This window comes from Nannobrachium achirus, assembly GCF_963921795.1.
Source record: "Nannobrachium achirus genome assembly, chromosome: 4".
In the NCBI taxonomy this organism is placed as follows: Eukaryota; Metazoa; Chordata; class Actinopteri; order Myctophiformes; family Myctophidae; genus Nannobrachium; species Nannobrachium achirus.
The window spans coordinates 37,085,782-37,157,870 of NC_137813.1; the positions used below are offsets into that span (position 1 = coordinate 37,085,782).

The 72,089-nt window shown below is 41.8% G+C and overlaps 4 protein-coding genes across 4 annotated transcripts; 2 read left to right on the plus strand and 2 right to left on the minus strand.

Moving 5' to 3' along the window:
* Positions 1-13,684: 13,684 nt before the first annotated feature.
* Positions 13,685-14,506, plus strand: cldni (claudin i; the record flags this gene model as incomplete). The annotated part of the gene is made up of 2 exons (XM_080724341.1): positions 13,685-13,816; positions 14,000-14,506. The coding sequence occupies 2 exons, from the start codon at positions 13,685-13,687 to the stop codon at positions 14,504-14,506; spliced, it is 639 nt and encodes a 212-aa protein (XP_080580467.1).
* Positions 14,507-15,784: 1,278 nt separating this feature from the next.
* coro1a (coronin, actin binding protein, 1A) lies at positions 15,785-25,453 on the minus strand. Its single transcript, XM_080723746.1, has 11 exons — positions 25,413-25,453; positions 23,662-23,865; positions 20,911-21,033; positions 20,689-20,818; positions 19,683-19,864; positions 19,297-19,416; positions 18,924-19,028; positions 18,120-18,265; positions 17,948-18,005; positions 17,158-17,373; positions 15,785-16,170 (listed from the first exon to the last, which is right to left on the minus strand). The coding sequence occupies exons 2-11, from the start codon at positions 23,857-23,859 to the stop codon at positions 16,078-16,080; spliced, it is 1,371 nt and encodes a 456-aa protein (XP_080579872.1). The 5' UTR covers positions 23,860-23,865; positions 25,413-25,453; the 3' UTR covers positions 15,785-16,077.
* Positions 25,454-32,937: 7,484 nt separating this feature from the next.
* Positions 32,938-39,939, minus strand: paqr4a (progestin and adipoQ receptor family member IVa; the record flags this gene model as incomplete). Its single annotated transcript, XM_080725058.1, has 3 exons — positions 32,938-33,371; positions 34,678-34,896; positions 39,663-39,939. 3 exons carry the CDS (start codon positions 39,937-39,939, stop codon positions 32,938-32,940), a joined length of 930 nt encoding a protein of 309 aa, XP_080581184.1.
* A 3,258-nt stretch (positions 39,940-43,197) lies between these two features.
* Positions 43,198-45,372, plus strand: LOC308282882 (perforin-1-like; the record flags this gene model as incomplete). The annotated part of the gene is made up of 4 exons (XM_080723269.1): positions 43,198-43,730; positions 43,834-43,975; positions 44,103-44,317; positions 44,496-45,372. 4 exons carry the CDS (start codon positions 43,198-43,200, stop codon positions 45,370-45,372), a joined length of 1,767 nt encoding a protein of 588 aa, XP_080579395.1.
* Between the last annotated feature and the right edge of the window lie 26,717 nt (positions 45,373-72,089).

Consider the following 72,089-nt stretch of genomic DNA (forward strand, 5'->3'; position numbering starts at 1 on the left):
TTTGGCCTTTTGAAGGCCTATATATGAATTGAAGCCATAGATTCTACAATGGAGTCTTAAGTGAGTGATTCTACTCATTGATCTACTGGGCAGTTTACTAAAAGTATAAGATAAATATTCTGTATAGCCCCTAAAACAGATTGAAAATGCACATGGTTAATACAATCTACATGTATAACGGCATAAACATTTGACATGTTAAATTTATTTTTATATCTAAATGGCCCTATCGTATACTCAAAATGCCTTATACATAGTATGGCTTTTTCAGCTATTCATATACTGTATAGAACCTGTCTTGGTTCAAAATGAAGTCCTTCAGTCTCAATTCAGACTGCAGTCATTCTTCTCTGACTATAACCGAACCTATCCTACTCTGCCTCCTAACTTTGTGCACTGCTTTGACAGCTTGGAAAATTGAGAAATCTTTGCCAAACAGGACTACAGTCAAGTACACCTCAGTTTGGTATATGGACCAAGAATAAGACCATAAACTAAATATGTATGTATAAATTAGGCTTAATGCAGACCAATAAAAATAATTTATGGTCGACACTAATAAGCAAATGATGGTACATCTGCATCTCTTTGTCCTCTTCCAGATTGTTTGATTGGATGACAAAACATTTTTTAAACACTGTAATCCCGCAAAAGTAAACGGATTGCTGGTCAATTGTTGTAATACAGTGTGTGTGTGTGTGTGTGTGTATATATATTAGGGATGGGTATCGTTCACCTTTGAATCGATACGATACCTGTTTCGATACCTGGGAATCGATACAATACCCTTTTCGATACTTTTTATTTAAGTTCAGCTGCTCTACCGCAGCTACAGAGGTGATGATGATCACACAGTGTGGCGGAGCGGAGAGTATAGACATTGGATAATCATCATAATAAACATTATAGGCTATTGTCGGCTATTTTCCACAGTAACAGCCTACTAAATCAGTCATTGAACTCTCAGTAGCCCAACTGTTACAGATGCGACCGGCCAGGGGTGCGTTCCAGAGTATCGAAACGAGGTATTGTTCGTTTTTACGTGAACCGATACCCGATAGTATCGACGTCAAATCGATTCCATTAAAAGTATCGCAGACAATACCCATCCCTAATATATATATATATTTATATATATATATATATATATATATTTATATATATATATAGTTAACATCATTTGGGAGGCCTATCCCATGAATAGTATTTGATACAGGGTATTGTACAGAGTATGTTCTTAAAAGGTTGCTTGTGTGTGACATGAAACCCTTTTCCAATTCCATCATGTTTTACCCTAAGTTTTGGAGAGAATTAAATTCAGAAAGATTAAAATTGCGTTTTATAATTGTTAAAAGGCCAATGATGCTTGTTGACTACAATATTATTTTATCTCATTTCTAGTAGCCTCTAATTCAGTATAGGCCTATGTATAACGAACCACGTGATAAAAGTGCATTTATCTTTGGTTTGAGCCTGTAAATAAATAAATGATCTCTGAACACATGTGAACAAGAAGTACTTCACCACAAGCTGTTATAACAAGACTATTTTTGTACAGTATTTCAGGGTCTTAAGTATAGGTTATAAGAGGTAAATAAATGTCATGTCGGTTGTTGCTCTGTTCCACTTGCGTGTCAGGAGTCTTCACCTCACTGTTAAAGTGAACAATTGTGCAACCTCATTTCTCCAAACAGATGGAAGCAAAGCAAGAAATAATATTGGTCAACGGGAAGCATTTGCTGACAGTACATACTTCAGTAGAGTAGGGAAATTGGAATGGCTTTCCTCCATCCTACCATCTGACAAATCGTCAAGATTTTCAACATGGTACCTCAGTTACCACATGTAGGTCTGTGTTTTTCTATCAAATTTGCTCCATACAGGCAACTGACATTTTTATTTGATGTGTAAAGATTTAACTGTTCAATGCGTGTGTGTGTGTGTGTGCGTGTGTGCGTGTGTGTGTGTGTGTGTGTGTGTGTGATATACACTCACACAATGCTTAGGGAGATGGGAATTATAGTGGTGAGCAGCCAAAAAAAACATCATGATAATCCTTCATGCAAGAGAACTGAGTATAGAATAGAATTAAGGGCTGTCCATACTTCAACCGAAACTGAAGATTTCGGTCAAAAGGTCCTTTTCGACCATAAAATTATACGTCGACCGAAATGTTCGGTGAGTTGTGTTTTCCGACGTGCAAATTTACGAACTCTCATTCGGTCTAATGCTTTTCAGAAGTCCCGAGGAACATCATTTTATGGTCGAAAAGGACCTTTTGACTGAAATCTTCGGTTTCGGTAGAAGTATGGACAGCCCTTTAGAATTTAATTGATCCAGGAAATGGAATCACGTCACAGTTCAGATATGCAATAGCCTATACAGCTTTTGCAGCATGTTTTTCAAAGAGTGCATAGCCTAATTGTACCTTTTTCCTCTTTTTAACTATAGCCTAAATGTTATAAAGGTCACTTTAGTTTTAAGTAGCTATAGCCTACTGATAGTGAATACAGTATGTTGACAAAGAGTTATTGAGAGTTGGGGGGAAAAGGCCACTGATAATATTTCAGAGAGACAGTCTACCAAATACTATATTATGCGTTTTATACACAAGCATTTAAACTCAATGACAATGTAAAGCAATTAAAAAGCTCCTGTTATAGAACAATATTGTTAAACTACACCATAGGATATACAGGTATACATGTTTGAAATAAGCCTATTAAAAACTGTTTCACCTCCATTTCCATGGCTGAGCTGTAAAATCTTCTGCTTGCCTTTCATAATTGTTAAGCATTGTTATAATTGTTATCATTATTTATTATTATTATTATTATTACTACAACTAGATATCTATTCTTTCATGTCTTTTTTGCATATTGTTTGCTGTAAAGATTATGCAAGCTCATTTGTTACTGTAGGACAATTTTGACCAAACAGTGATGTTTTTGCACAATGTGCTGACTCTAAGAGATTAAATATTAGATTAATCAAAACTATAAGGAAATAATACTGGTTTGTGTGTCATGTCATCTGTTTTTGTTATGATTAGGTGAAGCAAGTCATATTGTCTTATTTTGGGTTGTGATTTGGATTGGATTACTATAATGGGGATTCTTGGTCACTGGAAAGTGAGGTGGATCTAAGTAGATATACAGTATAGATCAATAGTTTAAAAGGAAGATGGGGTCAAGGTTAGGTTTTTTTAATAATGGGCTGGACCACAGCATGTTTAAAATATAAACTTGAGCTAAGACAGCTGTTGATAATTGACAGGCCGCTAGGACCCAACATGTCAAAGGCCTCTTTGAGTATATGTGAAGGGACAATAGAAAAGGGTACAGGTTGTGGGTTTCATGAGAACCTATGTCCAGAAGATGAGGGAGAGACACTGGCTCGAACTGGCATAGGACAGCACTAGACACATGCACAGGGGGTGTAAAATGGACTGGTTACATGCAGATACTTAAATATGTGTTCTAATATATCGGTTACCTTTCTAACAAAGAATGAGAGAAACTATTTACAAGACAACTGGTCAGGGATGTCTGGCTGCTATTATAAAAACAGATATTCTTAAAGAAAAACCATCAAACCCATTTCGTGGCACACCATTTTCCACAGTGGGCATGGTATTTGTGCAAATGGACAGCTATTCATTTTCAAATAGGAAAGCCTTTATAATGTACAACATGTTGGCTGTTGTAAATCCATTGCTGACCATGATAAACAAATGTGCTTTTTGTCTGAGAAGTACTAGGGTTACACAGTGATTCCAGGAAGCCATTCTTTAACATATATTTCAGTAGAAGCTAAGCTATGAAAATCTTGAAAACCTGCTTGAGATGGGTAATCCATCACATTCACTTGCACATTGTTTACACATCGTTTTTTTCTTGTGTCATGTCTTGTAAATTACTATTGTCCTATGTGCCTGTCTACTGTATGTACCTTTTTATTTGATTTAAGAAGAGTGGTAGCTGATCTGCCCAAGAAGCCAAACTTCTACTCAGCAAACCATGGCCTTCCAGAGTCAGACCCTTTCTTTGGGCATCCGCTGCCAGCTCAGCATACTGAAGCCTCTTGCAATCGTAGGCCTCGCCCAGCATCCTCCCAGGGCACAGTGAGCTCTATGACCTATAAGCTTCGAATTGAAGGGACCAAAGAACAAGATCTGGCCTGAGGGTGCAGGATCATAGGAGGATGGGAGGAAAGTGGATGCAGGGCGGTGATGACCCTACTCTCCAGCAAAGCTGCCAGCCTGCCAGACACTTCAGCACCTGATTGTGCCGCCAGGTGTACCGGCCTTGTGTAAGACTTGTCTTGCAGCCGACAATTCAAGTGTGGTGGAGTTGGACTGAGGGGACACGTAGCTGCTTCTCCGTACCATTAATTGGCTGAGGTTCTATGTTACATCATGTGGCTTGTAGGACTTTGGCTTGTGTGTAGCTGCAGCTGGAGTGCACTTCCCCCTGGTTGCAAGGGTGGGAGCAGTTTTAGCTACAGTACAAAGAGGTCTCAGGATTCTGTCAACATCATCTCCAGCCTTGAATTTGGTGTTTCATGTAGGCTGGACAGAGGAAGCTCCAGGATGCCTTTCCCATACAGCCATGGGCGTCACACCAAATTCTGGGCCCTGGGTACAAGGATTCACTGTGGGCCCCCCATGAATGTTAACTATTGAAAAATAGCAGATATACAAGCTCACAGTGCGGCACCGGAGTGCCGCGCTGCAAGCTTGTAGATCTGCTATTTTTGAAAAATTGTGAAAATGTGTGCAAGAAACCTGTTTCCATGTCAGTGATGCTCAAAATTTTTCATATATCTCAAAATATTTAGTTCCAGGGACACCCCAGAAGCAAAATTTTAGTTACAAATGTTCGCTTAAAAAATACATATATTCAAAGATTTGCACACATTTTCACGACTTTTCAAAAATAGCAGATCTACAAGCTCGCAGCGCGGCACTCGGTGCCGTGCTGTGAGCTTGTATATCTGCTATTTTTCAATAGCTAAAGTTACTAGGGCCCCTCCACCTTGGGCCCTAGTAACTCAGTCCCACTTTCCTACCCCTTGTGACGCCCCTGCATACAGCCCTATAGACTGTTGGAGGCAGACCTTACTCCTTACCTAGCTATTTCCTGACAAAGGAGCTGACCAACCTGACCTCTCAAGCTTGTCAACCTTTGAGATCGGCACCTCGTAGATCAGGGGTGGGCAACTTTGATGATGGTGAACCGAGGGCCACTATATTTCCACGCTCACTCCAGAGAGCCACATTACATACTGTCAGGCAGAAACCTCTTATCTCACACAAAAGTAGCCGATCTACAAGCTCAAAACGCGTCACACTGCGATGTGTTTTGAGCTTGTAGATCTGCTGTTTTTGCTATTTTTGAATTGGAATCCTGAATAATGTTTTGCTATTTTTGAATTGGAATCCTATTAAAGTATAAGTTTAATTTAATTTCAAATGCATTTAGTTATGTATACTTTACAAACTTAAATACAAATACATTGGACATAAAAAATACATTAAAATCTTAATATCATTAACTAGTCATTAAACTATTGTAGACTGAAGTCTCATTCCCTGCCAGGCCCGATAGTCCCGAGATTATTCCAATGTCTTTCCCCGCCAGGCCCGATAGTCCCGAGAATTAAAAAAAAAAAAAAAAAAAAAAAATTTTTTTTTCAAAAATTCTTTTTTTCAAAAAAAAATTTTGACCCCCAAAAATGGAGTAGGCATGATAGCAATCGCGAAATTGCATGTTTAACCCCCATAGCAACCCCATCTTTCAAGCATGGCAGCCATTTTGGCAGCCATCTTTGTTAAACATAGTGGCTGTTATCTCATGAATGCCTGAACGGATTTCCATTCGGATTTTTTTGTTTGAAAGCTGTGAGCAATGTGGACACACGTGGTGCATTATCTAGGCATGGGTGTGCATGATCCGTGCACACCCAATTACATGGAAGTCTATGGAGACGAATGGCAGGTGGGAGTACGGAGGTATGTTAAAATGGCGGTCAATGTGTTAAAGCAGGTCATGTTTGCATTTTTTGGAATTGTCACAGATAAATATATCAGAATGCAGGCTTTGACTTGGTGCCATATCATGCTCAAATGCTCCACAGTACAACTGGGAAAGCCTGGAATCCCTGCTTTATGCACTAAATAATTAGAGGTGCCAACTTGCGCCTTGTACACTCTTTTTCCAATTGTGGCTGGTATTTTGCGCCACTTTCAGAAGAAAATGACAAGTGCGACCAGCAGAGAGTGCAAGTGGGGTGACGATAGCTGTCAGTGGGTATGTGGCACCTCTTGCACCTCGACAGCTTGTATCAAGTCCAGTCTAGTTGGTTGGTGGTGACGTAAATGAGAACGCTGCTCCCTCATTGGCTAAAGGCCCAACCAACTAGACTGGACTCTGTTGAGGTGCCAACTTGCGGCTTGTGCTCTTGTAGCCAATGGCCTAGGGTGATCGATGCTGTCTGTATCTGGGTGGCTGCTGTCTGACTGTATGTATGTGACCGACAGTACAAAGACAGGGCCTTTAGCCAATGAGGGAGAGGCGTTCTCAGTGATGTCACCACCAAGTGCGACCTCATATAAATAACCTGCCTTTGTACTGTTGGTCACATACATACAGGCAGCACCCTTTGTACTGTCAGCCAGCCAGATATAGACAGCACCGATCACCCTACTTGCACGCTCTGCTGGCGCAAGTAACAAGATATGGCCACATACATACCCACCCAAAGACAGAGCTCATCACCCTACTTGCACGCTTCTGAAGGTGTCATAAATGTATACCTGCACTATAGGTGTATGACCATGGTTGTAGGTAGATTCATGCCTACATGTATCTACCTAGTCCCAAAGCTACAGGCTAACTCAGGAGAAGGGCCTGTAGTAACCCCAACAGGCCCGAGGGGAAGGCTGAGAAACCAAGGCCTGCGAATCTGTGAAACTGCAGTGACATTCGATAATGAAGTTAATGAAGTAAATATAGCCATCTCGTGTGAGAAACCCCAATAGAATGTGGAGGCTTGACCTCTGGAGATCAAGTGGCCAAACGCCCAGAAGCTCCCTCATCTTGCCTATGGCTGGGAGGACAATGAGACCGATCTTCACAAAACCTTTAGCTAATCTAATGAGTGGCTCTGAAATAGCACTGCAATATCGCCATGGGAGGATGAGATCATTCTATGGGGAGGCGTGGGTTAGGCCCCAAAAATGTAAGGTGTGGCCTACTTACTGTAAATTGGGCGCCCAAGGGTGAGCCCTGCTCTTCTCTGCTAAGCTCCTTCTTGTGTTATTGGTAAGAGCTTGCTTATTATTAGTGTGGTTGCTGTAGGCTGTAGGGTTTATTAATATTATTATTTTCTTCCTGGATATACAATCCAGACTATAAAAAGTCCTGCATTGAGTTCAGTGGGGGAGTGGTGCTAGCTCAAGGATTGGTCGAGCTTCACATGACTGTTAGCTTGCTGCAGAATATAGTCATGGGCTCATGGCAACCACACATGCAATTTCCAGTTGCATCTTTCTAGTTCTATACCATCACTGTATTTCAATGTATTCTGGACAATACAATGCATCTATTCTACATTCTACAGTATATATACTGTGTGATTGAATCTATGTGTCTGGTGTATTTCTATGTGTTCCACTGCACTACGAGACCTCCACCAGGATCAATAGGTGCAACTTTCAGTACCTAATTACATTCAGTTGAGGTTTTCCAAAGTGAAAGGGACTGAATACTTCTGCAAAGGGAATATTACATTTTCATAATATAATAATAATTATATATTTATATATATTTAGGTATTTATTTATTTATTCATTCATTTATTTAGTGATATAAAACTCATGTTACTTAGTAGGCTAATTCTAATTCATTACATGTATAATTGTTGTAATGAAATGTACTTTTCTATATAACATAATAATAACCTATTCATGTATTCATTGTTATCGAGTGAAATAAAATAAGTGAGTTGGGTTTAACAATTTTGACACTGTGTGTATGCAAGTCACATTCTCAAGGGTCTGATCATAGAATCGACCCTAGTGTGTGTGTGTGTGTGTGTGTGTGTGTGTGTGTGTGTGTGTGTGTGTTTGTGTGTTTGTGTGTGTGTGTGTGTGTGTGTGTGTGTGTGTGTGTGTGTGTGTGCGCGCGCGTGTGGTCGCGCGCGTACGTGTGTGTGTCTTTGTGGAGGGGTGTTAGCATGGTCGGATTGGGACTGCATGCGAGCGCGCGGAGCGCGATCATTTTTTTTTTGCATTATTTATTAATATAAACAGTAACAAACACCTATTTTCCCCATCTACTTTCATTTAAATGAGTGGTGGGAGTTTCAATATATGCAACTGCTCCTGTCAGGGCTTGATTAACCCTGTGTGGTGCCCCAGGGTGACCTCAAATCCAGAGTCTCCAGGTGGCCAGTCCGAGCCTGGGTGTTAATTGTCTGTTCAATTAAAAACTGGTGTGACGCAGTTACAAGATGACGCACTGCCTTCAAACTCAAATGATTATTCATACATTAAAATCAGAAGAAATTAGAAATATTAATGTCTGACATCCACAGTTTAGCGGTTTTATAACTGCTTTCCAATGTAATAGTAAATGATCAGATTGAAAGTGTTTTTCTGGCTTTTGGTTGAACACTTTTGCAAGGCACTGTAGCCTTAGCCTAGCTGCAGCTAGACATCCCCACACATGTTAAAACAAGGAGGGGATCTATACTGCAGTTAGTTAGCTGCATTAGTATGGCCCCAGGCTACTGTAGCCTATACTGTATGCAGTGCATGATGATACATTCTCATTAGGGCAGACCTCCTAACAGCCTGATCCTAGAACCCACCCAGCCCCTGGGGTGGGTTCTACTCTCTCACTGTGTGTGTGTGTGTGTGTGTGTGTGTGTGTGTGTGTGTGTGTGTGTGCGTGCGTGCGTGCGAGTGTGTCGTGATCATAAAATCGCCCCCTGGTGTGGGTGGGTGTCTGTGTGAGTGTGAGTGTGTGTATGTGTGTGTGTGTGTGTGTGTGTGTGTGTGTGTGTGTGTGTGTGTTGTGTGTGTGTGTGTGTGTGTGTGTGTGTGTGTGTGTGTGTGTGTGTGTGCATCTCCTCACATATCTGTGTCTTTCTAGCTTGTGTGTGGGGTGGTTTGCGCACTCCATGACCCCTAGAGCTATGTCGTAGGGTCACCTGTGCCCAATCTCTCGAGACAGAGTCAATGATGGCTAGGAAGAGAGAGACAGACCGAGTGGGCGTCGCCCTTTCTTTGATGATGGGTTCCCAGATTGCCCGTGCCGAACAGGTCGAAGGGTAGCCCATGGGGTGGGTTCTACTCTCTCACTCTGTGTGTGTGTGTGCGTGCGTGCGTGCATGCGTGTGTGTGTCCTGATCATAAAATCGCCCCCCCGGTGTGGGTGGGTGTCTGTGTGTGTGTGTGTGTGTGTGTGTGTGTGTGTGTGTGTGTGTGTGTGTGTGTGTGTGTGTGTGTGTGTGTGTGTGTGTGTGTGTGTGTGGATGCATCTCCACACATCTTTGTGTCTTTCTAGCTTGTTTGTGGGGTGGTTTGCGAGTGTCTCCATGACGCCTACAGCTATGTCTGGTAGGGTCACCTGTGCCGAACAGGTCGAAGGGTGAGAGACCACCTGGAAAACACATTATTACAGAAACCAGAAGCAGAGCAAGACCATATCACCAGAAGGGAAAAGAAGAAATGGAATACCAAAGACCACCTGGAGAGGTACTGTCGAGAAAGAAAGAAAAGAAGCAGAATGGACATCATGGTCTGAAGTGAGGACTGCAGCAGCTGACCGTGAGAAGTGGAAGCGCTCTGTGAGGCCTATGTACCACAAGGCACGAAGTGGATAGGTAACAGGTAACAGTTTGTGTGTAAAACTCATGTTAGGCTACTGTGTGTGTGTGTGTGTGTGTGTGTGTGTGTGTGTGTGTGTGTGTGTGTGTGTGTGTGTGTGTGTGTGTGTGTGTGTGTGTGTGTGTGTGTGTGTGACTGTGTGTGTGTGTGTGTGTGTGTGTGTGTGTGTGTGTGTGTGTGTGTGACTGTGTGCGTGCGTGCGTGTGTGTGTGTCTCACCTATTCAGACTTCACATAGGCCCACTTACTGTAGCACTCGCCTTCCCCAATGACCAATAGGGTGACCAGATCCAAACTGTTGATTTGAGGGACAGAAGTACCACTTGTGTGGGACAATGTGGGACGGGCGGGCATGGAGTTAATAGCAAATTATTACTTAAGTTGCTAATAAATGCTTATGCTTTGATGTCATATTCGACCATAGCCCTAATACTGCCTATTAATTGTTATTTACCCCCCTATAGGGGATATTTCTCTTGTTATTTTAATAACAGTCTTAAAAACATATCTTGCAGGTAAAAGAGACAATGAGAGATTTACATTACAATGGAATGCCCTATAACATTAATATACCCTGTAGTAGTCCAGTGTGGTCCAGTCTAGCTTGCTGTGAGCTCATGTTAAAGAGCTTCAGCAACAATCAGCGCACCTATATCAACACCTGCCAGTCACAATGTGGGACAGAGTCTCAATTTGGGGGATGCCTGAAAAGTCATGGAAATGTGGGACTGTCCCTCGCAAAGGGGGACATCTGGTCACCCTAATGACCAACCAACCATACATGAAAGCTAGATAGCATTTTCATTTTTAGGTTTTTATAAAAAGTGGGTGCTCGGTCTGCCTAAGTTTTTTCTAGATTGATATTTGATGTATTGATGTTGATGTATTGCTGTATTAGCTTGTTATTGTTTTGATGGATTAAGAGCGTCTGCTAAATGCCTAAATTGTGTGTGTGTGTGTGTGTGTGTGTGTGTGTGTGTGTGCGTGCGTGCGTGCGTGCGTGCGTGCGTGCGTGCGTGCGTGCGTGCGTGCGTGCTGTAGCCTACTACTTTGTGTTGTTTCACAACAATCATTTTCCTATCCCTCTTTCTATCTATCGTATGATCCACAAAGCCACGACACCCAGATCACTATTACGTAAATGTTCAGCCCACTCAGTCTCGCTCTCCCAAATTCGTCTCCCGACATACGTCATCCATAGTTTCGACAGAGAGGAGAGGCCATGGTATGCAGATGTGGAATACCTGGGCATGACTTATTTGTTCAGCATTTAAATCCAAGACATCCAAGTGACTCATTGTTGTCACGGCTATTTTTGCTTTTTGGGGCGTTTTTCCATATAGCCTGGAGGGTTCCAGTCAGAATTATACATTCATACAATAGTGATAAATCAAGATAGATTTCTACAGGGCACTCGGCATCATGGACCAAATCATTCTGAAAACATACATATTAAGCTCTTACTTCAAAACTCTTTTGCATACACAAAACTATCTGAGGAGTACCCTGGGGTGTCGCACCAAATGCTGGGCCCTGGGTACAAGGATTCACTGTGGGCCCCCCATGAATGTTCTTCATTGGGGGAGGGGGTTTAACCCATTTAGACTGGAACGCATTATTACACATTATTTTGTGCTCTAACTATTGAAAAATAGCAGATATACAATCTCACAGCGCGGCGGCACTTGGTGCCGCGCTGTGAAAAATCGTGAAAAAGTCTTCTACGTTTTTTTTCTGTCAGTGGCTCAAACCTTTTCATGTGAAGGACCTCCAAAATGATATGTATTTGGCCACAGACCCCCATTTCAAAATATTTCATTCCAGGGACCCCCAGAAGCAAAATTTGAGTTACAAATGTTCGCTTTAAAAATATATTCAAAGATTTGCACACATTTTCACGACTTTTCAAAAATAGCAGATCTACAAGCTTGCAGCGTGGCACTCGGTGCCGTGCTGTGAGCTTGTACCGGTATATCTGCTATTTTTCAATAGCTAAAGTATAAAAAAAGGCCCTCCACCTTGGGCCCTAGTAACTCAGTCCCGCTTTCCGCCCCCTTGTGACGCCCCTGGAGACCTGATTCAGGTTGGAAAAAGAGAGGGAAAGAGATAGGTATCAGACAAGTCCATGCTGGTCTTCTTGAGGTACCTCCCATCTCCCATCTCCCTGCCCCCAACCCCACCCTACACCCCACATTCCTCTACAAATACCCCCATCCTACTACACAGGCTCAGAAAAACAGCTATCGCGACAAGAGAATAGACATTTATTTTTTTCTGCTGTCAAATCAAGACAAGAGGACACGACACAAAAGGTATGTATTATTTTATATTTCAATTTCATTTCATTTAACATACTAAAATCATTGAAATTTGGGAATAGTTTGAATGTTTGAATAGTCTGAGTGGTCTTTCTCCCTTTCTGTGTAAACCAGTCAGTGTGTGTGTGATTTTCAGCGTTTAATATTATTGAAAATACTGGAAAAGGGAGACACCAATAAATGCCCCAAAAATCTAATTCGTTATGGTAGAAATGAATGTCCCAAAATAATGTAAGGACAAAAACAAAGCTGTAAAGATCTACATGGATTCACACAATGCACTTCACCTGAAAGGCTTCTACAGGTATAGGGTGCAAATGTGTTTTTGTATATATGTATATATGTAAATCCCACTAAATTGTCTGGCCCTCAATGTAAACTCTCAGAAATTGATTAGTTTGATATTCAGTGACGCTTTGTTATATAGTTTTTTTTATTATTATTGTTTGTATTTAATGATTTATTTGAATACAGATAGAAAACTAAAAACTTTACTCAGGGGAGAGTGGTTTCTCAGCAGAAGAATGAAACATGGCCATTAAAAAGAAATCTGTAGGTGTACTCGTATCACATAAGATGAGATCAGATATGTTAAAGTTTTGAGATGGGTGAGGCCTGCACTATTCTGTATCCGTATGCACAGGGTCTTTTCTTCACATCCCAATAAGGTGTGAGCTTGTAGATCTGCTTTTCTTTTAAATTTGACATATTTAGAAAAATCCCGAACATTGGTATGCCGAGGTTATTGTGCCCCCCCAATCGAACCCTGGTGATTCCACAATGGTCGGGCAGATAGAGAATGTGAGAGAGATGTTTCCATGTAGGCGTGGCTGTGTTGCACAGAGCAGCAGAATGGTGTGGCAGGGCCTGTCAGGACTTGAGGAAAGCCCTGAGGCTGTTTCTGAGACCCTGTTTTTAATCACAGCACAGAGCTACAGTATACTATACTGTAGAGGCCTGTCAGGACGCGTGTGTGGCGTTAGGGTTAGTTGTTTGTTCGGTTAGAAAACAGCGTGTGACACAGATTACGCATACCATACACTGTGCCTTCATACTCAGTTGCTTAATGATATGTTACAATGAGAAGAAAGAAGAAATACAAATGTCTGAAATCCACCGTTTTAAATCATTTTGACTAAACTCAAACATAACTGCTTTTGAATGTATTATGAAATGATAAATGATCAGATTGAATGTGTTTCTAGTCAAATTATTGACTAAGTTACAGTCACTGGTCCTAGTACAAAAACAAAATGTATTCTCTAACAGCAGGAAAAAACACTCAGAGGTGGGGTTTCACACCCCTTGGGTAGAATATAGACCATTCCCTTAGTCTTTAAAGTCTTTTAGTTTAAAGTTTGAGAACCACTGATGTAGCAAGATAGGGCTTTCAGAAAGCTGTTAGATGACATTTTGTCATTATTTATTATCTGGTGTCTCTAACCCTTTCTTTTCTCTCTGTTCTTCCTAGAATGGGATCCTCTGGCGTACAAATCATCTGTGTGGCCCTTGGGGTCATTGGTCTCATTGGGGGCATTGTGTGCTGTGCGGTTCCAAGATGGAAGGTTTCCGCCTTCCAAGGATCCAACATTGTCACTGCACAGGTAATCAAAACTCAGGCTGTGCACATGAATATGGTCAATGGACCATCATAACTGTCACTATATGAAGGGGGAAAAATACATCCGAATTCCAAGCCCACTTATAAAATATCCTCAGATTAAGTAAAATCTCTCTCTCTCTCTCTCTCTCTCTCTCTCTCTCTCTTATTCTCTCTTACTCCACAGAGCACTCAAGAGGGCCTGTGGATGAACTGTGTGAGCCAGAGTACTGGCCAGCAGCAGTGCAAGTCCTATGACTCCCTGCTGGTGCTCTCATCTGACCTGCAGGCGGCTCGGGCCATGCTCATCATCGCCTTAATGCTCACCGGCCTCGCACTCCTCATCCTCTTTGCCGGTGCCGATTTCACCACCTGCGTAGAAAACGAAGACGCCAAGGCCAAGATCAGCCTGGTGGCGGGGATAGGCATGATACTGGCCGGCCTCCTGATAATCATCCCCGTCAGCTGGTCTGCCCACAACATCATCCGTAACTTCAACAATCCATTAGTGATGGGATCCCAGAAGAGGGAACTGGGAGCCTGCATCTTTATAGGCTGGGCTGGTGGAGCTCTGCTCATTCTGGCTGGAGGCCTCCTCTGCTGCTTCAGCAGGCCCAAGTCTGGTGGCTCAGGGGGAACCGCCAAATACTACAGCAACAGTGCTTCCGCCCCAGCCAACAAAAACTATGTGTAATATTCATGCAAAGGTGGTTTTAAAAGGGACATGTGGGTGTGTGTGGGGGGGGGGGGGGACTGCAGGATGTAAGGCAGGGGGCATTGTTGACTAAATAGAAACAGAGGCAGAAAGGGTGATTGTAAATATATGGAAAATTAATGACGGGCTCAATTTAATTTGTTTTACTGTTAGGTGTTGGGTTTGTAAAGCCAAATGGAAGTAGGGAGCTGTTGTGTGGTTTTCCAATATTGCGTCCAAAATACATTTATCGTATCTAGGCTATACAGTATAGGCAAGATATTTAAGGTCATAACATACTACAGCCTACAACAGTTCAAGTTTTTTCAAACAAGAGACTGCTTGAGGTTATAGCTTGTTCATTTAGGCCTGTATGAATTCAGGTTGTGTCATATGTTATCTCATTCCCTCTTTCTTTTCTATTTTTGTAGTTTCTCTTTCTCACTGAAATTAATCATAAATGCTCCAGACAATGCTCAAAAAATCTCCTCCTAAGTTGGCCTCATGGATAATGTGTAAAAGAAATACTTTGAAAACATCGTATAGGTCAAAACTAAAAAATAGTATTTGCAGTTGTTCATCAGTGTCATGTATTTTTGTAATGGTCAGTGTTGTGCAATGATCAATAAATCTTAAAATGTAATACAAAATGAATGTTTTGTGTGTTTCTGTTTATTAAATGCTTACTGACTGTGAAATTCTTGTTTATTTTTGTTTGTGCATTCTGTCCTGTTTGTGCATCACTTTGTGACTCAATGATATATAAATATATATATAAATAATAATAATAATTATTATTAACACGCCTAAGAGTCAAAAAAGGACCGCTATAGCAGCCCAAAGATCTGTTCTGATTCCTCTCACCAGGGGTCTTCAACAGGGGGTCCGGGGTCCATTTCAAGGTCTCCCCTTAACTCTGACAGTGTACAAATGAAACCAAATGAACCCGTTTGTCATAACCCGCCGGCAGTGGTTGGGGAAACACTGATTATCTTTATTGTGAGACGTCCTGGACTCGTTCATTAAACATACATGAGGGCATACATTAGGTTGCACGGCTGACAGCCGTGTTAGCGCATAACTCTGATGAACAGCAACGGACGATGAGGTATTTATGTGTATCTATGATGGGGTCCCTCCCTAAGCAGGTGTGCTTGGATTTTGGGATTGTCTTGTGCACAATTGGAAATTGTGGCCTAAGGGTGGTGCAGAGGAAAGGCATGGTCAACCAGTATTATACTGTAGGTAAAGTAACATGACTCAATTTCTTTGAAAATAATGAAGACTTTATTTAAAAGTATGAAAAAGCATATATTAAAACATTTTTTCTTCTTTTTTAATTGATCAGAAAAACCAAATAAACAAATTCAAGCTCCAAGCTAAACAAAACAAAAATGTATATTTGGCAGGGGCACCTGAAATTTCATTAACACTTGTCTTTTTCTCTCCCTTTTGTCTCTTGCGACTTTCAGATTTCAGAGAATCTTCTTTCTGTTCTATACATCATTTCATTCCACTGTACACTCATATTTGTTTGTTTGTTTCTAACTAGACCTTTTTCCTTCTCTCCTCTACTGCTTGCTCTCCATCTCGCTCACGCGCTTGGTCAGGTCTGCTACTGCTTCTTTGAGCTTCTTCACCTCATTCTGCAAAGACTGGACGTCCTGAGAAACAGACACACAGAGAGAGAGAGACTTAGTCATAATAACAAAGGCTAATTACTGTAACTGTGTCTTTCACTTGACAATGTGAAAAAGGTTTAAACGGTTTTGAAAAAAAGTCCAACACTTGTTTTCAGGAGACCCTGATCAGAGAACAAGAACACAAAAGCGACAGTGTGTTTTCTATAAAACTAGAGCCCGTCGGAACACTATGTCCCTTCAGTAACTCTAGTACTTAATACAGTACACTTTATCATAGTACCTGGAGGCCAGTCTATGGCGTCAGTGCTATGACGTCCTATTTACAACATCAGGGACATCTCCATGTGTGGGGATTTGTGGATTTACAGTATGGAACAATGCACGTTGTGAATGCATGCCCTAGCTGGTTTTGTAATACCCGTTGTATTCACGCTGGGTACTACTACTACACTCCCTTGGTTTGAAGTTTTAAGTTGATCCATCGAATACGCACGCGCAGGGACGTGCAGAGAATGTTAGAGAGGCAGGGGCTGACATTTCTAAAAGGGCCTTTTGGTGGAAATATCGAAAATAGCAGACCTCCAAGCTCATAACGCGGCGCGCTGCGGCGCGTTGTGAGCTTGGAGATCTGCTATTTTCGGTGCTTGATACCAAACTGAACCAAGCATAATCAAGTCAATACTGGAGATGTGGCATAACGGCATGGATTTCTACACAGAGAGGGCAATTGTTTCAACATAGGATGCTACATTCAAGTTCGGGAGAATTTGTACAAGGCAATTCTCTTGAATGCTGCCTTCAGGTATGGCATGGAAAGAGGGCACTTGCAATTCTTTCACCATAGTAAAAAACTGCATTCATGGTCTGGAGAGGGCACTTTTTAGAGACGATAAAAGGGCAGGGGCTCAAGCCCCCTTTGATGTCTATGTGTGCACGTGCCTGCACACGCGCACACTCACACAGATTCTCATAATTTATATGAACTGAAGGAATTTTTAACTTCCTCACCCCGCAGCTGTCTTGTTGATTTCCCATGGAAGCGGTCGTGGTCTTCATGAGACTTTTGATGACTTTGAACTGCTTGGCTTTCGTGGTCGTTGCAAACCCATCTTTCAAGGAGATCAGAATAGGCTGGGCATCCTTGCCACCAAACCACTCGTCAGCTTCGGCGGATGGCTCTGGACCAACGGTGTCTGGGTAGAGATCCTCCTGGAACAGATCAGACTGCACAGGCAAAAGCAGAGTTGTGAGGGCAAAGCTATTTTCTGGGACGCATCAATTTGTATCAATAACACGTTATGACAGGGGTCTTCAACAGGGGGCCCGGGACCCCTAGGGGGTCCTCAGTGTTACTACAGGGGGTCCTTCAAATCTCCTTTTTTATATTAACCACTTGAACCCTATAGCGTCCATATTCTGAGAACTTTAGCCAAAAATAGCAGATCTACAAGCTCACAACGCCTTGCAGCGCAAAGGTGTTGTGAGCTTGTAGATTGGCTATTTCTGGCAAAGAGGTTTGGTGTAAAAGAGCAGACTAAGTACAGAGTGAAAGAGTCAAGTTTGAAAGGTCAAGTTTATTAAGTGTTGACGGTTCAAGTGGTTAAATATCTGAAAACACTGACATTGACATGAATCCTTAATACATGATGATTGTGCCGTCAAACAATGATGGTATCTATGGGTTGTGGGGGTCCCTGCTTCATCTCTCGCTCAACTAAGGGGTCCTTGGCCTGCAAACGTTGAAGACCCCTGCGTTATGAAACTGTACTTCAGTGTGAGATCAGAAGATCTTAGTTACCTTGCGGGGCACGGTCATGGTAATGGGTTCACATTTCCTCTCATGTAGCTTGTAGAATCTGGATGTAAAAAGTACAAAACGTTATGTCCATATTTTGACACCACAACACATTTGGCTGTCACACCACATTCTGCTGTGTTAATTTATCAGTTTGCAACTGTAAACATTTTACCTCGCAATTTCACATTTGTTGACTTCCAGTCCCCTCTTGGGCATGTATCCGATCCCCTTCTGGCTCTCCTTGCTGCTGTACATGGAGAGGTAGTGGACATACGGAGCCTCATCTGTCACCTCAAAGTAACGGATACTGCAGTCCCCCTAAGTAAAGGATAAAGAAACGACATGTTTTAACTTGAGTGTGTGTGTGTGTGTGTGTGTGTGTGCGCGCGTGCGTGCGTGCGTGCGTGTGTGTGTGTGTGTGTGTGTGTGTGTGTGTGTGTGTGTGTGTGTGCACGTGCGTGTGTATGCATGTATTGTACTGTACTGTACATATATATCGTCACAGTCGGGCAGAAACCTTGTATCTCCAAGTTTCAAATTTGTTAATTTCTTCGCAAAGTAAAGCATCGCTTCATCACACAAGGCCGTCGCACAAAAGTAGTGAAAACAGCTGATCTACAAGCACACAGCGCCTCGCGGCGTTGTGTGCTTGTAGATTGGCTGTTTTCACTAGTTTAAATCATAAAATACAAATCAAAAATGATAAATACAAAACAAACGGTTTTGGACATACAAGGTTTTCCACCCGACAACGACGATATGAATGCATCTGTGTTCCTGGCCACATAGGCCTAATTTTGGGAGAAACGTTGACATCAAACCGGTTTATTGGTGACGGCTTGTCTAATTGGGAACATGTCTAACTGGGGACATGATCAACTGAAGAGGCGCATGCAAAAGTGTGTGCGTATGGGTCAGAGGGAATGAGCAGGGTGAGAAGAAGAGAGAGCGAGAGAGAAATCTCTAAAAGTCCAACCTTGCCACAGAGGTAGATGATGCCAGTATCTGGGTCAAAGAACGGGAGGAGGACACCACTGCTGGTATCCAGTTCCTGCAAGGTGAGTGGCTCTCCAAAGCTGCTCTGTTGAAACACACATTCAGGCAAAAGGAAACCTTCAGAATTTAAAAAAGAATGTGGGAAAATGTACATGTATAATAATAACATAAAATTAAATGTGTCATAAAATATATCATTGATGCCTATTTTAAATTACACAGTGTTTTTTGTATTGGTACTGCAGACGGCCAGACTCTGTGATCATGCGATTAAAATTGTAGCTCCATGTTTTTCTAGCAGATGATAGTGAATTATGTGTACATGTTACATGTATATAAAACTTGACACCTACCGGGTCCCAGAGCGCCACCTGCCTCTCGCTCATACGACTGAAGCCTGTACTGAGGATCTTCCCATCAGACACAAACACTGCCTTGATAGGCCTGGATCCCTCGTGGGGCTTATCCTTCTCCTAAGACAGAAAGGAGGTGTCAGTAAAGGGATTGGGCCTCAAAAGAAGTGGCACCAAAATGTTTTGCAGGGGAGTTTAACAAAACTTTTCCAAAAAAGTGGCCGGGGGATTTAATATTCTGTCCTGTAAGAATGTTGTGACATTACAGATATTAACTTTCTGAGTATTAATAAACAGGCCGGGGAATTTTTCAACAGGAAGAAATATGGGCTTATGTCTGTCTATTGGGGCCTGTACTGTGGAAATATAAAGATTAAAGAACCTACAGCAATGACTGTCCCCTTGCGCGCGTCCAGAACACGCAGCTTCTTGTCCTTGCATGAGGTGAGGATCTGGGAGCCGTCCCTGTTCCAGACAGCGCTATAGATTATATCGGTATGTACTGTGTCGAGCCTCATCACCGCCTCACCACATGCCACATTCCACAGAATCAGCACATTATCACAACCTGCAGGGGGCAGTAGAGATCAAAGAAAACAGTAAGAAAATTGCAAGCTCTGTGCAGTATTTGATCAGTTTTTGTGAGTCAAAGTGTTTACAGGCAGGGTTCAAGTTATGAGGGAACAAAACTAAAAAAAGAGGGATGGGATGGACTTTTGCGCTACATACTTCGTATGACAATAGAAAAAATGACAGATTTACAAGCTCTCAACGCATTGTGATGTGTTAAATATATATTAAAATCATCATCATGCGAGTAGTACCCAAAAAATGCAAACTTTCCAGAAATGGGTGTGGCCTTTGTGGGGATTTACGTCATGACCCAAGGAATCCAAGGATGTTGTTTTTAAATTGTAAGACGACTACCTATGAGTTACAAGTTATTATAGTCCAAAATGTAAAGTGGCCTGTTAAAGCGCCATCTTAAGGCAGATTTGAAAACTTTTACTTGAACTACTATGTTCTACAGCATCAGAGGTTGGATTGGGGGTAAGTCCCTGGAACATCCTAGCGTCATGTTCAGAGGGTGACGTGTAATTGTACATCAAGCTGCCTCACACTACAGAAACAGGAGATAGGCTCCTGCTCTGTGGATCTCATGGCTTACTTATTTTCAGGCCTACTTTGTAAGGCCTACTTGGAGGGTGCATGCAAAGTTTGATGGCAATCTGTCTTGCGGTACTTGAGATTAGCTGCACAGACGGACAGACGAACAGACAGACACACCGCCAAGGGCGAAAGCGCAATCTCAGATAATGACCAAAGGGGCTATATCAAAAGTAGAGGCATGGAACCCTGTTTAAAAGCATGCTTTATGGATGAGTTAAATACCTGCACTCATGAGCACATTATGGGCAGTGGGGTGCCAACTCAGGAGGCCCACACGCTTGGAGTGTCCCTCCAGCTTGACAACAGGATCTGTCATAGACGTGACCAGGCCACCATCTGGGATCTCCCAAATCTGTCAGACGTCAGCAAAGGCACATAAACACTTAATTTACTTGCCCTTGCAAGATTCATGTTGACAACATTAAAGCAATTGCAGTGACTTACCATGACACTGCAGTCCTCAGATCCACTGGCAATGATGTTGTCATTGTGAGGACAAAACTCAATGTCTAGAACAGGTCCTGTGTGGCCACATACAGTGGGGTATGACATGTCAATGCGCCCTGTCTAAAGAGAGAGAGAGAGAGAGAGAGAGAAATGTGATTTAAGAATTTATAATATGATTGTAATGTATTAGTAGTAGTAGTAGTAGTAGTAGTAGTAGTAGTAGTAGTAGTAGTAGTCGTAGTAGTAGTAGTGGTGGTGGTGATGATGGTGGTGGTGGTGGTGGTAATAATACACTTTAAATAGCATTTATTACTTATCACAAGTGTTTAACACTTTAACAATTTATTGTGTTTAGCAACAACACAATAAATGTAAGGAGGCAAAATATTAGGCAATAAATATTAGAGAGGAGGAAAAACAATTAAAACAAAAACATTTCAAAACATGACAAAACGTTCATTTTCCAACCTTAGTACCTCGGTCTAAATACTGCAGGACAAGGAGCTAAAACATAACGTCAAACTGGCTAACACAAGGGAATTCAGAGGTAATGTAAATGGCCACTGGGATTTTGGAATTGGATGAGAGATTGGAAAACATGAATGTGTTACCATAGATAGGACGTGGAAACTTGATAGTCAGCTGATACTGAAATTGTATATGTATGCCTCCCAATTACCCCTAATGCCTCTTACTGTAACTGGGTTAGAGTGGCGAGGAATCAACTTTTTTACAAGACCAACTCCTGTGGTCTTCTGGCCCAGTCAGGACTGACATCTTTATCCCTAATTGTCATCCTTCTCTGTCCTTACGCATGTCAACTCAAATCAGTCCTGGAATATTCTGAGTGTATTCAAGCATATTAAGTCATACTCATATTTTAATCCAGTGCAGCTTTATCTCCAATACCCATTGCTATGAGGATTGCATTTGATCAAGTGGAGATACATTGACTGATGTGCTAAATGGCAAATTCAGCCATAAATCACACAAGAAGGTCCACTAACCATTCTGGTTGACTGGGGATTTGGGGAGAAATGACAACCAATGACCAAGTTATTGGTACCTAAATACACCCTTGGACCAGCTTGACAGCACCAGTATTCATCCCAAAACCGAGGGTCCATGCAGTGCAATGTGTTCTCTCTTGTCTTTACCATATTTTCCATCAACAGCTTTTTGACATTGAAGTAAACCATGAATGCCATGAATTCAGTGCTTGATGTATGACTAAAGGAACATTGGCCCTAGGAAACATACAATACAGATAATTCCTGGAGAGGTCTTTGAGTGGTTTCACATAATCAACGTGGAACATACATATTATAGGCCTATCAGTCTAGTAATTAATTCTGGTGGTATATCTAAATCCTCAGTGTCAATTAACCCTGGGAGAGTAAAATGTACCTGTATCTTTAAACAGGATTTTACTGTGTAATATGCCTGCTAATGAAATACTATAAAGAACTTGTGCAAGCCGCCAAGGTAATCAGCATAAGTGACTGCGAAACAACTACATTCACACCACATCCTGTCCCTACTGATGTGACAGTGAAGCACTCCTAATATGGCAAAGATCTTGCAACAGCAGTGAGTGACGTGTAGTGTTGAAATGGCACATGAAACTTCCTTTTTCAGCTGAATGTGTGATACCGCCTAACAAGCCAAACATAGAAATGTGCTTTATGTGCTTTAACACATGGTTCTTTGGCATTATGACCAGAATCTCCTAATTCCTAGTCTAGCAGGTAAAGGGGTGGAGACTTAAAGCTTCAACACATTTCAAATATGGGAAATGCTTTGCAGGCAAAACTATTTCTGCATCAGAAGACACTAAACTAAAGCATCATATCAGCTCTCATGTCATCTCATCTCGCATTTCTTTCTCTATTTTTATAGCTATATTTTGTCATTTCAAAGTGCGGGAGCTTGTACAGACATATTTCTTTCTCTTTTACTCCTGTAAACTTGTGATGTGACAATAAACTTGAAATTTAAGTTGAGTTTACATGCAGTACGTTCCTGGCTTCAGTGGCTTGTACCCATTTCTCCAGTAAGAGCGAGATCATTTAGCGAATGCTTTAACCAGTGAAAAATAGCAGATATACAAGCTCACAGCATGGCACCGAGTGCCGTGCTGCGAGCTTGTAGATCTGCTATTTTTGAAAAAGTCGTGAAAATGTGTGCAAATCTTTGAATATATGTATTTTCAAAGCGAACGTTTGTAACTCAAATTTTGTTCTGGGTGGTCCCTGGAACTAGATATTTTGAAATGGGGGTCCGTGGCCAAATACATATCATTTTGGGGGTCCTTCACATGAAAAGGTTTGAGCACCACTGACATAGCAGTCTCTCAAGAACAGACTAACTGAGCTCCAGTTAAGTGAAAAGGACCTTTTCTTTGACGATGGCTGGCCAGATTGCTGACACAGAAACATAGTTGTTTTCCAAAAATCTTAGAAGGATTCAAAAGACACTTATAGAATCGGGTAAAAATTCAAATTTTCACGATTTTTCAACAATAGCAGATCTACAAGCTCGCAGCGCGGCACTCGGTGCCGCGCTGTGAGCTTGTATATCTGCTATTTCTGAAAATTTTAAAGCATAAAATATTGCGTCATAATGTGTTCAGGCCTAAATGGGTTAATGTTTATAGGACCTTTGGGCACTTCCCCCTATACCAACTTTCACCAGCACAACACAACCTCATGCAGAGATCTTCCCTATAACTTTTGCTTAGAGGCCCACCTTGTTCAGGGGCAGCACCATGAAGGCCCCCCCTCCGCTGGCGTCCACGATCATGGCCACAAACTTGGGGTTCACCGTGCAGAAGTTGCTGTCCCATGTCATCTGGGAGATACGGATGTCATCGTAGCATTGGTCGTTTTTCTCCGGCTTGCCAAAGACGTGGCGGAACTTACTGGACCTCACAACCCTTATAGACATGGTGCACTGTGTGGGGGGGGGGGGGGGGGGGGGGTGGAAGGTAAGTTATGTTGTTACAAGCAGGACTTTTTGGCTGTAACACAAAAAGTGTAATGAAGTTTGGTACTTAAAAACATCAAATCTAACAAAATTGTTTCAAATCCCTCATACTGATTGAGTTGCAAAGAAAAAAAGAAGAGACCTTCTTTGCAGGCCATCTTAACTTATTAACTAATTATAAATGTTACTCTGAGGCATACTGTAAATACAGGCACAAAGCCATTAGCCCATTACTCATTTGAATGACAGAATATACGGTATAGCGATTGTGAATGAGAACTGAATGGCAACTTCAGAGTCATTGGGTCTTTATCTGCCTAGCCGGCTACAAGGCTGATTTATCATGTGGAAATCAAGTAACAGACACACAGTTGCAGGAAACAGACAATACAGGAAAGCTGAGAAAAGAGGAAGAAGAGTCTTTCACAAGTACTTCCTCCAGTCTGTCCGAAATTGGTATATGTTTCATATTTGGTACATTACTTAATACTTATGCATACAAACTAAAGGACAGTAGCACGTTAGTGTGCAGTATAGCATTGTAGTATCACAAAGATGCATGGGACTACTGCACGAGTGCAAATGTGTCATAAAGAAGCAGGCTGTGCACAGCCATGCACCTTTACCCCAAGCAACAGTTAAACCACATCCTATGCAGCAGTCAGCAAACCACAACATATCTATCACAGTTTTGTTTTCTTCTCACACACATGCTCTCTTTTGTTCTCATGTGTTTTGCATGAATTTGATCTCTTATGTCAATGGATATGGATGCAAAGAAATGATTCCGCAGTCAAACTAAAAATATAAATGATGCAAAGCTGAATTGAAATTATGAAAAACAAACGTGTCTTACCCTCAAGCTTAAACACTTTCAGTGAATTGTGACTGAAATAAGTGCAGGGCCCACCAAACTGCATCAACATTAGACTGAACGACTTAATATGTTTTAGTTTTACCTCCATTTGCAGCCTTGACTTCCTCAAATCCACAGCCGCGCCTAAAGTATGCTTTGAGTCCAAAACGTACAGTTCTTTTGTTGGCATGTGCATCACAAGACCCCTTTGGCCACCCTGCACTTAATTCAATAATCCTTTATAGAGAGAGGGCCTTAATTTCATCAGTGGCCTAAATGTGGGTTGCTCACCCTCACTGTCAGAAGTGGGAGACATGCCGGCTACAGACAAAAGCTCACACATTTCGTTTCACTAACTCAACATAAAGGGTAGAGTGACTTCAGGACAGGAGTTCAAATTTAGTGAAAGTATGCAAAATCCTTAACCTCGCTGACCTTCTGTTTTGTATGCATTGCACAGTGTAAGATTTTAAATGAAAGCTCTTCAGATCAACAAAGTGTGAGTAGGTGAATATCAGGAGAAGCACACAATCCTTCAGCGTTAATTTATCCAATTGTAACAGTTAGTGGATGTAAGCAAATGGACCCATAATGGTGTAAGTGCACACACAGGGTTAAATGAGTTTAACTGTGCAGGAGATGGAGGCGGTAGGCTTACCTGGTTGTAGGAGTGGATGGCTCAGCTCAGCTCAAGTCAGGGTCAACAGAATGAGGACCCAGAAGCGGTGGTTTTAAGTAGATCTGTGTGTGATGGAGGAAGTGAGACATGAAGCTGGAAATGGGAGGTGTCCTCCTCTTTGACTTCTTCTAATCTACATATTGAGCTTGAAAAGCCTGCAGATGGGAAAGATGCAGCGTTGCAACTTATATCGCAACGTTTGTTCATGAAACCACTCTGTCAACATTGTGAAACGAAAAATGATACCAGTTCAGTGATCAAACCAGTAGCCTAGCCTAGGGCTAAATGGAGGTACTATATGAGAAGAAGTATATTGGGAAATGGAAAGTTGTGTCATGCATGTGTCATGCATAGACAGTGCTTTGCCTTGCAAAAGTGTTCAACCCCTCTGATAAATCAATACATATCATATTACTATTACATTAGAAAGTAGTTATGTTTGCATTCAAAGTCAAAGTTATTTAAAACAGTGGATTTGTACTTCTTCTTTCTTCTGATTTTAATCTATCAATAAGCCAAGTATGAAGAAACAGTGAATTTGTAATCTTGTAACTGTATCACACTATAGTTTTGTTATAGACAGACGCACACACACGCACGTGCACACACCCTACAACAAACACCTTCTCACACAGGAATTAAACAAAGAGAAGGACAGAACAGATGACCATAGACAGGTTTAAAAATATAGACTTCAGTTTTATTGCACAATCGTTGCTGGAGACTGAAGAGTGCGAGGGCCTGTCTGTAACATAACACTACTGTAGGACAGACTCAAGGACTAGACACAGTGTTTCTCAACCTGTGGGCCAGGGCCCACTGCTGGCCCATGAGGATACTGCAACTGGCCCCCCAAATAATTGAAAGAACACAAAGATTTTATGAATAATAAAATTATACAACATTAACAACAAGTCATGATATTCTTTCTTTAAAACCTTGAAAATGACTTTTCATTGTGAAAACTCATTCATCTGGCCACTTAACTTATCTTACTTATGTGGCCAGATGTGTGGGTTGTGAAAATTAGTTTTCATTGCGAAAACCCACCCATCTGGCCACCTATCTTATCTTATCTTACTTATCTGGCCAGGTGTGTGGGCTGCAAGCGTAACACTTTCGACATTTTCGAAAGCGTGGGCCCTGAATTTCGAAAAAGTGGGCCCTGATCACGAAAAGGTTGAGAATCGCTGGACTACACAGAGGAACACGCGTGTCTATGCACACACTCGCATATTTGTGAGGACACAGACATGACAATGAGGCACGCTAGGGATGCTGTCAGCTTCCCCGTAACACATGAGGAGGGAATAAGAAAATAAAACAAATTGAGTTAAAACATGACTTCAAACTGTCTGTACGCGATCCATAACACAGTTCATACTCACTCACAAATAAATACATACATACATACATACATACATACATACATACCGGTACATACATACATACATGGTCCATACAAAATAAATTAACTCATGCAACCCTAGCCAAAGAAAAAATAAATAATTGCACACTTAATTAAGCTTCATACCATTGATACGAGTGTTATGCCTCATCAGCTAATCCAGTACAGTACAAAGTATAGCTTGGGTGTATGGGCATGGTATGTTTGCAACAGTATGTGAATACATCCACTAGATGGTGCCACTCACTTACGACTTCAAACATCATGACAGATCAGAGGGAAGAGACAAACAGACAGACCCTCCAGGTCCCTTCAACCAAAAGGAAAGGGGTAGTCTCATCAACTGTACACCTTGGACAAGTGTCATAATCAGTATACCAATCTGCCACAGAAGAACAGTAATCATAATAATCATCATATAACAATAGTTCTGACAATGAATCCATTATAAATAGTTGTTAACAGGCTATCCGGCACCTGTGTAATTAGAAAACAAACAAACAAACAAAAAAAACATCTGTTTTGTTAGTAACGTTTTCCGTACATTATACCACCGTTATAATCATTGGACAAACAGACAAGGACAATGACCGATAGGCCTATAGTTCCACCTCTGAAAATAGCTCTTTTCTCTGAGAAGTCCCCCCCCCCCCACCCCCCCACCTTCACACAAAAGTCACCATCTCTCACTATTTTTTTAAGTCATTCTCCAACTGCAGTAGGCTGTACAAAACAACCTGTAACTGCAGGGCACACATTTCAGAGTGGGCAGAGGGAGTGGACCAGGAGTCTTTTTGTTTAGTTTCAGACAGCAGAGACGTTAACACAGCTACTGTTATTATGACACCCTGAGAAGTGGAGAGCCCAGGATGTGGAGGAGTTGAAGCGCTCCTTTACAAAAGGATGAGAGAGCAGGGAGCGCACTGGCTTGTCTCTTTGTGACGTTATAGATGAACACGCACGTACGCTCGCATGCACGCACGCACGCACGCACACACACGCACACACTCACACTGCGTCACTGTCGGGCAGAAACCTTGTATCTCCAAGTTTTACATTTGTTAAGTTTTTTTTAAGTAAAAGCTTTGCTTCATCATACAAGGCTGTCGCACAAAACTAGTGAAAATAGCAGATCTACAAGCACGAGGTGTTGTGTGCTTGTAGATCGGCTATTTTCACTATTTTAAATCATTTTTAAAACGATAAACACAAAACGAACGGTTTTGGACATACAGGGTTTCCACACACAGGGTTTCCACACACACTCTCTCTATCTCTCTCTCACACACACACACACACACACACACACACACACACACACACACACACACACACACACACACACACACACACACACACTTAATTGTTATGTATTTTAGTCAGTCTGATAAATGCATAGATTAACCAGTTGTTGTCAGAGGTATTCACACACGCTTGTATATATATAATAACCCCAGAATGTTTTCATATCTTGCAATGGATCAAAAAAAGCATTCTTGGTAAGGGTTTCAAAATAATAAAGTTAACCCATTTGTTTGCTGTGTTGTTTCACGAATAAAACAGCTAATCAAACAGATGTGTTTGATATTAATCTAATGCACAGTACCTAGCCTCGGTCTGTTTTCCTCTATACTACGTTCTGCCTCTGAAAAAAAAGACTCATTGTCCATATTCACACACTGGAACAATAAGATCAAACTGGTTAGTGTGTGAATATGGTCAATGACTGATGTGTGATAAGTAATTCCACGTCTGCTCGTCTTGTCTATGCTTTACGTACCGCGTTTTGTATAAAAAGGTTTGTCTGAGAATATTTGTTTGCACTGTATGTACTGTATATATAATCTACATACACATATTTACATTATTTATATGGACTTGAAATAAGTTGTGTTATTGTTATTCACTTTGATCCAAAGCCCTTTTCAAAACAATAAACAGTGCAGTTTATTTGATATCGATGTATATTGCCTCTGCTCCACCACTATAGGTCTATGCCCGCCCCCAACTCGACTACGCCTTGAATAATCTTTGCATGCGCCCCACAGCTTGTGAAAAGAACACTTCCTGGAGTGAGTGACACAACGTGTCCATGATTAAAATGCACAAGCGATTAGCTAACACTAGGGCTAGACCACCCCTCCTATAGCGGAGGGGGGGATCAGCTTCTGTTTCAGAGCTACTATCATGCAAACATCTCTGTTTTCATTCACTGGCCAGCAATGCATTAGTGATAGCTTTTACATAGGATCCATAGATATATATATATATAATGTGATCACTACAATGAACAACGCGGCAAAGAACAAGGAGAAACAGCAGTCTCTTTGGCGAGGCTGCGGAGATGTGGTGGGAGGCTTATGTGCAAGTGAGACTGGGCAAAGTCCTCTCAGTCTCACCTATGAATGTGAGCGGGGGAAGTGCTACACTTTAGACACGTAGAATTTGGCAACATGTGGGTGAAATACAGAGAACTTGTGGGTGGGTTGCATGGCAATGGTAAATAGAAGTGCAACGTTGTTAAGAAACAATGTAAGATTATTCTCTCACCAACACTACCATTGATTTGGGGTAATGGGGGGGAGGGTGTATAATCAAGAAAATAACTATTGGTCTCAACCAACAATCTTCGGCAAAATCAAGTAGCATATCAAGGTAATAATAAGTAAACATAACTCATAATGACTGCTCAAAGCAGTAGCAGAAACATCAGTGCAGAATATAGAGCCAACAAGATCCTGACTGTCAAGAGTTGAGAATCTCCTAACAAACAAAGTTATTCTCATTTAAATAAAAGGGTGGTGCTAGGGGGTTCATTCCTGCCTGGTTAGGCAAGCTTATTAAAACACTACGCAACTAGAGTGTCAGTGTAAACACTCCCTCTGTTCAGTTAAATAAGTGCAACTCTGGCATGGCCCTGTCTGTGTCAGGATATACAGTATGTCCAACTGCAAAGCAGTATACAGTGCATTTAAATAACATAAAATTTGGCCACAACCATTACTACTACAGTAAATGTGGCAAAAGACCTTTGTGTGGTATGTGGTCCTATAATGAATCAACCTAGTTCTATCTGGTTAATTTAACAGTGAAGGTCAAAAATACAGTAAAACCTTGTTTAACTGAAACAGAGCTATGGACAGAGGAGCTTATTCTACATATTTCTTTTTTTCAGCGCATAGAAAAGTATAGGTGCTAAATCTTAGGATTTTCTGTTTTAATAAAATTATTGAATGAATGAATGAATAGATGAAGACATTATTAATCCCGGGGGGAATCCAGTTTAAGCTTCCCCAAGCAGATGGTTGCTCAGAGGGGAAGGGTTACGGGTTAAGTGCCTTGCTCACAGACACCTCGACAGTCGACACATAGCTAGGGTCAGGAATCTAACCTGGGACCTTCTGTTTCCCAGGCAGCCTTTCTAGTTTAGCCCTACAAAGGAGCACTTTGTAGGAAACATCCTAACATTTTAAAAAAAACTGCAGTAGTCAACATGTTTAAAATTGCTCTGCCCTGAATTCAGGAAACTGAAAACTACTGAATAGAGTCAACATGGAATGTGAAAATGCTTGGCAAAGCCTTATTTGAAACTGAAATGCTTTCAGATGCATGCATCAATAGGGCATTCTAACAATTAAGCACAATTAATGGAATATAATATATGTTCTAAGTGTTGTATTTTCCATTGTGCCATGTTTGTCTCAAAAGTCTGGGCATTGTATTAAAAGTCAGTATCTAAACGCTCCACTCAACTAGAGACTGAGGACAATATACCAGCTTTTGTTGTTAAAACTGAGTGGGAAACATGCATTGCAGCTCCAGAACCAATCCAAAGACTTCATATTGGGGCGTATATAATAGCAAAAAGAGCTTGAAAAGAGACACTAGAGTTAAAAGCCCAAGTGGCTTTCTGACGATTAAGGGTGTGGTCACACCCAACTCTAACTCCGCCTATGCTTTCAATGGGAACAGAGTGGTTAATTGCCATTCATGGATTTCAGAAAAGAAAAAAAAAAAACGATTCGTTCCCATTGAAAAGCATTGGTAGAAACCGCTGCATAGGCGGCATAAAAGTTTGGTGTGACTGCACCCTAAAGTAAAAGTTGACAACTGGAGGTTGTCTGACATTCTTTGAAAACAAATATACCGTTCCTCTTAAAGTATACATTCCAACATTTGAGTGTGAAACATTAAAAATGTAACTGCTGATACATGGAATGATATAAATGTATGTGCCAACACTGGACGTCAGACCAATTTTTAAATAATGCATTTTACATTTAGAAGTATGTTAAATATACTTTTAAAAGTCCATCCAATGTTCCATGACTGAAACATCATAAATAGTCATAATTTAAAAGAAATAATCTCTTCCTCACAATGTGAGGTATTATTATAAATATACATGAATAAACATTTAGGACAAGTGTGTGAGCATATCAAGGTTGGAAAAGAGCAATGTCACTGAACAACAGAAATTGTAAACGTCCGCACTTTTTTTTACCCAATCAAAATAAGCCTGAATTCATTGGCACTGGGTTGAGGTGCAAACTAAGCAGTCTGTTGACACTGCAGCCTTCAGGTTGTGTAACCCAAGCCACCTGAAGGGCACAAAGCCCCACAGCAACCAAATCAAGGAATGAACACCCTCACCTTCTTTCTCCCCCAATTGACCGTATTCGAGCGGCAGCCATTTTGCTCTTAAACCATTTAAACCTGGAAAGCATCTGTGTCATTTTAGATTTTTGCATTGGCTATTTCAAAAATAGCAAATATACTTTACGCAGTATACCCCATCCAGTAACCATCCCAGGAAGCGTATCTGATACGCAGGAGGAGGGGCTGGCGGCAGCAAGAATGTAGACTTCAGTTCAAATAGCCTTTTTCAGGATAATAGGGCGTACAAGGTGACGTTTTACAGTATGTGTGGCTATTGTCTTGAGGCTGGCCATTGAAGTAATTCACACATTAACTTAACAATAGAGTGGTCATTTAATTCGGTGACCATGCGTATGGGAGGGAATAATATTATGGCATATTCTCCGGAAGACACACACCACCGGTTAAGTCATACGGGGGTGACATACGAGCAAAGTGACCGCCATGTGAATATGATCAATTCATAGGTCATCTAACCACTGAGAGGATCATTCACACCAACACAGATACAAACACAAAGAGACTGAGGAAAGAAAGATAACCCTGGAAAGTAAACATGGAAAAACAGAGAGAGAAGATCCTCTATCATAAATAAAACTCAAGTAGTTCCACAGGACTTTCTGAGAAGTCTAGGAGTGCTTTGTGCGTCGCAATGGGCATGTAGTGTAAAACATATTATGCTTACAGTGTTTGTGTGTGTGCAGTGCACATGTGCATGTTCTGAGTGTTGTAAAAAGCAACTGTAGTGAAACATGGATATGTTGCGTGGGCAGCAACACTGACATCTGAGATTAAGATACTTGCCATTCAGTAGCATCACTGATATTTAGTCATGGGCTCTCTCTGTTGCTTCTGTATACTATAGGACTTTAGTAGAGGCTTTGTTTTTCAGTAGTTACCGCTTACTGTAAACCTTTACTAAAGGCTTTACTGTAATTGATGCTTCAGTCACCAAGATTTGTGTAATAATTAAATTATTCCCTTCTACCGTGTGTGTGTATGTGTGTGTGTGCGTGTGCGTTTGTGTGTGTGCGTGTGTGTGTGTGTGCATGCAGTCATGCATACATGCATGCTTTGTGGTGAGTGAGTGAGTGAGTGAGCTAATGTGCAATGTTTGTGCGTGTTAACTTGACGTGGCATTATTCCCCACACAAAAGTACCAGGATGGACGAAGATATGAACATTCTGTTTGAGCTGAACGCACATGTCAGGCATGTGACGACCGTACTGTACGACGGATGCATTCCCTTCCCTTCATCAGTGCATTATCTTTAATTAAATCAGCAGCAGCAACCCCTCCACCCATCCCACCCACCCCACCCCACCCCAAACCCCAACCCAATTCCCTCTCCCTTTCTAACCTTTGCGGACAGCGTCCGTGGCCAACAGTCCCAATGATTAAAGCGTTCCCTCCCGCAGAGGTTCTGCAGCCTGGCGTCAGTCGGAGGGACAGTTGTAGCTGTTGATCCACAGCAGGTCGTCCAGCACGCCCCAGTGCAGGTAGAGGATGGACACCACCACCAGCACGTGCATGATCTGGTGGCTGTTGCACCAGTAGTCAAAGAGGCCCGGCCGGAAGCGCTCGGGGATGCGCGTGATGTTGATGACGCCGCCCAGCACGGCCAGCGCGTCCATGGTGAGGAAGTGGCGCAGCGAGGTGGGGCTGCCGCCGCCCACGCCCACCCAGCGCAGCAGGAAGAAGGAGAAGCGGAACAGCGCCTGCCAGGCGAAGGAACGCAGCCGGCGCACGCTGCTCCGCGCCGTCATGGCACAGTAGATGGCATAGCTGGACAGCAGGATGTAGATGACTAGCGCTGCGGTGCGAGTGAAGGGGTAGCACAGCAGCGTGCTGTAGACAATGGGCAGGGCCCCTGTGTCAAATACACACACACACACATGCACACGAGCATGCACGCACACACACACACACACACACACACACACACACACACACACACACACACACACACACACACATACAAAGACAACACATTCAACTTTTATAATGTTGCATGTCCTCTTATCAAAAACGAATTTGATTTAACAGGGACATCCCAAACAAACAAAACAGACCAAAGGCAAGGCAAGACAGAGAGAATGGGAAAGTAAAATGTAACAAAACTAGACTAATAGCTAGCTGGCTAGTAGCCCCTAGAGGCCATGGTGCTCCTTCAACCCAACAGCAGGACATTTTGGCCAAAAGGTGGCGCTACAGGAAAGGCCATGGTGTCTCCAAAATCAGAAAGGGTGCTTACTCAGAACAACTGCTTTGAAATGTTTAAACAACATACCATTGAATGGAAATGAAAATACTCTCTTCCCACTCTCCCTCAAAGATGTATAAAGTATTTATAACATCTATGAAGTATAGGAAAGGTAGGCCTACTTATATACAATTAATAAACCATGCTATACAGTAGCAGTGGCAGTTGTTTTCCATTCCCCTGCAGGTTTCATAACAAGTTTAACAACACTCCAGGTTTGCAATGGTGCAGTTACAGCAAAAGTCCTCATATTGGCCTGAGGTTGGCGCTATAGGTCATGATGTCACTCGAATGGTTATGGTTCATCTTCCAGGGAGCATGAATGTGCTCAACGAGAAGAATGTAATTTCGCCGGTTACGTTTTGTAATAACTTGTGTGCAAGTGGTACAATTTGACCTAAGGATGATGCTAGAGAAAAGGCCCTGAAGCCATAAAAGTCAGTAATGTTCCTCCTCCGGGCCTGGGAGCAGAAAGTTGCACAGTGAATTTCATGGCAATGTGGCAAGTCATTTTCAACTCTTCTTATTTGGGAACCAAAGTGTTGGACGGACCTATGCACCGACACAGCTATTCTTAGAATAAAAATGTATATACATCGTTGTCGGGCGGAAACCTTGTATCTCCAAGTTTCAAATGTGTACGTTCTTTCGCAAAGCAAAGCCCTGCTTCATCATACAAGGCCATCGCACAAAAGTAGTGAAAACAGCAGATCTACAAGCACACAACGCCTCGCGGTGCGAGGCGTTGTGTGCTTGTAGATCGTCTGTTTTCACTAGTTTAAATCATTTTTAAAAAGATAAATGCTAAACGAACAGTTTTGAACATACAAGGTTTTCACCCGACAACAACGATATGTTTAATAAAAGGAGGAGACAAAGAGATAAGAATGTTTGTTATACATTTCTTGCTTACCCAATGTGTTGATCATACAAATGCCACACATGTCGAGTTTCAGGAGGGTGTGATAGACGGGCTCCCCTCCTTCGTGGTTCATGAAGAGGTGGTAGACTACGGAGCCCAGCTGCGGTGACAGGCAGGCCAGGAAGTGGACCACACCCAGCCACGTGACGCTGATCTGAGACCAGGGGATGTTAAGCGGCAGAAGCACCAGGAAGCAAACCAGAGGGATGCCTGGAGAGAGAGGTGGGAATGGTGATTAGACTGAGCTCTGCTCCAAGGATATAAAAGTGATATTAATATAGACCGTCCGTTGCTAGGACCTTTAGTAAGGGAAAGTTAGCCGAGTATTAAACCAATCTGGGAACTAAATCTAAATCAATATCTTTCTACACAAATGTGTTCATAAAGGTGTCTACTATCACCTCTGAACTTTCTCAATCACAACTCCCTTCAGAAACTTTGTGGGAGCCAATCAAAGTTGGGGGTATCCCGAGGGCCTGGGATTAAAGGGGGAAAAATTAAAAATTGCCAATATGAGCGTATGAGGTGAGTAATTAGGGTATTTTGGGGTTGCTGAATCCATTCAGCAGCTCACAACGCCTCGCAATATGAGGCGTTGTGAGCATGTAGATCTGCTATTTTCACAATATAACCATGTTATACAAAGTGCTCGTCAGGGTGGGGGGTCCCCAGTTAAAATGTGATTATTTGGGGGGTCACAGTCTGAGAAGGTTGAGAACCACTGGCATAGAATTATATAAGTGCGCATTGCAACGTGACACGTTGTGAGCTTTGTTCTTCAACGTTAATACGGATGCTGAGGTTTAAGTGGTTATATCAACCTGTAGTAGGCAACTTTTTCTGGGCTTCACAGAATTCTCAGTCATACTGGCACACAACAAAAGTTTTCTTAAGGAAAGGAAACGACAGCACTGATATCTTACTTTGAGAAAGCAGTAGGCCAAATTGCTAATGCAGAAGACTCACCGTACTGTACATTGCTGTATTTGCAACAAGGAAGTGCCTACTGCTTTGTGAGCGAAATCTGGTCTTTGAAATTCAATCCCCATGCATACTGTACAAACACTTTATCATCATCATTTCAGTGTATCACTTACTCTCTCTGTGTCTCTCTCACACACACACACACACACACACACACGCACACACACACACACACACACACACACACACACACACACACACACACACACACACACACACACACACACACACCTTGCCCCTCGCTCCCTCTCTTTTGCTCGCTCTGCCTTTCCCCAATGTCAAATCATTTGTCCCAGCCAGCCAGGTGATACTGACAGTGCCATATAACACATCTATTTTCAGTATGTTATCTCCTACACTCCCTTGACTCCCAATTTACTTCCACTACTCAGCAGCACCACTCACGCTTTGCTACTGGACATACTGTAGGGCCTCCCCCTTAAATCTCTCTGAGCATGAACTTCATGGCACTTCCATTCCTGTCTAACAGCTGTGCTAGTATCGCAGGCAGCCTATTTCTGGTTTTCTATGTCAAGCAAGCTGGTCAATGCAACTTGACTTAAAGTGTCCTCTCACCGTCACGTTGACTGTGCATGTCTGACTTACTGGCATATCAATTCACCTTGTCAAGAAGTTGCTTTAATACCCGACTGGATCAAACACAATAATTCCAATGTTATGTTGTTGGCGTATATGGAGAGTAGTATCAGGGAGTATTTGGGGTAACCCGCACAGTTGATAGTCGATTTAAGTGCATGCGCCTCGTCCGATAACACCCTCACTCAGGACATTATGAGAGCATAATGTCCGACCCCGAGTGGTAAATAGCTTTTCTACCACTTTTTCCCGTATACATGAAAGAAAACACATAGTTGTAACTTGCAAGGATCTTAAGTTACAATCATTATTGCCTATAAAACTTCCGCGAGACAGCAGATAGTTCCACAAACAACATCTTCTACTCACCAACAGATGGCGCCAACTCCATACTAATCCATGCGTCTAGCTTACAGCTAAGCTAACGTCAGTTAAAAGCACCGTTCCGGCCGTAAATAGAGGCTGTTCGCTTCCAGAAAGGCATAGGTTCAGAGAAAAGGGGCTTTAAAGTTGGCGGATTGCATTGGATCCAAATAAATCGGCGACGATAGTACGCACGTTAGTAAACATAGGACCGCTGCGACCTTCATTTGTTGGTTGGGGGAAAGGTGTTCCGACTACCTCCTGAAGTCCCCGGATGTACACTGAGGCGCATTGATCTCCTCACACAACTTTGCGGCAGTTGTCCTCTCATAACCTCCGGAATTTAGCCAATCAGAATCCAGTATTTGAACACGTGACTCGAAAAAGTGGTAGAAGTTGCTTTAATACCCGATAAAACACACCAATTCCAATGTTATGTTGTTGGTGTATATAGAGAGTAATATCAAGGAGTATTTCTGGTAACCCGCACAGTTGATAGTCGATTTAAGTGCAATAGTGCAATCTCCAAAGGACAAGTAGGCCTATCCTTTGCAGTAATGATCGCTAATCTTGCCTGTCTCTTCTTAATGGCAACTGGAGTACCAATGTGTATGCAATGAGTGTGAGATTGAAGAAGTTGGCAGACTCTCAAAAGCCAATGATTCCTTCACTGGCAGGTGAGCCAGTAGGGCAGGGGCTCCCAAACTTTTTTGGCCCGAGGCACCCCTATAAATATTTGTTTCATCCCAGGCACCCCTACATTATTATATTCCTAATTTTCACTCCCAGCACCTTATATTTATAGCATATTTTAGCGATTATGTTGCGAGGAAAGCAAGATAATAGCCATTTAGGTTAGAACTGACTTAAATGTCCAAATACATTTCAGATATTATCAAATGATCTTGCGGCACCCCTGGACTGCCGTCGGGGCACCCTGGTCACCCACTTTGAAAACCCATGCAGTAGGGTACAATAGCAGTGTCACTCACTGTCAACACAGACATATGTGGGGTCGGGTTAATTGGCATAAATCACTAAATCTGCCGAAAATAAATAAATACATTTTTCAAAATGAATAAATGAAAAAAAGAAAATAACTTTTGTACAGCTCTGGATCACTTCTTCTGTCTTGAGAAAGTAAGATCCCACACATTGGCTCTTGCTCAGCATCATAAATGTATTGATCACTCTAACATTTCTGTCCCTCTGGACCAATCTAAAGCATATTCAAAGCATAGTATAGGGTTCATTTCCTGGCTTGATGAGAAGTCTGGTATCCTATGCAGAAGATATATTCTACAGATAGATATATAGGTAGATAGATACCTTTATTATCCCAAGGGGGAAGATGTTAACACCTTACAGCTTGCTATTAATATCACCTCTCACCCCAATAATGAGGTCTACCAATAAGTTAATAATTCTTCAGACAGATTAATTTGTCACACCACAAAGCAGTTGATTCTTGACAAATCAGTAAAAACAATACTATTTGATTGTATGGAGGAAGCATAAGCATAAGCTAACATATGGCATTGAATACATCAAGACATTAACTGTTAAATTCAACTTCACCTCCAATATGTTTAATCTACTACCTCCAACTGCCACTGACTGGGATATATAAAAAATAAACTGACACATCACATATCAGACCAAGCAGAAGAATTTGGCCTATAATGACTTTCCCAAAACGAAAATAGCCAGTTTGATATTGGTTAAAACATTTGGGTGCTACAAATGCAGAGGATGTGATCAATGTCACGATATGGTCAAATGTACGTACTTTACTCATCCTCATACAGAGAAAAAGTATATTGTCAATGCTATCATTAAATGTTTCACTGCAACTTCTCCCCTCTCATTTATGTGATAAAATGTCCTTGTGGGAAGACATTATGTTCATTAAAACAGAGAATAGATGAACACAATCCCTCCATAAGGAGAAGATTACCCATATATTTCAATGACTTCAGACATGGCATCTCTTCATTTAGATTCCTGTGCAAGGGGCATTGAAAACACAACTCTGCCAGAGTGAGGTCGTAACACTGTCAACAGAAGAGAAGTAGGCCTATACTGGATATTTCATTCGCAAACGTTATCGCCACACGCTTGAACCCAAAGACCTAACTATTCATTGTTCACTCAAGCATTTCATAATATTGCACAACTTCAAATGACTTATGAAAGCTACAAGGCCGATGTTTTCACTCATTAGATTTGCAATTTCTGTAAGTATTCGTATAAATAGACAATGATGACTGACTTATTTGACAGGCCTGCCTGGTGCATACTGTTTATTCTTGGTTTAGGTGAGGGCATACAGAAAGGATGGCGCATTATCTATTTGACATAACAAGATCTTTTTAAAATACTCTTGTCGTAGGTCCAGATGGACTGTGACAAAGTATGATGCTGAGCAAGAGCAGAGGTGGATCTTCCTTTCTCAAGGAAACAGTGCACCTGCATCTGAGATGTGGATGTGGGAATATCTCCATTGAAAACTTGCTTGGAAAACAACAGGGCTAGGACAAAAGAAGCATTGCACGGTGCACTGCATATTGCTTTATAATCTAATCAAATGCAGCTTGATCTATCAATCAGAAAACATAATAGAATCTAGATCATAAGACAAACCTTTCCAATAATCTTCTCATTCTCACCTGAAGCTATGCATGAAAGATTATTGCATAATATGAACCACAACATTATGTTTTGTTTTCATGAAGGTGTTCAAAACAACTGTATTGTTGCATTGTTCAACTTAATATAGTTTTGGACCAGGTGATTAACTTTTCAAGGCAAAAATACAATTGTCTTTATCACTGAAAGGAAATTAAGTTATATTACTGCAGCCAGCAGCTAATTATATTAGATTCAGTTCATCTACAAGCACAGAGTTGCACATTTACTGTGTGATTACCATTAACCATAGAGTAGCAACAGAGTAATACAGTAGTGTCCTTGACAGTTGACATGACATCATGCACTACTACTAGTACCAGTCTCATCTGATGCATACTCACCATGAGTGTATATGTTGCCAAGTTCATTGTGCAGGTAAAACAGGCTTCTGATGCAGTCTTGCACGGAGGATATCGGTCGGTATCCAGTGAGGACGTATTTGTTGAACTGAAGATGGGGAGGTGAATTTGCCCAGTCAAGTAACCTGGGTCCATTTAAAAATGCCATAGCAACCACCACCACCGTTAAAATGACCCCGCCAAAAAGATAGAAAAGGGACTGTACACCTATATACAAGTTCAATAGAATTATTGCAACCAAAACCTTGTTAGATACCATTGGCCTTGTTTGTGTTGTGCTGTTATCCACATAGCTGGACCGGGACGTTGTGGCCCGGCTTGTCTCAGCACCACTGCGTCGCCTCTAGCCGGCCGCAGCGTGCTCTCCCTGCCGCTGGTGGAGCTCACAAACCGGCACCTGTGTCATGATGATCCGCAGGGGTTGGCGGAGACGCGGCCAACCGCATACATGCTGCTGCTGTGAGTCCGCGGTGGTCATTACTACTTACATTTGACATCCGACTGTCTGTGCAATAAACAAAACCCACGATCGGAGGTTGGCCGGCGGCGACAATGACATGTTCCTCCTCATCACCATCGTGGCAACGTTACCTCCTCCTCAATGACATTCCTTGGCACAGACCTGGACATGATGACCGGGGAGGATGAGCGCCGCAGCTCTGCGCCCCGCCGAGGACCATCCATTCATCCACGCTCCGCTGACAGCCATGAGACTGGCTAGTCCGCTAGCATTAGCTTACTCACTTTCTGCTTCCATTCATCCGTCACCTTGATACTGCTTATAATATTTAAAAAAAAATGTTTTAGCGGTCAGATCCGTGGGCGCAGAGGACTAGGAGGTCATCGCCAACTTTTGCGCAGAGAACATGGTGTGTCGCGCATTGTGCTTGATCCTTCTGGCCCGGTGTTGATGCGTTAAGCCCAGATAATGTTATTCAGGAGGAACGGTCCCGGTGATTTTAGTTGCTGAGATTTGATACCGACCAATACAGCAAGCAGCGAGATCCCTGCTAGCCGGCTAACGGTGCTAGCAGTGCAGGCTAGCGAGAAGATGATCAGAAGATGAGCAGAATGTGTGCAGGGTGAGGCTGAGATTTAAAAGCCGGCAGAATCCTAACATAGAACTAGAATACGCACGGTGCAGTCCGTCATGTTTACACTCAGATATCTAAAAGCATGCATGGCCAGTGGTTCCCATCATTCTCTCGCTCTCCGTTGTCATCACTCTATTGCTGCTGCTGCACCACGGCCAGTCAGTCCCCTGCATCGCTGTAGAGACAGTTGGCTGATGCCGACACACACCGCGGGCTATGACGTCCTGCGATCCGCTAATGAGAGAGGCTGCAGCGGGAGTGGACCGGCGAATGGGAAGACTGTCCGAAGGGATGGATCCGGGTGAATCACGCCACTCGTATTATAATAGCCCTACTGTATTCGTCACCGATGGGATTTGCTTCTGGCCGTGCAACGCTTTCTCAGATAATCTTTATTTATTTTTTCTTATTTTTTTCTCCCCCATAACCCATGATAAAACGTCACAATATAGTGATTACGTTTCGTAAGATTTCAGAAGGAAAGTGACCCCCCCCCCTTTTTCCGTTTGAGCATTTGTCTCTTTTGCACGCACGCAGCCACGCGCACAGCCGCACACACAAAACACGCGCGCACGAGTACACACACACACACACACACACACACGCACACGCACACGCACACACACACACACACACACACACACACACACACACACACACACACACACACACAGAGAGAGAGACAGTCACACACAGGGTGAGGGAGGGGGGGAGGGACTGGAGGCCTAGCTGTCAGTGTCAGGCAGCTATGTCTTGCATTGCCACCACAAACATCCTTATAACAATTTGTTATGTTACAAAATTGATTGATTGATTGATTGATTGATTGATTGATTGATTAGATAGATAGATAGATAGATAGATAGATAGATACCTTTATTATCCCAAGGGGGAAATTTAGTTGTCCAGTAGTAGCACAGCAGTATACAGTTATTTACAAAGTTACAGAGACGTAAGAAAGATAGATAAGAGGGAAAAAAACAAAACAAAGACAAGAGCAGTACAGTACCAATAAGGAGAAGGTGCATCAATAGAGGGGGCGAATAATATATAAGTATATATACATAAAGTGTCTTGCAAAAGAGACCATAGCAGTCAATGCTAGATTGATTGATTGATTGATTGATTGATTGATTGATTGATTGATTGATTGATTGATTGAAGACTTAGAAGTTTGCATAGGAAAAGGTACAGTTTCATGACCGTACAGTTCACTGGTACAAGGTCAACTAAAAGGAGATCCTAGAAAGCACTTGGCTTATTTGCACAGGAAACCATTACAGTATCTCATATAACATTGAATGACAGGTGGATAGAACACAGTACTATGCAGTAGATATAGTCAGAAAATAACAACATTTTTAAAAAAAGTGCAAGAAAAAAATATACAGTAGATAATTACAAAGAAGGTTTGTTTGTTTTTACCAGTTCCGCCTGTAAGTGGTTCTCTTACATTACATTCTCTCCTTGACTAAATTTCAGTTCTGACCATAGACAAGTTAAGTCAAGAGTAATATTCAATATTATTCTTAGCGTGGTTGGCCTACAGGGCAATCATTTTATAGTTCTTGTCTTTCCAGTTTTCTGTAACCCCAAAAGTCCATTGAGTTCAATCGACATTTTCTGTCCCTTTTCTATTTGGACAATATAATGGATTTGAGGATTGGTCAAGCTTCACATGACATCACAATATAGGCAATCCCACCCAGAATTGCACCTTTCTAGTTCTTTGATACATTACATATACATCCCACAGGTTTGGAAGACAGAAGAATACGAAATCTTGGGTTTCGTTTCCTCGACATATATACCACCTATTCCGAGAAATTACAAGGCTGTGATGTATAATACCGTATTGACTGGATGACTATGGGTCGTCATAACTTAACTGCTGTAGCTCTCACAATACAGACCACCAGCTCCTCCCACCCGCTCAAGACAAGCCGCTTTTCTAACCACTTTTCCCCCTGTCGAAGACCACTCTCAAAACCCCTGCCCGCCCCCAATCTTTTTAAATAAATAGGCCTCCAACAGATACAGCTGTGCAGTCAACTTCACACTTGTCATGAGGAGGCAGGTAGATAGTGAGTATTGACTATCCTACGGCTAATTTTCGATTTGTCTAGTGTGTCCCTTTCTTTATTCAGTATAATGAATGTGACCTTGATGCTGAAACTCACATTTTCCATTTTGTTGGGGAATTATACATTTTAATTTAACGTGAGGTAGAAATATGTTATCGCATATAGGGTAATGACAATGTAATCGGTCTTATGTGTCTTATTGAGTGGATTAGAGTCCAGTACATTTTCATCTTTATTTCCACCAGAGATTAAATGCAATCACGTGACCTCAATCTTCATGTGTATTTCTTTTGCAGGGTAAACCAGTAGTTGTATCCATCAACCAATCTAACAGAAATCATGTTTCTGTTAAACATTCGCTTCTGGGTTGGTTTCATGATCTCCTTCCCACAGTGCAGTTATCAGGCATGTACGGCAGGGACAGCAAATGAGTGTAAAGAGGCAGAATTTGCCCCTGGTACTAATTTGGCGGGGGAAGGCTTTGACATCTCCAAAATGAAACGCACAGGAGCCTTTGTCATTGACATGAGCCGTTGGAAACAGAAAGACAAGACTTGCACCCTGTGTACCAACCCTTTTCTGGAGGGGAAAAAACAGAAGCTTCCCTTGTCAGTGGTAGATTGGCGGCCAAACCAGAAGTGCAGTATGAAAGTGTCCAGTAAACTCTATAAGTCCAGCGAATCTCTAGTCAGTTCCAACAGCAATTCAGTGAATAACAACTGGAAAGTCAATCTAGATGTTGAGGTGGGTGATAAAAAAGGCTCACTGATGACATCAGGAACTCAGTCTTCACTGGCTGAATACTCCATGGAGAAAACCAAGAGTGACAAGTTTACTTTCACAAGCCACAGCATGTCTTGTGAGTTCTACAGGTAAACAACTATGACATTTCCCTGAGATGTTAAGAAGAAAACATAATTAGCATTACATGCATTGTTAATTCTTTCTTTATGTTTTGCTCCTCTCTAAAAACAGCTATCGCGTGTCGTCGGGTGTACCCAAGCTGCACAGGGAATTCCGTGCAGCGTTGAAAAAACTACCCACAACCTATAGCCAGGAAAATAAACAACGCTATTATAAGCTGATTGACAACTTTGGCACCCATTACATCACAAAGGTGAACCAGATAAGAGTTAATAAGTTGCAAAGAAAACCATTTAATCCACACATCCACAATGGCAGGAGATTTAAATAATGTATGGCAGGAGATTTAAATAATGTTTCATTATTCTGTGTGCTGTCAGGTGAAGCTGGGAGGAAGTGTGCAGTCTGTGACCAGCATCAAACAGTGCCAGGCCAGTTTAAAAGGCCTCAGTGTGGAAGATGTGCAGATGTGCCTTGATGTGGAGGCATCTGCTAGCATGGGTGTGAGCGAAATGAAGACTGAAGCTCATCACTGCAAGGAAGATAAGGACAAGACAGAGAGCAAGTCTAGCTTTTCCAGCCTCTTCAATGACAGGTAAGAAGTAGGCTATTTTCTGTAGTTTAAGCATTTCCATTTCCTTCACACACTTTGATCAAGTTCTTGCAGAATGCTGCCGTTAAGGCCAGTGGTGTCTCTCAGTTGCCAAAATGGGTTACCCTCTGTCAAAAGATATTCTGCTCTCTCTCTCTCTCTCTCTCTCTCTTTATGACAGGTTCACGGAAATAAAGGGTGGCCATACCACAGAGCCAGAGCTCCTCTTCTCTGCTGATAAAGACCCAGCTGCCTACAAAGAATGGCTTAACACACTGCCACTGAATCCAGACATAGTCAGCTACTCGCTGGATTCCCTTCACGAGTTGCTGCCTACCGACACCCCAATTCGGAAGAACCTGCGCTCTGCCATTAGCCATTACATCCTGGAGAAGGCCCTGTGGAAGAACTGCAGTCAGCCATGTCAGGACGGCATCAAAAACGGCAGAGATTCCTGTGTTTGTAACTGCAACAATATACCTTCCGTAGGCCAGAACTGCTGTCCATCCAAACCGGGATTGGCACGGGTGGTCATTACTGTGCAGCGTGGTGCTGACCTGTGGGGAGACACCACCTCTGCCACAGATGGTTATGTAAAGGTTTCTTTCAATGGTCAAATGGTTAAACGTTCCCCAGTCATCAACAACAACAACAACCCCCATTGGGCCATGGTCATTGACTTGGGCCCCCAGGATTTGTCAGTGGGGAGCAAAGTGAGATTTGAGGTATGGGACGAGGACAACCGTTGGGATGATGACCTGTTGGGAGAGTGTGAAAAACCCCTTACAGCTGGAGTGCATGAGGACCTTTGTGTTCTCCAGCATGGCCGTCTGTACTACAAGTGGGAAATTACTTGTGCTCCGAGTTTGGGCGGTCCCACATGTAGCGATTATAAAGCCTCTCCAATGAGTCAGGATCTGCAGAAAGTGTATGTGTCACGGCATGCTCACCCTGTTCCAAAGGCCGTCCTGATGAAAATGGGAGTGTTTGTGGATGACTGTCGCCCAAAGGGCAATCAAAGTCTTATTGCCATGAGCGAACAGTGTGGTGGAATTTAATTGTATTCACACCCACAACAACTGCTGTATGCTCACTCTGTGCATACATATTTTAAGTTTTAGATAAATATCTATGTGGCTGCAAGAGATATTTTCCTGAAACAAAGAGATGCTTGCTGGATCTTTACTCTGCAAACTTTGCAACCAATGAGACTCAATTTTGATCGGTTGATTGATGTTTTTGACAGAAATGCATATACGTGACCATATATTTTGTACATATGGTACATACAGTATGTGTCAAAAGGTTCCTTTGCACTCTAATTAAGTGATTATTTCCCCCAGTAATTTTTGGACAAGTGTTCATGCCTTTTACTCAGTTTGCACTTATAAGTAGCACTGGATAAGTACTTGTTTCACATTCCTGTTCATGACGATTCATTATTATACATAGACGCAGCCTGATTGACTTTCTAAGTGCCAATTCTGTGCACCTGTCAGCACTCCTCCACTCTGGAGTGTATAATGTTTGTCATTTCACTCTTCACATGTTCTTAAGGTCTTGTACCAAAAGCCAAATCGTTTGCATGATGGTGTTAGATGGGGTGTACATTGATGTATTTATATTTTTCTCATTTTGCATCCATTACACAGTTTCTGGTGTGCAGATTTACATTGTTGCTAATGCTCTAAAAATGTTTTAATAAAAAATGGCATCTCTATAATTGATGTTGCTTCCATCAGATAGATTGGGTGTGTATTATTGCCAGTATATTTTCATTTCCCCCAAAGATTACATTTGTGCATCTAATCTTCATCAACGGTTTTCTTTTGCATTGTAAATCAGTTGATTTATAAAAAGCATTTATCGACAGGATTGTTTAGTTGATATCACAGAGTGTGTTGTTACCCCGAAAGGAAGTGACAGAACTTCCTGTGTACGGAAGAGGCTTTTAGAATGTGTTCACAGTCACGCCATGAGAACAAAGTGCAGACACAGAGCACTTGGCCACAGTAAATATGAGGTAAAATCTTTTGTCCCAGGAATAAACATTCATTCAACATTATTTGGCAGATAATTTATTTGCTTCCGAAGGTTAATACATTTAACATTTATCTAAACGTCACCAACAGACAGAATAAGGAGACTTGCAGGTAGCTTATTGGTGCTTTCTTGCCTTTAGCATGGATATGACAACAAAACACTCCAGTAACAGACAGGGGGTCCAAAGTAGAAGAAGATACCAAACAAAGAGAACAACACAAAACCGTGGACATGGAACAAAACAAGACAGCACACGACAGAACAAAACTGGAATGGAATGAAACAAACAAGAGGCTAAAAAACAAAAACAAAAAACACCACAATAAACACATCATGAAAAATAAAATCGATTCACTTGGGTGTGTCCATGTCGTTTCAATTAGCCTGGGTAAAGAAGGAGATAGAAGGGGCAGGGTGAGTAATGAGTAAAATGAGTAAAACAAACAACAGATTTTAATGGTAGTGCTGTGCAACACAGTATCATGGGATGAGTCATATATCATTGCACAATACACCACCCCTCCTCCTCACCTTTGTATCCAGTTCCGAGGACACCATTCAGCGCACCATATTTTCCACCTTGCCCTCCTGTGAAAGAATCAACCCACATTGTAAATGGGCAGCAGTAGTGAACAAGTAAGCTGAGAAGGTTTGCTTATATGCCACCCTAAAAATGACCAACAGCTGAAAATATGCCAACTTTGTCGAAAGGTGGTAAAGGTGGTAGGTATAGTATTTTAGCCTGATCTCAGACTCAGCTCGAGTGGCGGGGTCTATGGTCTGGAAGTAGGCTAATAGTATTTTGTACATGCATTGAGTGAATGAAAGATTACCTGCTTGCTGAGCTCCATAGCCGGCTCCTAATACGACAAAAAAGACAAACATACATGGACTTCAGTAAGAACAACAATGTTGAAGTCATAATTAGACAAACATCACTTACATGAGAGCAGCCACATGGAGAGGCAAACAAAACCTATAGTGTCAGACGGAACTTGTACATGTATCATTTTTGCATTTAGGCTTCCCGCAGTACCACAAGCCTCCAGTTCATTTGGCTACCCAGAGGCAACCCCACCGTCTTAGAGAGCATACAAATACCTATTTTACAGTATATTGTCTAAATGTAATTGTTTGCCAATACGCTAAGTACAGCAATACTCAACGCACTGTAAAGTAAAGGTCATATGTGTGACGTGTAAATGTTTTGTAATAGGACAGCCAACAGAAGGAGTGAACTGGAAGTACAGTATGTGCTCTAAAGGCTGTGAAATGCAAAACGTGTCAGGCCTTTTTTGTTGTTGTGGTTAACAGTGTTGTCAGACTCTTGTCTTAACACTCTTGTCTTAAAGCTCCTTTGAATTCAAATTGAATTGAATTGACTCTAAATCCGCCTTAATAAACATGCTTATTGCTTACCACCATAGGCATCTTGTCCTGCACCTTGCTGTGCAGCATAGGCTTGGTAGACACATAACAACAATATAAGACATATCATCAAAGAAGTCCAAAGACGTATCAGAAACACTTTAAACTCCTCATGCCATAACTATGTTTGTGCAATGCAATGAGGTGAGTCTGATGCTTGATGTGCAGGAAATCAGTAACTGTGTGTTTTAAAGAAAATCACACTCGTGTGAACTGAGCGGTGGTGTGTGTGTGTGTGTGTGTGTGTGTGTGTGTGTGTGTGTGTGTGTGTGTGTGTGTGTGTGTGTGTGTGTGTGTGTGTGTGCCCCCTGTGTGTGTTTGTGCCTGGCCTATGCCTGGCCTATCCTGAACAACAGCGCCCCTCCCTTAACATGTGTGGTCAGAAAAGGTTACTGCAGGGCCAGGCTACATACCCGGAGACAGACAGACATACAGACAGACAAACAGACAAACAGACAGACAGACAGACCCACACACACGGCCACGTATAGGAGCGTTGTGACCACCGCTCAAAAAGCCCAGCCAGGATGTGGTCTACAGATGAATATGGAAGAAAGTGGGCTCACGGTTAGAGGGTGTGTGGGGGGTATTTTTTCCACAAGCTTGAGCTCATCGTTTCTCTGAATTGGGTGCTGTGGTCGTATTCACAGTAACAATCAATTTTCGCAACTGCTGTGTGTGTGTGTGTGTGTGTGTGTGTGTGTGTGTGTGTGTGTGTGTGTGTGTGTGTGTGTGTGTGTGTGTGTGTGTGTGTGTTTCAAGTGGTAGGTACAGTGTATAGTATTTTGTACATGCATTGAGTGAATGCTTACCTGCTTGTTGAGCTCCATAGCCTGCTCCTAATACGACAAAAATACACAAACATACATGGACTTCAGTAAGAACAACAATGTTGAAGTCATAATTAGACAAACATCACTTACATGAGAGCAGCCACATGGAGAGGCAAACAAAACCTATAGTGTCAGACGGAACTTGTACATGTATCATTTTTGCATTTAGGCTTCCCACCAGTACCACAAGCCTCCAGTTCATTTGGCTACCCAGAGGCAACCCCACCGTCTTAGAGAGCATACAAATACCTATTTTACAGTATATTGTCTAAATGTAATTGTTTGCCAATACGCTAAGTACAGCAATACTCAACGCACTGTAAAGTAAAGGTCATATGTGTGACGTGTAAATGTTTTGTAATAGGACAGCCAACAGAAGGAGTGAACTGGAAGTACAGTATGTGCTCTAAAGGCTGTGAAATGCAAAACGTGTCAGGCCTTTTTTGTTGTTGTGGTTAACAGTGTTGTCAGACTCTTGTCTTAACACTCTTGTCTTAAAGCTCCTTTGAATTCAAATTGAATTGAATTGACTCTAAATCCGCCTTAATAAACATGCGTATTGCTTACCACCATAGGCATCTTGTCCTGCACCTTGCTGTGCAGCATAGGCTTGGTAGACACATAACAACAATATAAGACATATCATCAAAGAAGTCCAAAGACGTATCACAAACACTTTAAACTCCTCATGCCATAACTATGTTTGTGCAATGCAATGAGGTGAGTCTGATGCTTGATGTGCAGGAAATCAGTAACTGTGTGTTTTAAAGAAAAAGCCCAGCCAGGATGTGGTCTACAGATGAATATGGAAGAAAGTGGGCTCACGGTTAGAGGGTGTGTGGGGGGTATTTTTTCCACAAGCTTGAGCCTATCGTTTCTCTGAATTGGGTGCTGTGGTCGTATTCACAGTAACAATCAATTTTCGCAACTGCCGTGTGTGTGTGTGTGTGTGTGTGTGTGTGTGTGTGTGTGTGTGTGTGTGTGTGTGTGTGTGTGTGTGTGTGTGTGTGTGTGTGTGTGTTTCAAGTGGTAGGTACAGTGTATAGTATTTTGTACATGCATTGAGTGAATGCTTACCTGCTTGTTGAGCTCCATAGCCTGCTCCTAATACGACAAAAATACACAAACATACATGGACTTCAGCAAGAACAACAATGTTGAAGTCATAATTATACAAACATCATCACTTATACACGACCAGCATGAGCAGCCCAGTGAACTTCATATACAGATAAAGGCTCATCATTCTCACCATATTTGCTGGCAGATTTGGCAGCCTCTGCCTCCAGGGCAAGTTGTTGAGCACCATAGCCAACCTCACCTAGCGTATAGGCAAAACAGGGATTGAGAAGCAAAGAACTCAATTTAATACAGTTGATACGATTACAAAGATGTCATGTTGCATGCACACGCAGGACAGGGCTACAGCCAGGGTTCTTACCTTCCAGACCAGTTGGAATGACTGGAGCACCACCATAAGGACCAACTCCTGCCCCTGCAGTAATAAACAGATACGTTTAATGATATCCATAATCTGCTCACCTTTTTACCTCTATGTCTCTGGTAAAACCCTGAAACCCTGAAAGAGACCACTCCAATTCCTTCTCAAACCTGCATCTTTACATGTTTTGCTTAGTGGGTAGAAAGACCACAGGTCACTGGTTTCTCTCCCGGCCCCAGTATATGTGTTGAAATGTCCCTGAGCAAGACACTTAACCCCTAACTACTAAACCCAGCCTGCCCCCTGAGTGCTTATCATAACCTGATCTGATGAGCTTGGTGAAGCTGAAACTCAATTCCCCCCACACACAGGATTAAAGGGATCCAAAAAGGCCATTCTGTTCCAGTTTAATTCCAACAACAAAAAAAAGAACAGTACACTCATAATACTTAATGAGGTATTGGTGATACCATATCCTCGTGCAATGGGATCAGCAGATGGCATAAACAGTGCTATGAATACTACCGTAGAAAGTTATTATACCAAATATTGATGACATGAAATTACATTTTATTTGTTTATGGTGCATCGTCACCCCAAAGGGTCTCTGTACACCTCACAACAGAAGAAAACACAGTACTAAAATTTCTGAAAGTTAAAATGGTAGTATTGTGTAAAAAATATATATATTTGGAATTTGGGACAAATTAAATGAATGAAAATGGCAATTTTACAAGTTTTACTAAAACACATTAGGAAACCAAAGAATATGATAATTTTGCAGTGGTCTCTTATTTTATTCCATAGTTGCGGTTCTCAGTATCGCTCATAGATGGTAAAACTATGTCAATGGACGGCTGACTAAGATATTTGACTAATAGCGTGAGAATCATGTCTTTGCTGCTCACCCTATTTACCACCAACTGACTCTATTCGACCACCAAGTGTTGCTGACACCAGCACAGGAACACTGGATATGTTGCATGAGATGAGACACATGAGATGTATCACAATTCTCACTTCACATCTCCATTTTTTATAGTTTCAGCGTCTATCAACGTTTCCTGTTGAGATTGGCCCAGTTCACCCAGGGTTTTTCATCTCACTCACTTCAATTTGTCTGCTGACCTCACTCAGCAACGAAATAAACAGAAAATAAACAAAAATTAAAATAAAACAATTCACAGGAGGCAAGCAGTGATCACCCCATGATGTGCACTGCAATGTAGTTTAAAATGCACTACATTGCAGGGGCTTTTTGAGAGTGAGAAAATAAGAAGACCCGTGTGACATGTGTGATCTGGGCAGCTTGCCCCAGGAAATGTGCCAATCTCAAAAGATCAATGGTACATCTCCATTTTCACTGCATTCTCTCAACAATGCGCTCTCTCTTCTCTCCCTTGCTTCCAATTTATCAACATAGTTTACACTCTAAGCCCAGGAGTTCTAAAACATTTTCATATTGATCACAGGCACACATACTAATCATTTTGCGGGGGATCCCCAGATGATAAAATGTTGTTGATTTTGCATTGCTAAAGCAATTATTATTTTTGTTGTGAGGTTATAACAGCAGAGCAAATATAAGCTCTCTCAGTAGAAAGCCAAATCACAAGCAAATATCTATTCCTTTCAATTGATGACCCCGGGGAATCTGTAGGGTTTCTTCTAAGTCTTGTTCTAAGCCGGGTGTGTAGTATTTACCCATGCCAGAGTCAGCCCCAAGGCTCAAGGCCCTGGTACCCCCATAGGACCCCCCGTTGTACCCGGCTGACTTCTCATCAGCCCCCATTCCTCTGGGGAACATTCCCTGGCCCCCATTGGCAAGGGCACCAGCAGGGCCAGAGCCACCGCCCCCTACAGACATACAAAGGATACTGCATGAAGGAGGATTAAAGGTTACATGGAGATGGATAAACAGTGACAAGAGATGAAAGGGATCAGTTGAGGCAATTAGGTGAGTTTATCAAAGACAAATGGGGTCACCATGAAGATTTAACAAGTATATCTTCATGTATTTCATGTATTCACGTATTAGTTCCAAAATTAAATATGCATAATTGAGCAAGTAACTTCTAGTAAAGGCCAGTCCACCGTCTCCACAACAATGCAATTCCTTGCAACTACTTGCAACTGTAACTCCTTGTAACTGTAACTCCTTGTAACTACTCACAACCATTATCCCAAATGGCAGTTGCAAGGAGTTGCATTGGTGTGACTGGCCTTAAGGCTTTGCTTTTCAAAACCAGATGCTTTGGAAAACAGCTCTACATGATGTATGACAATATGCCACATAAGGGGTATTAGTGGAAATAAATAATTGTAATCATTTTAGGAGCGGTGACATAGTTTCTTAAATAAAAAAAAACAACACAAATCTATTGAGAGCAGAGAGGAAGAGGCACAGCAAAATTCCAAAATCCCAAATAAAGAAATTGACAATTTCTCAGAATTAAACAAAAATTTGGATTGTAACAGTCTTGAGATGTTCATGTAACAGTCTTGAGATGTCCTTGTCAATATGAATGGTAGTCTCTCATAGCCAGATGATCAGAGATGCTACTGATACATCTGGGGAAATCTAAATTCAACGAATGGGCTAGAACAGCGGTGTCTTTTCTCGTCTCCTCTCATTCACAAGCACATGCGCACACGCACACGCACACGCACACCGCGGCACACGCACACACACACACACACACACACACACACACACACACAAACAAAGCACTAGCACAGGTGCAGTCTTTAATGTTGTTCAAGCCATGGTAACCATGGCTTGGGAGTTATAGTGACGGTGCAGTGAAGTAACTCAAATGAAAACTGAGGCATTATTACAGTATATGTCAGTTGGCAAAATAGGAGGTTTATTTTGCCCCTTATGCATGGAATTTAAGAGAAAGTATTTCTCCTTCCATGTATATACAGTATTTATTTCTCCTTCCATGCATACATCCTTGTTATGTGAACCTGCGACAATCAATTGTAGAGGAACACATAGTTCTTCCTCAATTGCTGGTCACCCATAGGCTTCGTTTCATCCTTGCATTTCTTACCATAAGCCCCCTGGCCCTGGACACCATAACCTCCAGCACCAAGGCCTAGAATATCATCAACACAAACAAGTCAGACATTATTCTCTCTTCTGCCGAAGCTGCCTAATTAATGCTCTGCTGTACGGCAGTGTCACATGCTGAAAACGGCCTATCTACAAGCTCACAACGCATTGAAAATAGCTGATCTACAAGCTCACAATGAGTTGCGTCCCAAAATAGCTGATCTACAAGATCCAAAAATTGCAGAGATAAAAGCTAACAGCACCATCATACAACAAAGTGTACTGTAAATCATGCTTTTGTACTTTGTTGCACGATGGTGTCACTAGTGGTAAATTACTTTGTGTGATGAGGTATTCATTATTAGGCTTTAGGACAGGGGTCAGCAACCTTTTTGAAATTAAATGCCATGTTTTTATTTTATGTCAACATACATTTTAATGACACCCCATCAAAGGTTCCGACATATTTTTATTGTCAGGAGGACTTTAGATTCAGAGCAATAACCCACCTATCTCCCGACTCCCTCCCCAGTCAAAGTTCAGAACTTTAATGAATGTAGAATATGTGCAGGATGTAATTTGCTGAAAGTTAGGTGACTTAATGTAATTGGCCATGTTGCCTACCCCTGCTTTAGGATATTCTCTTTTTAGTTGACCAAAATCTGATTAGAGCAGACCAATTCCACAAGTCAACATATAAAGTCATATAAACTATAAATAGAAAATAGCTACACCCAGTGGAGAAACTATTGCCCTGAATACGATTGGTAGTGTCCAGGTATGGTACCAAATAATATTTGCTTGGTATTCAAAAGTCAAGTTAGAGTATCTATTCATTGGTGTTATTGTATGTTAAAGCTGCAATCCGTAAGTTTCATGTCCTAAAAGTGATTCAAAACACGTACTCCCATGGGAGACAAAACCTCTACTGCTCTTCCAAGACTGCATAGCCAGGGCAAATATTGCACTTAAAAGCTGAAGACAAGTTTTACTTGTCCAACTGTAGATGTCCTACCTGACACTAGGGTCTGAAGTTGTCAATGGAAAAGTAAGGAGACCACCACCAACTACTGCAGATGTGCTAATTACATTGTATTAACACTACTGTATCAACAATACTCTAAACATAAAAATGTGTTAAAATTATGTTTTTGGTTCCAGATTGCAGCTTTAAGGTGTTACAAATTATTATTACACCCAAAGAATGATTACCTTCACTTCTCTCCGATTTTCTCCCCATCCCCTCACCATCAGCTAACATAGATGGATAACCATGCCCTGAAACATAATTATAATCAGTGCTAAATTATAATTATGAATGTGAGTTGGTGAGTTTATTAGTAGATTGCATTCCTTTGGGCACTTTTGTCAGTACTTACCTGCTACATAACCATTGCCGGCATCACCATAGGGATTCCCATAACCTGCGGAGAGGAGGGTGCACAGTTTAGGTACTTCAAGAACTAGCAGTGAACGTCTCCATGCTGAATATCAGAATTGAACACTACACAGCCTCTTTCCATTCCACCGGACATGTTGTTTGACTTGTCTTGTCCTATCTGCATGCTAAAATGAAAGGGAGAGATTGGGGTGGTGGTTGGGGGAACAGGCACACCGGCAGATATTCATCAACGCCAATGCTTAAACAACTGCAGGCGTTGCCTTGGCACCACTAGCTGGATCTCCACCTACAGTGAGAATAGAAGATGGAACCTCATCTCTAAGAGATACAGAGGAACTGTCTGTCTTAACTGAAGGTCATTCCAGGGTCAACACCAGCACATAGTAACGTGTACACTGTGGGTCCATCTTTATGTACTCACAGGGTTAAAGTAACACTCAGGATTTGGTGGTGTATGAACAACTCTGCTCCCCTGTATTCACTTCATATTGTCTCCAGAGATGGGCAGTATTTGAAATACATGTATTTGAAATAAGTATTTGAAATACTTTTTTGCATTTTGAAATAGGTATTTGAAATGCTTTTTTGTATTTCAAAATACAAAAAAAGTATTTCAAATAGTATTTCAAAATACAAAAAAGGATTTCAAATACCTATTTCAAATACTGCCCATCTCTGAATTTGTCTCTAACTTGGGTTTCAACGTCAAGGTTTGCTTGATGGCCCTGTAAGTATTCCTCAAATGCCTAGATAGATTCTGCATAAGTTGTCCTCTATACTTGTTTACCAATTAATTGCATCCGTGAATGACTTGCTACATGTGCAACACAGCATCGCATGAATTCGATTTCCGCAAAGACCGTTTTGTTTCATCCCTTACCATAGCCATTGCCTGCACCGTATCCTCCTGCACCATCACCATAGCCTGTTGTGAAATGTACACTTTATAGCACTTGTCAGGTCAATTCAGTAGAGGGAAAATGTTACCAGGAACGAAATACACAACATTCACAGATGATAAAAGTTCAGGGACAGATTCGATTCCACACACAGCATCCATACAAACAAAAAGAGGAACATTAACAGAGATAATAGGTTGAAGAGTTGATTGGTTATGCAGGTGGAATTCATATGTTGACCTTGAAGGAATACAAGTAATCGTCATTTTAAGAGAGAGAGTGATCCCAGCACCTTTCTACAGTGACCTCAAACATTATTTGAATATTTTCAAACTAGCCTCGCAAGCAAATCGTTGGTTTACAAGGCAAAGTAGGTAGTGAGTGACATTAGATTCCTGCCCAAAGCAATAAGCAAAGCTTTGAATCCCCTCCGCGTTTTCCTCTGTGTGCACTTGGAGCCTCATTTTGACTGTCATTGTGAGGAGATAATATTACATTTCCTTTTATTTGAATGGCGGGACAAGTACGTTGGGGGAGCTCATTAAAAGCCAGAGTGGGTGGGAGGAGCCAGTAAAGCTGAATATGGGTAGAAGAGAGAGGAGAAAGGAGGAGGAGGGATGGGAATTGGAAAACAATTATCTAGGCCTAGGGATACCTACCTTGGCCGAGACCAACACCTGGAGAAGGTAGAGGGATAGGTAGAGAAAAAGAAACAAAACAAGGGAAGGAAGAGAATTAAACATTGCGCTATGATAAATGTCTAACATTTAAAAGTGTTGCAACTGGAAACAAAGTGCAGTTTCGTAGAATAGATACTGTTTACAATTTACAATGCTCACCTGCTAGTTTGCCAGCCCTACCACCAAGGGGGTACCCTCCTTGTCCCAAAGCTGTGGATGATTTATGGCAGTACATTACCAAAGGCTGCATGCCTCTATATCCAGCCCTCCCCCAGTTAACAGTGATGTGATTGTTAGTCCTCACATGTTATCTGTCAGTGTCCAACATTACATTACCTGCTCCATAAGCGCCAGCGCCAAGGCTCGCTCCGTAGTTCCCGTAGTAACCTGTGAAAGAAGAAGTCAAGACGGCTCAGTAAAAATCACCCATGATTGGCTGTGGGCCAGAGGGTTCCAATCCCATTCAGAAGAATTTACTGATCTGCATGTACTGTAGGCGATGGAGAGGGAAGAACAAGTGAGGGTAAAATCACACTTGGCTCATAAAGCCCAGGCACATACAACATGTCACACCAACAACACCCATGCATGAACAAGCAACAAACCCAGCAGTGGTACAAAACATGCCAAACCATCAGAATCAGGTCAAATTCTAATTTTCGTGCCTGCTCACAAGTCAACAGATATTAACCACATGAACCCTAATGTCTCTGTTCTGGACATAAGAATAATATTTGTTAGAAATGGGTTGACATTCTGTGAAAATAGCATATCTACGAGCTCACCATTGCTGCGCATTTTGAGCTTGTAGATTAGCTATTTTTGCTATTTCTTACAGCAAAGTATATAGGGTTTAAGTGGTTAAAAGTTATGTTGGTAAATAAATAAACTACGTACTGTATATACTGCAACAAGAAGACAGAGATGTCATTCAGACATGAGGCATAACATCCCCCTGCATGCTGTGGTATTTGTGTACACAAAATTATTGTGTTCAACACATGCAACTCAAAGTGGGAACAAAGGGACAAATCAATCATCTATTTAACCAGTTTTGGTTGCTATAAATCCCCTTTCCATTATGAAGTCCCTCTTCCAAATCAAACCCTAAAAAATCATAACACCACCCACAAAAGTTGCTGCTAATCATTCTGTGTTGACTTGAAACATGAAACATGCTCCATGCATTGTGGCTCAAACAAAGACACACACAGAGATATGTGATTTAAGTTTTACCATTGTTGCCAATAACACCATTACGCACTCCAGTATCAGCACCAATTCCTGGAATCCACAATAGTGTTTACTGAATACAAAAACAACAACAGCAGCAGCAGCAGCTCTACAATAAATTTATGGAGGCTGTATAACAACTCAATAAGATAAAAACATGAACTGAAAGACATACAGGCAAGCATGTAGCAGACATGCCTTTGCCTCTCTGACCTGGAACTTCAGTACCTTGATCTGTTTCAAGGCTATATTGTCACTGCCGGGCAGAAACCTTGTATCTCCAAGTTACAAATGTGTACGTTTTTTTCCCGCAAAGTTAAGCCCTGCTTCATCATACTAGGCCGTCACACAAAAGTAGTGAAAACAGCAGATCTACAAGCACACAACGCCTCGCGGTGCTTGTAGATCGGCTATTTTCACTAGCTTAAATCATTTTTAAAATCATAAATACAAACGGTTCTGGACATACATGGTTTCCACCCGACAACGACGATATCAGACATATAATTTTGCCTCAAACTAATAATAAAACTAATAATAAAAGATTAACATAGAGATAGAGAAGGTTACCATTACTTTTGGTTTCTTTTCCATTTCGACCCCCATTTCCAGGATTATAACCTACAGACCATAACATAGATTATTAGTGTACTGTATTCCCTTCAGATATCCCTACGGTATGCACAGGATCATACTGCAGATGTACTAGCAAATAGAAAAAGATTGCAGCACACTATGTTCACATTGTATCAGAGCTATATGAGTGTGCTCACCACCATGCAAGAAAGTACCCTAGGTACTGGTAGAAAGACATTTTAAATAACACCAGATCTGTCATCATGAGCTCAGCGTTGCCAATGGCAGATATAAAATTAGGCTACAACATTAACACATGTGGGCCCAGCTGTGCCTGAACAAAAACCTGAAGACCACAGTGACAGTACTCCTAGCTGCACACATCAGTTTCAAAGTTCAGCGTGAGTGACTTCACTGACTAAGGACGGATGCAGAAATAGAAACATTGACCAGATGCTTACCATTGTGTTTAGCAGCCGAGGGCCCTGCCGCTATACCTGGACCATAACCTGGGAATCAAGGTCATTCGGTACCATTCAATAACCTATCTAGGTCTGACTCTGAAGACAAAGTCTTTACTATAGGTTTTCAACATGATCGTTTGATCGACAACATAGATTTTTTCTTTTCCTGTGAAAACCTATTTGTAATGCACTTGGACAGACATACATATACATGCAGGTAATAGTTTACCATTGCCTCTGACTGCCCCGCCATTGAGACCTCCATTCCTGGGGCCATATCCTACACAGACCAGGACACTGATTACTACTGTTCATTGAGGAACGAGCTGTCAGAAATCTCGATGTGTTCCATACAAAAACTTAAACTATATAATATCAGCATTTAACACGTTAAACACTGTGCGTATACAAGCAAGAGGTTTTACCATTTTTAGGACCATTGGCCAGCTGTGGCACCATAACTTGAGGACCACACACAAAATGCCTGAATACAAACTGCAGCTGAATCTGAACAAAAACACTGAGAAAACTAGAAGCGGTGCTCTTCCGAGCACAGGTCTCCGTAAGGTCAGGTAGGTATTGTGGCCTCCTGGTGGCGCTATAATAGGCCAATGTGAAAAATGCTATGTCTTCTTTGGTCTTTCATGGCAATTGGACGATGTAAGGCATTTTGTTAAAAAAATGTGTTTTGCAAAAGTGTACCTGCTGGTGGCGCTAACGCCAATGTGAAAAGGGTGCCATTTTGCAAAATGTCACGGAGGTCGCACACTGCATTCATGATTTGAGGCATTTTGTTCAAAACGGACCAATCCTGCAAACTTTGGAAGCCAAGGATGGGAAATGGAAAATCGGACAGATCCATGTTGATCACATGACTACTACTGTTTACCGATGTGTGTGTTTTTTGGACATAATCTGTCATAAAAAAAGTTTAGCAAAAATCTGGTGATGGTGGCGCTTTAACAGGCCCATGTGAAAAATGTGGGGCAGAGGTTCTGAATTGGTATCCAGGGAATGTGTGTGCTCAGTTTGGCAGCGACCAGGCCAACGGTGCCAGATATTAGCTGGTAACAAACAGACGGACATACAAACGGACACACGGACGAACAGACAGGGTGCAAAACATGCCTTTCGGCCTGGCGAAGACAAACATATGACAGGCCCCTAACAGAGAGCTATATTCACACTACTCAACAGCATGGATGGGCATGCATCACCCTACACAGTTTGATGATTACAATGGATATAATTACTTCATTATAATGTATTGTTATAGTCATTCATTCTCAAATTGATGCAATATGCATAGCTTGTTTCACATACAGTTCTGAATACCGTACTTAGGACAGACAGACACTCATAGACATGCATGCTGGACAGTTTACCATTGCCTTTGACTACTGGCCCTCCTCCACTGAGACCTCCATTGCCAGGACCAAATCCTACAAACCAGGACACTGATTACAGCTCTCATTGACAAGCAGCAGAGGCTTCATCCTCTCGATCACAAAGACCTGATGACTGTTTTGTGTGATTCTAAATCCATGCAGAAGTCCACCATTCAACATGCTAAATGCCGTGCAGTGCATACTGTACAAGCAGAGGTTTTACCATTGCTTGCACCATTGGTCACCCCAGCTGCTGCACCATAACCTGGAGACCACAACAGCTGTTAATGACCACAGAAAGACGTCTATAGCGTGATGACAGTTGCATAGTCTGTGACAGACTATCACAATGTTCAGACAGACACTCATAGACATGCATGCTGGACAGTTTACCATTGCCTTTGACTGGCCCTCCTCCAGTGAGACCTCCATTCCCTGGTCCAAATCCTACAAACCAGGACACTGATTACTGCTCTCATTGACGAGCTGTCAAAGACTTCACTCTCTCAATCTAAGTCCTGGTGACTGTTGTGTGATTCTAAATCCATGCAGAAGTCCACCATTCAACATGCTAAATGCCGTGCACATACTGGACAAGCAGAGGTTTTACCATTGCTAGCACCATTGGTCACCCCAGCTGCTGCACCATAACCTGGAGACCACAACAGCTGTTAATGACCCACAGAAAGACGTCTATAGCGTGATGACAGTTGCATAGTCTGTGACAGACTATCAAAATGTTCTAGGAATATCAGGATAAACACAATATTGGTCCTTTAAAAAGGGTACAGAGAAATAGACAGCAGGATTTGCTGTGGTATAACAGTTGGTTCTAATCTAGTGTGTAGAAGGCAGTTGCTGGTATTGCTAAACTGCATCTTCTTAGAAAACACAGGAACATGTTACCATTGCTTTTAGCAGCCGAGGGCCCGGCTACAACTGGACCACGACCTGGGAACCAAGATAAATCAGTACCAATCAAAAGTCTGTCTTAGTTCTGAACAAAATAGTTTTTTTCCGATTTCACACATGCCAAAAAGCCTTGATCGGTAATTTTGATAAAGCATCCGTTTTCTGGTTGATCCTTAAGAAGTAAAGTAAAATAAAAGAAAAAGTGTTGAATACATCAGGGCAGACACACAGAGACATGCTGGTAACAGTTTACCATTGCCTTTGACTGGCCCTCCTCCAGTGAGACCTCCATTCCCTGGTCCAAATCCTACAAACCAGGACACTGATTACTGCTCTCATTGACAAGCTGTCAGAGGCTTCATCCTCTCGATCTAAGTCCTTATGACTGTTTTGTGTGATTCTAAATCCATGCAGAAGTCCACCCTTCAACATGCTAAATGCCGTGCACATACTGGACAAGCAGAGGTTTTACCATTTTTAGCACCATTGGTCACCCCAGCTGCTGCACCATAACCTGGAGACCACAACAGCTGTTAATATCTAGATAAACACATTGGTCGTTTAGAAAAAGAATGGAGAAATACAGTCAACAGAAATGTAGGCTATACCAGTTGTGATAAGTAATAGTAAACTGTTAATAATACGAATCTGAGAAATGAAATACTACATCAATTGACATTAAGCTTTATAAAACTTGACAGCGGACTGGTATCTTAGGGGCCAGAAATGTAAACAGGCTGATTAACACTTTGTTGCATGACAAAAATGGTGTCATTTCAACTAAATTCTTTTGCCAAGTGACGTGGTCGTACAACAAAGTATAGATTCACCTCTACAGCCTCGTTTAAACACAGATTGATTCAGAGGTTGGGTTGTTTAATGAATGGACGTTTTTCGTTTACCATTGCCGTTAGGACCCTGTCCATTGGGTATACCTCCAGCTCCTGGGCCAAATCCTGCAGACCATAACAATGATTACTTAGAAATGAAACAGGAACATGGACTCCAGCAATCACTTTTCCATAAAATGATTACACATTGATAAAGAACTCGCTCTGCTCAAAATAGTAGCTATAGTACTCAAATGACCATAGGGAATATGATCAGCACGCATGCATTCATGCCCATGCACTCGTGTCTAATATACACATAGAAAGGAATATAACAGCATGCAATTTAAAACACATTGCCTGCTTAACATGTGACCCGGACCCAAATCACAAGATTGGGTTATGCTACAGTCAGTCACGGTTAGACATTCCAATTACTGTGTGGGTCAATGACCTGAGTGCCCAACATAATCTACAGCACAGCAACAACAACATAAATACAGAGATGCATCACAGACATTGAACAGACCACCCAATATCACTGGCAGGATATCAGATATGCAAATACAAGGCAGCAGGACATTCACCATTGCCTTTCACATATCCACTTCTTGAATTTCACCCACACACATACAGTAATAATCAGGTAAAGAATATCAAAAACACCAATGTTATACATCAATATAAATGCCAAAACAAAGAATAAGGATCCAAATTAAATGCAGCAACATTTTACAGATTTTACAATTACGTTTTACCGAAAATCTTCAACTTTCTAGACAACTGGGCAAAAGAGTACCCATAAAATGATGGAAAAGAGTTAGATGAACACTATGGATTTTACTGTTTAGGAGCTACAGTATACGCAGAAAGGGAACTGCACTACAGAATGTTGTATGTAGCACATACAGAGACATGTTACTCTTGTTAGGAAGCTAGACACAGTTTGATTCCTATAATAAGTCTGAATACAAGAGGGGAACCATCCAAATTATGTTTAAGGAGAAATTGGGACACAACAGCCATACACAAACAAACCACAGACAATGAGATGACCGATGTGCAGTGACAATAATGAGATGGAAGGTCTCCAGGATGGACAATGGAATATTTGACAAGACATGAAATGAACAAATAAAACGTTACCCTCATTTGCTACCTGGGTACTCTTTCCATTCAGCATTGGGTGACCAAGGCTTTTACCCACTGTGACATTGTGTTTAACAGAGGCTTTCTCCTACATACCGGTATCCATCAGGACCATAGTTTCTAGATACTTACATTGGTAACAAACTCTGTGTTGAAAAGTCACACAACCATGATTGCTGCCTTCACTGACTGACAGCCACAGAGTGGGCAGATACATCGTTTTTGTGACCTGAGCTTTGTGAACGGAGAATCCAAAGTTTCTAATTTGGACATTGCGAAAGCAGCAGTCCACCTCCCTGTGTTGTCAAGGGACTGAGACTTTTTCTGGTTTTATCAACAGGCACCTGAGGCGCCAGACTTTTGGCAAGCCTTTGTGCTTCTCAAGCCACCAACAGAGGGCCTTTCAATCCCATTCCATCTGACACATTACTGGTATGTCCATAGTTTATGACAGTCAGATTTTGTGGAACAGATGATACATTGGTCCCCAGTATTTGAGAAAATGGAGGACTCTGATTTTTGGAGCTGTGTGAAGCACAGGCTCCCTATACGTGGCTGTGTGGGTCTGTCTGTCTGTCTGTCTGTCTGTGTGTGTGTCTGTGTGTATGTAGCCTGAACTTCCTAAACTTCGGCACGCTACTAGTCCCACAGTTTTGCCACCACACACTCGCGCCATATGTCAAATCGACCGGCTTACTCGGGAATCGTGGGCTAGTAACTTGCTAAGAGAAAGGTTCAATAGTTTAATTGATATTAATTTATTAGTGAATTAATTTTCCCCATTGACTTATAATGGGAATCGCAAAAACTCACATTCAATTATTTGTCTCTCGCAAACCATAGGGGCTAGAGTTTCAAGACTTGGAGAGGAGGTTCATAATGATTTCAAGGATTAAATAAAAAATAATTGTGTCATTTGGCCGCATGGTGGCGCCATAACACCCCACTTTACGTTTTGGCCTGTAACTCTTGAACCGTAGGTCGGAAAATTAAAAATATTTTTTCCCTGGATTCCTTGGGTCATGACGCATCTCCCCATATAGCCACGCCCATTTGCGCCATGATAGATTTTCCGCCATCTTGAATTTTCTCCAAAACACACTTTTTGCTCCTTTTCCTACATATTTTCTTCAAATGTCACAAAAATCGGTACACATGATCCACACACACACACACACACACACACACACACACACACACACACACACACACACACACACACACACACACACACACACACAGCTCCACTTCACACGGGTGTGATTTTTATTGCTCTCTTTAGCAAAAGGCGCCTGTGGTTCTAGACCACCAGTCTCCTGTATGTCTGTTACCACAGGCCCACAGGTTTTGGATCCTTTACGGTGTGAGACAGCATGCAGGATCAAATATTTAACTGTCTTATCAAGGTAGCATAGGTCCGAAACTTAATTGGTGCTCCCTGAAATGGATGAGCTAGTGGGCCAAGACTTTTGACCATGCTCTCAAAACCAGTTGCACACTGCACCAAGATTGCTTCCCATTAGTGATTCCCAGGTTCAAGACCTTTTTCTTCTTTTCTTTTTCTTTTCAACAGGAGGATTAACGAGACTTTTACTTTTTGCTCCTCTCAGAGCCTGAACAATGTCCCTCAGTGTTATTTTCAGTACCACCTAATGCTTCTGCAGACACATCTGACAGAGTGATAGCATCATGATTCATTCATGCGTTATGGAGGGCTGAGATAAAGCTGCCCCTGTGCAGATCAAGAATACATTTAGTGCCCAGTAGCAAGAAAACATTTACAATTTCATGTGTGTATCAGACCACTTAATCTGATATATCTAATTCTCTGACAATAAACAAGACTAAAAGGCAAGTACAACACACAATGCTGACAAGTCAGCATCAATAATGACCTGAAAACAGACCCCATTTCAAGGGCAGAATCGCTATAATTCAAGAGGTTCAAAACAAATCAAACTGACCAAAAAGCAATAGACAAAGCCATTATAGAAACAATAATATGTGACATCTAGAACACATATCCAAAAAAACAATGCCATCAAAAGTTATTGCGACAAAGACAACTGATGGACAATCAGAAACGGAGACAAGGACGCCCTGAGCCAACAAAGTACAAGACATGCACACACACACGCACACACCCACACCCACACCCACACGACTCCTCACCGAGGCAGTTGATGAGTATTAGATAAACAGGACTGACATGCAAATTATTTAACCAGTATGCATTTGCATGCGCAATGATGTCAGTGAACTGCGGTTACATCCAACACAGGTGGATGACAACAACATAAACAGACATGAACACCAAGAGCTGCTGATATTACCAGGTTTTGGTTTCTTGGCCCCCTGGCCAGCTCCTGCACCTGGCGATGGCAGATAGAAGCACGCTAATTGGAATCATCAAGTTCAATAATATTGTTTTTGTATTTGTCGAATTCCTAAGACAAAACATGTATAATAGTAAATTGGTCCCCATTGATTCCGGATGGGGACCTGTATTTTCTTAGGAATGCGATAAATACAAAAAAATATTATTGTACTCAAGTCTCCATGGCATGAGTAATCATTAAGGGTGAACTACTCCTTTAAGTCCTATCATATACCTTGTGCACGGTGGAGACATTTATTTTTCTTTCTCTCCCGCTCGGACCAAACACAACCACACTAATTATGTATATAATATAGGCCTTATGAAAGTGAGATACCTCAGTAGCACATTCTCTTTAATGCGCTCAGTCACACCCACAGCTGTGATTATGGCTGACAGGTTGTCACTTATTTATGGAGAGAGCTACGTACACAGGACGTTCTGTATACAAACAGGGTGCGGTTTAGAGGTGAGCTATGATTCGTCACTCACCTGATCGTGCTCCAGGATAGCCAGCCCCATATCCTAGCAACAAGACAAGAGACAAGGTCAGAGAGGGCAGGACACGTTTTGAATCAGAGTAATGACATCTATCACGTACATTACATCACTACCTGGGTTATTATTTGGACGGCAAGGTCACACTGTAATCTATTTCTCGAGGGGCAATCTGCTCTGTGTATCACGTTCACAGACAATGACAAATTGCAGCTTAGCTGATATTAATATATAATATAAACAAATAAGCATGGGGCTTAAAGGGAAGTCTTGTGTATTGTGTGCACTCTTACTTGTGCAAACAATATACAGTGAGTGCAAATCAACAGACGGGACAATCACTTACCCGGAATGCCATAGCCACCACCATATCCTGAAATGTCAAGAAACACACATTTTATAATACAATACTGGACTTCTGAAATGATACATCTTAGCTGATCTCTGTTTAAAATGTAGCTTACCTCCACCACGCTTCATTCCCTGTCCCAAGCCATATCCCATTCCGTTCCCAAATCCAGCTCCCAGTGCCATTCCCATTCCACCTGCAGTAAGAGTGGAATGTAATGTGTTATACTTCATAATGTGCCTGCGTCGCTTGCTGAAAATAAGCAATATTTCAATGGACAAGATTCTGATTCTGGGGCGTCCGGTGGCCTACTGGTCAAGGCGCATACCACATAGCACCGCTACATAGGTATGGTTGCTGCGGCGGTGCCGGTTCGATTCCCGATCTGGACGACCTTTGCTGCATGTCACTCCCCATCTCTCTCTCTCCCCATTTCCTGTCAGTCTACTGTATACTATCAATAAAGGCATAAAAGCCAAAAAAAAAAAAAAAAAAAGATTCTGATTCTGACTAAAGCGATGCGTCACGTCCACAAATCTAATTTAGTAATTTGTGGTCATGCAGGGAACAAAGTCAGCCCCTTCAATAGCTGATATTCCATTCACTGCATGTATTCCATAGGCTATGGAATATCAGACATTCTAGGGCAAGGTATGAGTGACAGTTTGATAAAAATGACATACCGTAGCCGCCGTGGGTTCCATACCCAGCACCTTGCTTCAGTGCACCTCTTGCTGCAAAGCCTCTATATCCCCCTTAGGAATAGATGCAAGGAACCTGTTCTTACAAACTACCCAAATGACAAAGCCAACAAATATTATGTTGTCATGAGCTGTACATACAACTTACCGGCACCAAGGTGGGCCCCTGCATAACGTCCGCCTGTTGATTTCAAGCAAAGGGCAATTAATATGATTTGATCTTGCCCAAAGGTAATACAGGACCAAGCAGCATAAACAAATCCTATATCCAGCCTTACCTAATTTACTTCCATAGCCTTGGGCTCCCATCGCTCCCAGAGCACCAACACCTGAGAATGAATGAATGAATGAATGAATGAATGAATGAACAAACAAACAAACAAACAAACAAACAAACAAACAAACAAACGAATGAATGAATGATGTCTGTAATGTCATCATAATGCATCATACTGGGGGTAAACCAAGATGCAGAGATAAAAGTAAAATCTGAAGGTTGTGAAGTACAGAGCCATTGCTCACATCTTTTGTCAGATGACAATGGCTTAATTTTCATTTAAAGTTTTGTTAAATATTAGTTGTTATCCTTCAGGGGAGTCAAAAGGTCAGGGTCACTGACCTACAGGTTTCACTGCTCCCATTCCCAGGGCAGCGGCTGAGGAAAAGAGGTTAATACACACAGTCAGAGACAAGTCTGCACTCTGCAAATACATGGACAGACAGACACACGCACGCACGCACGCACGCACGCGCACACACACACACACACACACACACACACACACACACACACACACACACACAGGATTTGTTGGGGGTGAGGAGGAGGATGATCTTACCCCTGCCTGGCACGATTCTCCCCATGGTCCCGCTCTGAGGTCTAACCCCTGAAATATTCAAAACCATACTTAATTAACATGAATTTTACATTCCAATATCTCTGAACACAGAGTGGCCACAAGATTTCCATGTGCAATAAGTCTCATTTACTTAAAAAATCACACTCGTGTGAACTGAGCGGTGGTGTGTGTGTGTGTGTGTGTGTGTGTGTGTGTGTGTGTGTGTGTGTGTGTGTGTGTGTGTGTGTGTGTGTGTGTGTGTGTGTGTGTGCAACAGCGCCCCTCCCTTAACATGTGTGGTCAGAAAAGGTTACTGCAGGAGTGCAGGCTACGGACACGGAGACAAACAGACAGACAGACAAACAGACAGACAGACAGACCCACACACACGGCCACGTATAGGAGCGTTGTGACCACCGCTCAAAAACAAGTATACGGCGAAACAGAATATTCACAAAGTAACCTTCCAGAGGAACAACAGACTGATCACATTTAGTATGAGATACTGTATATCAAACTGGCACAAATATTGCGTGCTTCATGCATGTATACCCACATTATACAATCTATACCTAAGTCCATTTGGCCCCATTTTTATAGCTAATCACATTAACCCTGGTGTTGCTATTTTGGGGATGTCATTAATATGAGGCCAAAATCTTCAAAATTACTGAAGGTCTGGTGTAGGCAACGGTAGGAGGGAGAAACAAGCCCCTATTGATGGCATTGGAGAATGAGACGAACTGGAGAGACTGTGTGCCTGTTATACAGTTTCCCCTCACGATGGGTTGTCATATTTGGACAGCGTTTGCCACCACGCTTTGATCCTAAGCAATTGGATGGTTACTACAGACCCTTGGCTTGATCACTGGACATGGAGCAGGTCCATCTCCCTGAGATCTCAGCATCAAGGCCCACGCAGTCTTTGATGTAACACAGACATTGGGTATTTAACACATAAATGATAGTGGAGTCACTCAGGTAGCTTATCTGCCAATTTACATTCTGCCCTTGTGATGTCATGTGTAGTGTTTGATCAATTAATCTTAATAACAGTCAATATGTGTCATGCATGAAAACATGAAAAGCATGGGGGCGCCTGCTGGCCTAGTAGTCCAGGCGCATACCACATACTATGATGCCTGCTGGCATCGCTGGTTCGATTCCCGATCCGGATGACCTTTGCCACATGTCATTCCCTACCTCTCTCCCCATTTCCTGTCAGTCTACTATCCTATCAAATAAAGGCATAGAAAGCCCCAAAAACAACTCTTAAAAAGAAGAAAAACAACATTTCGCTACCAGGAGGTTGGCTCCAGTTAATAGCTGGAAAAGCTAGTGTGGGAAAACGACAGAAATAATACTAGACCGGGCACCGGGTCCATTGTCAGAGAACCTGTCTCTCATATGGAGATTTCTGTATCTGTATTCAATCAATTGATTGATTGGATGCTTTATCAACATGATTGTAAAGTACAGTACTCTAGTATACTGTCCAGCGCTGCATATATACCGGTAGGGATCTCTGTATCTGTCTGTCTTTGTCCCTTTTATGCCCCTATAGCCTATGTGGAGCCCTGATATCATCAACAGTATATGCCTATATGTGTAGAGCCCTGATGTCATCAGTATATGCCCATATGGCAAACAAGGGCAGACCGGTTGGATCTGTGGTTCTGGTAAACTGGATCTCCATATATGCCTACACTTTGTATACAGTATAGGCACATCTGTCAGATCGGTGGTTCAGGACAACCGCCAATCCATCCGACTTCACGTCAGGCACCACACTCCCTCAGGTCCACAGCAATACACACACCAAGTCAGATTCATTCATCAGTATCATCAGTATCATCATAACATCAGTTGTGGAAAGTAGCATTTATTCAGTACAATTTTGAGGTACCTTTATTTATGCATATTTCAATATTTTGTTACTTTATATACAGGACCAGTGGCAAATGTCCATTTGAGAACACTTTCTATGATGTCTGTAATGTACAGTATTGTGAACATACTGCATTATGCTTAAAGCACTGTTTAATTATAGTTATAGGCGCTCATAAGTACTTTTAATGCTAACAATAATCATAACAGATTTATAAAGCAAGTTATAATGACTCAAGTATCATAATACTTCATAATTTCTGGTCACTTTTAAAGTGTGGCTCTGCAGGAGTCTAGCTGTCTATAAGACGGTCTGTTGTGGGACTGGTTGAAACCTTGCCCAAACTCAGAGTCATGTGTTATAGAAATGTCAAAAATGATTGATGTCATAGATGACTGATGTCACAGTCTGGCCACATGAAGTCTCAGATCCACATTGGAGCCATGTGGTTTCCATGTGTATCCTGATTTGTTGTTTCACTTTACTTAAAGCACACAATGGTAACTTATGCACATACTGTAGGCTACAGTATATGCAATGTAAAATTATTATAATGTATTAAAGGAGTAGTTCACCCCCAAAATGACCTTTTTTCTATTGATTACTCATGCCATGGAGAGTAGAGTTCAATAATATTTTTTGGTTTTTGTCACATTCCGAAGACAAAAATTTGATTTGAGTACATTTACCCCCATTGATTCCGGGTGGGGACCCATTTCGAAACGGGTCCCCATCCGGAATGAATGGGGGTATATTTATTGTTCTCACATTTTTGTCTTAGGAATGCGACAAAAAACTAAAAATATTATTGAACTCTACTCTCCATGGCATGAGTAATCTATAGAAAAAAAGTCATTTTGGGGGTGAACTACTCCTTTAACACATTATTTAACACATGATCTTTGAAAAATAAATGTCCATGAGTGACCATTTATTTATGATATACTATCTTATTGTTGGATTATTGTTTCATAAAGTGTAATGGCTTTGCAAGTGTTACCATACTTTTTATTCCGTTACAATTATATGACATGGGGCGGCATAGCTCAGGGGTAGAGAAACCTCTATTAGAGCACGAAGGGTTCCCGAAGGGTTCCCAGTTCTAATCCGGGTTCCCCCTGAGTTAATGTCGAAGGGTCCTTGAGCAAGACTCTGAACCCCTAATTGCTCCCGGTGAGTAGGTTGGTGCCTTGCATGGTTTCCTCCACCACCGGTGTATGAATGTGTGTGTGAATGGGTGAATGTAATGCACAATCTATGCAAAGCGCCTTGGATAAAAGCGCTATATAAATGCACCATTTATGACATCTTTATTTACTGATTACTTTGCAAATTTAGATTATCACAAAACATTTTTTTTCATCAGTTAAAATGCAATTAACTGATAAATTGTTGGTGCAGTAAGTGATATTTCTTGTTAAATACGTATTCAATAGCTATATTCTGATAGCAATCATTGTTATTGAGTGAACTTTCTAGTAACCAATTTTCTAATATAACAATTTTGCCCAATCAGGAGAGAGAACTCATACAGAATATAGGAGAAACAAGTGAACTTGGATGTGATGACACAAAGAATTGAGCAGAACAGAACAGAACTGGAATTGGAATATACTGCTTTAGAGCTTTTAATATAAAACTTTTTGTTATAAGCATAAATATGACTTGTACTACTTTTCAGCTGGCCCGAAGCACATAAAGTAACTAAATCAGCCCCACCTTTACCAGTTAAAAACGTTTTAGTCCCCAATCTTTTGGGACGTGTTTGCCACTGTACATTTGCAAATACTGTACTGTAGGTGAAATGTGTCCTCTGCATTTACCCATCCTTACTATTAGGAGCAGTGCATGGGCACGATTAATAATAGCAGATAAAAACTTTTGGATTACAATAAAGTAAAAATTAGCCCTTAAATCACCATTTCCACTGGTCATCCCACACAATGTTTCTCTTACCTCGTTGCAGAGTGAGCTGTGCCAGCCACAGCACCAGCGTGGTCTGGAGAAGAACTCGTACCAACATAGTGTAGAAGACCTGGTCCAACAAACAAAGGGAGCAGAACAGTCTGAAAGCAAAGAGACTGACCGGCTAGACAGAGATATAGAAGACAACTGGACATCTCTATTATGTAGATACATCTTTTATATGGTTCTGATTCCCCACTCCCACCCTCCTGACCAGTCCTGCCCATCGTGCAGTTGGGCATGTTTAGAACCCAGTACCTGCAACCCCACCCTCCTGGCAGAGGCAGGAGATGAGACCCACTTCAGTCCTTCCCATAGACAGAGCACATACACCAGGCAAGGAGCAAAGCCAGGTTCAGTAATGGCATATTTACACTGGAATGTAATATGTGTGTCAGTGGAGAAGATGTGAAACCAAAGATGTAATGAGGGTTAGATCGTGGTTGAGATAGGGACATACTGTAGGTCAGGGGTCTTCAACGTTTTCAGGCCAAGGACCCCTTAGTTGAGAGAGAGATGAAGCAGGGGCCTCCACAACCTGTTCATAGATTCCATATAGTTTCATTGTTTGACAGCACAATCATCAGTGTATTTTGGATTCTTGTCAATTTGTGTTTTCAGATATTCAACCATTGAACTGTCAATACTTAATAAACTTGACCTTTCACTCTGTACTTAGTCTGCTCGTTTTCCCCTCTACACCAACACAACGCCGTTGTGAGCTTGTAGATCTGCTATTTTTGGCTAAAGTTCTCAGAATATGGACGCTAGGGTTCAAGTGGTTAATATAGAAAAGGATCACTCAAAGATTTCTATCACTCA

Excerpts from the sequence above, each read along its gene's own strand:
- coro1a (XM_080723746.1), bottom strand. The coding sequence starts at position 23,859 with ATGTCTATAAGGGTTGTGAGGTCCAGTAAGTTCCGCCACGTCTTTGGC. Across the intron at positions 21,034-23,661 it reads TGGTGCTGCCCCTGAACAAG|ACAGGGCGCATTGACATGTC; the intron begins GTGGGCCTCTAA and ends CTCTCTCTTTAG. Across the intron at positions 17,374-17,947 it reads CCATGACCGTGCCCCGCAAG|TCTGATCTGTTCCAGGAGGA; the intron begins GTAACTAAGATC and ends TTGCCTGTGCAG.